This window comes from Staurois parvus, unplaced genomic scaffold, assembly GCF_062004578.1.
Source record: "Staurois parvus isolate SC_StPar_1 unplaced genomic scaffold, SC_StPar_1.0 ptg000538l, whole genome shotgun sequence".
In the NCBI taxonomy this organism is placed as follows: Eukaryota; Metazoa; Chordata; class Amphibia; order Anura; family Ranidae; genus Staurois; species Staurois parvus.
Window position 1 is genome coordinate 8,988,100 of NW_028318334.1, and position 72,089 is coordinate 9,060,188.

At 44.9% G+C, this 72,089-nt stretch overlaps 1 protein-coding gene across 1 annotated transcript; it reads left to right on the forward strand.

The window, feature by feature from the left end:
• Positions 1 to 6,757: 6,757 nt before the first annotated feature.
• Positions 6,758 to 51,297, forward strand: GALR2 (galanin receptor 2). Its single transcript, XM_089690669.1, has 2 exons — positions 6,758 to 7,148; positions 49,019 to 51,297. Exons 1-2 carry the CDS (start codon positions 6,805 to 6,807, stop codon positions 49,794 to 49,796), a joined length of 1,122 nt encoding a protein of 373 aa, XP_089546795.1. The 5' UTR covers positions 6,758 to 6,804; the 3' UTR covers positions 49,797 to 51,297.
• The last annotated feature ends 20,792 nt before the right edge of the window (positions 51,298 to 72,089 follow it).

The following is a 72,089-nucleotide window of genomic DNA, read 5'->3' on the forward strand; positions in this document are numbered from 1 at the left end:
GAAGAGAGTGTAAAATTTGGTGCAGTTCTGCGTAGAACCAATCATCCTCCAGGTTTTTGTTGTTTTTTAATCAATGCTTAAATGAAGAGGCTGAAGTTGGAAGTTGATTGGCTACTATGCACAGCTGCACCAGATTAGTAATGGCAGCGATCAGCTACTTATAGCGGGACTGCGGCAGGCATTCTGACACTGGGGGGAACTAACTGTCACTGACATCCCCAGTGACAGTAATACAGTGATCAGTGCTAATAAAAAGCAATGCACTGTACTAATGGCACTGGGCAGGAAGGGGTTAACATCTGGGGTGATCAAATGGTTAGCTGTCTGCTGTTTTACTGTGTGCTGTGTGTGTGTTTTTACTGTGTTAGCACACTGCTTTGTATTGCTCTGCTATACAGAGCAATACAAAGCAGTGTACAGGAGCTGACAGGGGAGAGATCTATATTGTTTACATACAGATCTCTCCCCCCTCAGTGATACTCAGCAATCACCGGGTGCCGACGGGGAATCACCGACCAAGACCCGGTGATTGACAGCTGAAGCCGCCAATGTTGGTTTACATGAAAGTTATAGTGTTTACAAATGGCGGTATAGATACTGGAATTTTTCTATTTTTACTAGCAATGGCAGCGATCAGTGACTTATAGCGGGACTGTGGAGGGCATTCTGACATGGGGGGGGACTGACTTGGTGTCACTGACATCCTTAGTGACACCAATACAGTGATCAGTGCTAATAAAAAGCACTGCCACTGTACTAATGGCACTGGGCAGGAAAGAGTTAACATGTGGGGCGATCAAAGGTTTACCTGTGTGCTGTTTTACTCTGTGTGGTGTGCTGTGTTTCACTGTAAGCACACTGCTTTGTATGGCTCAATGATGTGCTATGGTTTACCCACACCGAGGGTGCAGTGCAGATGCAGCTTTCCTGTGGGTTTGCTGCACTTTGCCATCGACATCTATTAAATCCTTTCTGAAAGTGCATCAAAGCTCCTGCATTCAGGCGGTTTGGTACACTTTCAGAAAGTGTGCCTTACCCACAGGATATAATGGAAGTCTATGGCTAAGTGCAGCAGACCCACAGGGAAGCTGCAGCTGCACTGCACTGCACCGTCGGTGCGGGTTAACCTCAGCACATTAGTGTGAAAGCAACCCTATACTATTATGCCCAATGTATTGCTTCACACTGACCTGAAGATCTCTTCTTTCCTGCTGCTGGCACCACTCTGGAGACCTCTAGCTGGAATAAGAAGTGGAGTGCAGTTGGTATCACTCCGCATGGGACAGGAGCCAGCACTACAGAGGAGGCATCAGCTTATGAGGCTCTTGCTCCCTACTACAGCTCCAGCTTTACAAGTAGTCCCTCTGTATTGCACTCTGATGTTCTGGGATGAAGGGTGAGCAAGCCCAGACCGTGATCTACCAGCCACCTGGCTGAGATCTACTTGTAGAAAGCAAGCTACAGGTTGCTGACCCCTGATTTAGATGGACTTGACTAACATTTCAAAAGAGAAGTTTAGAGAATCACCGGTGTGATGCAGCAGCTGTCCACCACTTTCTCTAAGCCTGAGAATTGACCCATCTGGATCAGTTCTTGGTGAACAGAGAGCAGCAATGGTCAGTCACCATTCTCTGCCCCTCCAGAGCTCACTGGAACACTGGGAAGGAGAGGGGGCATGTGCAGCTGGCTTTGGCTCTCAACTCAGCACTGAGAGCCAAAGTCAGCTGTCATTCAGGCAGTTGTGTGGATCACAACAATATGGTTGGGATTGTTCCAGAGCATGGAGAGGCTTTAGCCCACTGTTGGCTGATTCTGAGTCACAGGAGTGCTAAAGTAAATGGACAGCTGTGACCCACAAGAGAAGTATGTCAAGAAAAAGTGTGGACATGCTTCTCTTTTACAGCTGGACTCCAGCTAGCACTTTTTAGGCCAGTAACAGCTTTTTTTTTCTTCTTTTCAGGATAAAGATTTTAAATAAATAAATAAATAAATAAAAGGTGACCATTGTAAGCACCTGTTAGTATTACATAGTTTGTCTCAATTCTCTTGGTCTGTTGATCTTGAAAATTAGCAGGCTTACTTGCTGGATCACACAAACCAAAAAAAAAATCACCACTCTACCCTAAATATTGAAGTGTATATATCCAAATCATATAAAAAGTGCCTATAGAGATAAAAAACAATGACAATAATAATAATAGTAATTTTTGTTGCCACTGTTCACTGTAATTTGTTCCCACACCAAAATACTGCATACACCAAAAAAAGTGTAGCGCAACAAATGTAAATACAAAGTACAAAATACAATCAACTCATCCCAATAGTGCTATAACATATTGCCATATATAATGCACTCCCTTAGTGAATAATAATGATCAGTCTCTGTGTTTAGAAACAATCCATATCTTCTAAATCGTGTTGTCCTTCAACCCTCCCATAGTGAATATGTGTCTTGCTCCGCACACACATGAATATTACTCCACCGCAGTGCACCACCACCAGTATCCACTGCCTCCTACCTCCACACCTTGACTCACCTAACAGTGAATGTCAGAAAGTGCCTTCCCACATATTTGGGTAATAGAAATTATCGCAGATCCTCACTGCATCATCTTTTCCTTATATCAGAGCTCCTCCACTCAGTGGGATGCAAAAGAAATAGGAAATCTCATAGCGTAATATGTAACTGTCCAGCTTTATTAAAAGATTTAAAAAATTACTCGCAAACAGAGTGCACTCTCAGATCTAGTGCACTAGATTCAATGATTCAAATAGCAGCTGTCTTAAGTCTGGACATTCAGGGCAAAATATGAAAAGATGGGCAATTCTGGACTCTCTAGGCGTGCTGGCATCATCTAGGTACCACCCCTATACATCCCTTACTGGCTGGATCACCAGATGAAAATAAAGGGAAGAAAGAGAACTAATGCACACACCACATAAAAAAATGGTAAGCTGCTATATATATTTTTTTATTTATGGCTTTAGTGTTTTATTATATTAAACATACAGTTGATTTTGGGATGACAACAAAATAGTAGCAGCACAGTGGCTTAGTAACTAGCTCTTTCTCTGCTGCACTAAGAGTGTTGGTTTGCATTTCAACTATGCCCCTATCTTCATGGACTTTGCATGGTCTCCCTGTGCCTGCCCTCCCCCCCCCCCCCCCCCCCCACACACACACACACAAATTGGGTGCCCCCCTCCAAATGAGAGAAAGAAAAAGAGAGAAAAAATAGAGAGAAAGAAAAAAAAGAGAGAAAGGAGAGCGAGAGAGAAAAAAGAAGGAGAGAGAGAGAGAAGAAAAGAGAGAAAGAGAAGAAAAGAAAGAGAGGGGGGGGGAGGGAGGGAGAAGAAAAGAGAGAGAGAAGAAAAAGGAGAGAGAAAGAATAAAAGAAAGGGGGAGGGAGAGGGGGGAAGAGAGAAAGAAGAGAGAGAGAGAGAGTAAAAAAGAGAAAGAAAAGAGAGAGGGGGGGGGGGGAGAAGAAAAGAGAGAGAGAGAGAAGACAAGAGAGAGAAAGAAAAGAAAGAGAGATAAAAAGAAAAGAGAGAGATAAAGAAGAGAGAGGAGGAGAGAGAGGGGGGAGAAAAGAGAGAGAGAAGAAAAGAGGGAGAGAGAGGGGGGGAGAGAAAGAAAAAAGGAATGAGAGAGAAAGAGAGGGAGAGAAAAAAGGGAAATAAAGAAAAATGAGAGAGAGAAAGAGAGGGAGAATGAAAAAGAGGAAGAAAGAAAGGGAGGGAGAGAAAAGAGAGAGTGCGAGAGAAGAGAAAAAAAAGGAGAGAGCTAAAAGAGAGAGAGAGAGAAAAAAAGAGTGAAAGGAAAAAAGAGAGATGAAAAAGAGAGAGAGAAAGAAAGAGAGAGAAAGAGAGGGAGAAAGAAAGAGCTGTAGAAAGAGAGGGGGGATAAAGAAAGAGAAAGAAAGAGAAAAAAGAGAGAGAAAAGAGAAAGAGAGAGAGAAAAAGAGAGGGAGAGGGTGAGAAAGAGAGGGAGAAAGAAAGAGCTGTAGAAAGAGAGGGAGGGAGAAAGAAAGAGAGAGAGAGAGAAAGATAAAGAGAGGGAGAAAGAGAGGGAGAAAGAAAGACAGAAAGGGAGAAAAAAAGAGAGGGAGAAAGAAAGAGCTGTAGAAAGAGGGGGAGAATGAAAGAGAGGGAGAAAGAGGAAGGGAGAGGAAGGGAGGGATGAAGGAAGAGAGGAAGGAAGAAAGAGAGAGAAGGAGAAAGAGAGAGGGAGAGAGGGAGAAAGAGAAGGAAAGGGAGAAAGAGAGGGAGAAAGAGAGAGGGAGAAGGAAAGGGAGAAAGAGAGAGGGAAAAAGAGAGAGGGAGAAAGAGAAAGAAAGAGAGGGAGAAAGACAGAGAAGGAGAGGGGGGGCTGAGAGAGGGAGAGAGAAAGAATGGCATAAAGGAAGAGAGAGAATGGGAAAGAGAAAGAAAGAAACAAAGGGAAAGAGAGAGATTGAAAGAGAGGGGGGGAGAGAAAGGGGGAAGGAGAGAGAGAAAGAGGGAAGGAGAGAGAGAGGGAGAAATAGAAAGAAAAAGAGAGAGGGAGAGAGATGTTGCACGATTGTTCCCTTCACCTGGCAGTCATAGAGAAGGATGAGCTGAAAGGATCCACTCCTCCAGCCGCAGCCTTTTCTTAAACTCCTGCTATAGGAGCTGTGCTGTGCCCGGATGTCTGCTCTCCGGCTCCTTAGTGATCTCGCTGCAGGCAGACCCAGAGGGAGGTGGGGTGGGGCTGGAGCATGGGGGGAAAAAGTCACTGATCATCCAGGGGGTGAGGGGTGGAGGACAAGTGGCAGCTGGGTGGCTGTAAGCGGAAGGGGGGGAGGTTGTTGCGGCTTCTTCTGCCCCTCTTAAAGATGCCGTCCTAGGCAAACGCCTTGTTTGCCTCACGTTGAATACGCCCCTGCTGTATGATTGCGTGACCGGGAGCTCAAATTATAAGCTTGTTGAGGGCAGGGACTGATGTAAATGTACAGTATGTGTAAAGCACTGCGTAAATTGATGGTGCTATATAAATACCTGTAATATATAAATATTATATATATCCTGCGTTAAAATGGCTGTGTGTATAAGGGGGTACTGTAGTAACCACCAGCTGGAACCGAACAGAATCAGCAAGGGAGAATGTTACCAGCGCACCGAGGATCACCAATATGGGTCCAAAAGTTTTAATGAACAATCACAGTTACAGCAAAGCAACGTTTCAGAGTCTCGCAGGGCCCCTTCATTAGGCATGTTACCAAAACTGTGACATAAAAAAAATGCAAAACTCATATATATATATATATATATATATATATATATATATATATATATACTGTATATATATCAAAATTATAAATACATTTATTATTTTTATTTATTTATTTTTTGATAATGTTTGGGTTTTTAAAGTCATTTTCTAGCAAAAAAAAAAATGATGATTATTTACATGTAGGAGAGAAATGTCAGAATTGGCCAGGTAGGGAACTAGTTAAAAAAAGAAAGACCGATAAATGGTTATTCTAAGGATATATCTAAACACATTTCATGTTTTTACTGTACATAATACACTTTCATCTATGGAGTGACAGAATGTATTTATATTAGCATTATTAAAAAAATTGTGCTGTTAGAGCTTTTGAAATTGTAAACCTCAGGAAAAAAGGGAGAAATCCCATCAGATGCTGGGACCCACCAACACTAGAAAGGTGAATTCAAATAATGGCTCTCTGTTTAAACTTTACTTTCCAACACTTAGTGAATAGACCAAAGTTCTACAATGATAAATAATATAGTCCAGCACTATATTTGTTATTATTGTTCCAGTAATGTTCCTTGCCACGCACACAGGTATTGCATGGTTTTAGTTCTACCGTTTCTCTATTATTTGGAAACCCTTCAGTAGGTTTGCTAAATTAGTAGTTCCACAGACAAGACACGCTCCTCCCGCCACTGAGTGATGTCTGCCTAATGAACAGATCAGGGGCTTAGTTACTATGGACACCATCACTCTTTTTTGTACCTTTTTATCTCCGTGGAAACGGGATGCTTCTGATCTATTTATTCTCAGAAATATTCGTAACGGACTCATCAGCAGCCTGAACATGGGGAGGGGGAGTTCAGCGAGAGAAGTTTCTAACCATGTCAGCGTTTATGTGCCCCTTTTATCCATAGAGAACCAGTCAGTGCTAAAGTTTTCTTGCGCGAGCTAGTAAAATGATCATAATAGGAGGATTGCAGGGGGGGGGGGCAATAAGCACGAAAGAAGACTCTTTAAGAAGAAGAAGTGCTCAGATCCCACATACTCCAGATAAGAGGCAGTAGGCTCAGCACAGAACAAATTGGAAAGACAAACTGTGCAGCACATACAAACCTGGAACAAAATAATTCACTTTTTTTTTTCCTGGAGAAAGTGGACTTTTTGAGTATTATTTTGTCTGTCAACTTACGAATGAAAGAAAGGAGGGCTTAAAATATTTCAGAAATTCTGAGAAGATGCTCAAAACCTTGCTTGCATGATCCATCAAAAGACATAGGATTATTGGAACGAAGCAAGCAATAGTAAGACTTTCCTGTGGTCACAGAGTTCCTAAAGAACAATTGTTCTTATTCCTAAATTAAGAAGATGCCTTTTTTTATTGAGAAGAATGCAGCAATTGAGAAGCTTCACTTTATGAACAATTTTCAGTAATTTCAACTACTTGTTGTGATCTTTTGCTGGGAAAGGTTGACTTGGGATTAAAGGGATTGATCAATTTTGATGTTCTAATGTGAAATATAGATTTATTTCCTGGACACGGGACTGCAGAAGAGACAGTGAAAATGAATGTCTCCATCCTGATCTCCTCTTCGGACATTTACCATCCGGAGTCAATTCTCATCCCGGTACTCTACTCCCTCATTTTCCTAGTGGGTACAGTGGGCAATAGCCTGGTTTTGGCGGTGCTGCTGAGGAATGGAAAGATAAACAACACCACCAATCTCTTTATCCTGAACTTAGGAGTGGCAGATCTGTGCTTCATTATTTTTTGCGTGCCATTTCAAGCCACCATCTACACCCTGGACAGCTGGGTGTTTGGCCCCTTCATGTGCAAAGCTGTGCACTTCTTCATATACCTCACCATGTATGCCTCTAGTTTCACCTTGACCACTGTGTCACTTGACAGGTAAGACCAGGTCTTTTCTTAGAAATTTAACAAAAATAATAGTTTTATAATTATAATAATAATAATAATAATAATAATATTTAATATTCCCCATCTGGCTAAAGGATTTTAAAAGGAAATTGACCATAACACCACAATCATTAATTATTACTATTTCATAATTTGTTGACAGGGGAAGTTCAATTCATAAACATATAACTTTATCCTAAAGTGCCCATCCAGTCAACTTTTTTTTAGAGTTTTGTATACAGTGGGGAAGGATTAGATACCTGTTAGAGACAGACAGCACAAAAAAATTGGCAGGGGTTCTAATACTTCTCCACTCTATCCAAAATTAAAGAAGAAAGTTTGCGCTGGACAAACACTTTAAGTGTAAGCAACCAGCCATTTACTGTCAGACTATAAATTATAAATATTAACTAGAATGTGTCAAAATAAATAACTGAAGAAAATTGGGTTGGGCTAACAATTTTAAAGGGAATCTGTCACCAAAATTGTATGAATGCTTGAACATGAATCACTTCTGCTATTAGATCTAGTAACATATTTTTCAGTCTTGTTCCAAGTTGTAGTTTCTATCTGCACAGGTTACTCTTCCAATGCAAACTTTACTCCCATCATGGCCATGCTGAATAATAATCTGTAGAGTCATGGCACCAAGTGGTGTGTACAGTTCAATGGAACTCCTAAGATAGCATGGCAATGTCAACAGAAATAAAGAAAAAGTGAATTTCATTTTTAAAATGTCTTGTGATCTTGTCTTCAATGTGCTGTTTTTGTCTTACAAGAATAGCTAGACAATACATTGGTAGTCAGTGGGAAGAATGTTCCTTACATTGATAGTCAGTGGGAAGAATGCTCCTTACATTGGTAGTCAGTGGATAGAATGCCCCTTACATTTGTGGACAGTGTGAAGAATGCCCCTTACATTGTTGGACAGTGGGAAGAAAGCTCCTTACATTGGTAGTCAGTGGGAAGAATGTTCCTTACATTGCTAGTCAGTGGGAAGAATGTTCCTTACATTGGTGGTCAGTGTATAGAATGCCCCTTACATTTGTGGACAGTGGGAAGAATGCCCCTTACATTGTTGGACAGTGGGAAGAATTCTCCTTACATTGATAGCCAGTAGGAAGAATGCCCCTTATGCTTTGTGGTCAGTGGGAAGAATGCTCCTTACAGTGAAGGTCAGTTGGAAGAATGGTTCTTACGATGGTGGTCAGTGGGAAGAATGCCCCTTACATTGGTGGACAGTGGGAAGAATGCTCCTTACATTGGTAGTCAGTAGGAAGACTGCCCCTTACTTTTGTGGACAGTGGGAAGAATGCTCCTTACATTGGTAGTCAGTAGGAAGAATGCTCTTCACATTGGTGGTCAGTGAGAAGACTGCTCCATACAGTGATGATCCTTGGGAAGAATGGTTCCCTCATTGGTGGTCAGTGGGAAGAATGCCCCTTACATTGGTGGTCAGTGGGAAGAATGCCCCTTACATTGGTGGTCAGTGGGAAGAATGCCCCTTACATTGGTGGACAGTGGGAAGAATGCCCCTTACATTGGTGGACAGTGGGAAGAATGCTTCTTACATTCGTAGTCAATAGGAAGAATGCCCCTTACTTTTGTGGACAGTGGGAAGAGTGCACCTTACATTGGTAGTCAGTAGGAAGAATGCTCTTCACATTGGTGGTCAGTGAGAAGACTGCTCCATACAGTGATGGTCCTTGGGAAGAATGGTTCTTACATTGGTGGTCAGTGGGAAGAATGCCCCTTACATTGGTGGTCAGTGGGAAGAATGCCCCTTACATTGGTAGTCAGTAGGAAGAATGCTCTTCACATTGGTGGTCAGTGAGAAGACTGCTCCATACAGTGATGGTCCTTGGGAAGAATGGTTCCCTCATGGGTGGTCAGTGGGAAGAATGCCCCTTACATTGGTGGTCAGTGGGAAGAATGCCCCTTACATTGGTGGTCAGTGGGAAGAATGCCCCTTACATTGGTGGACAGTGGGAAGAATGCCCCTTACATTGGTGGACAGTGGGAAGAATGCTTCTTACATTCGTAGTCAGTAGGAAGAATGCCCCTTACTTTTGTGGACAGTGGGAAGAGTGCTCCTTACATTGGTAGTCAGTAGGAAGAATGCTCTTCACATTGGTGGTCAGTGAGAAGACTGCTCCATACAGTGATGGTCCTTGGGAAGAATGGTTCTTACATCGGTGGTCAGTGGGAAGAATGCCCCTTACATTGGTGGTCAGTGGGAAGAATGCCCCTTACATTGGTGGACAGTGGGAAGAATGCCCCTTACATTGGTGGACAGTGGGAAGAATGCTCCTTACATTGGTAGTCAGTAGGAAGAATGTCCCTTACTTTTGTGGACAATGGGAAGAATGCTCCTTACATTGGTAGTCAGTGGGAAGAATGCCCCTTACATTGGTGGTCAGTGGGAAGAATGCTCCTTACATTGGTAGTCAGTAGGAAGAATGGTCTTTACATTGGTGGTCAGTGAGAAGACTGTTCCTTACAGTGATGGTCAGTGGGAAGAATGCTCCTTACATTAGTGGCCAGTAGAAAGAATGCTTACCTTACAGTCGTGGTCAGTGAGAAGAATGTTCCTTACATTGGTGGCCGTGGGAAGAATGCTGACCTTACAGTCGTGGTCAGTGAGAAGAATGTTCCTTACATTGGTGGCCGTGGAAAGAATGCTGACCTTTCAGTCGTGGTCAGTGAGAAGAATGTTCCTTAAATTGGTGGCCATGGAAAGAATGCTGACCTTACAGTGGTGGTTAAAATACCACCCTCACAGACATCTAAAAAGCTTACTGGTGTCCTGTAGCTGGCTCTACCAAGTGGCATTGGCCCCAGACCTATGCAGGTATCATCAAATAGCAAATCAATAACCACCAAATGAGAGGTCAATCAAGCAGCTCTAGGAACCTCTAGCAACCTCCAGAGGAACCCTAAAGTTCCATAGAGCTCTAGCTGAGAATGGCTGCTGTAAGGGTAAAGCACATCCTAAGCCCAGCACAGTTCTCAATGCAAAGACAAGGCAATTTACTTTGCTGGCTATAAGGTCAGTTCACACCAGCGCAACAGGGTAGTGTACAATGAAAAAAAGTACCACATGCTGTGCTTTTTTTTCAGGGCAATGTGTTGGGATGCAAGTCAACCCACTGGAACACTGCTACGGAGAATAGAACTTAATGAGATATCACTTTCAATAAAACTCTAACAAAAGTGGCAAATCAGCACTGTTTCCCTTAAAGCTACATCACTGACCTAATATCCAAGTACCGCCCAGCACGCACACTCCGCTCCTCACAAGACCTCCTTCTCTCTAGTTCCCTGGTCTCCTCCTCCCATGCCCGCCTCCAGGACTTCTCCAGGGTGTCACCCATCCTCTGGAACTCCCTGCCCCAACCCATCAGATTATCACCTACTCTCCTCTCCTTTAGGTGCACCCTGAAAACCCATCTCTTCAGGGAAGCCTACCCCACCCCCTGCTAACTTGCCGACCTCCTCTACTCTGCCTACCACTCCATCCCCCACAGCTATCTCCTCCTGTGCCACCATCCCCTCCCTCCTAGATTGTAAGCTTGAAAGAGCAGGGCCCTCAATCCCCTCATGTTTTGCATTGTATTTGTATTGTTCTGTCACATGTTCTGTCCCCCTTTGTAATGTACAGCACTGAGCAAACTATTGGCGCTTTATAAATACTGTATAATAATAATAATAATAATAAAGCACACCAGCGTAACTGTTGGTGTGAATGTGAATAAGTGAAAAATGGGAGGTACTATTTCTCCTTTCAAAAATGCTAGCTGCCTGACTCTTCAAGTAGACCTTCATCCATTTGACCTTCATGCTCTCTCTTGCCTCCTCCCTCTATCCTCACAATTGCACACACAGTGCTGCTTCCTAAATTCTGAACTAGGCGAGGATGACGAGGATGATATATATGGACACCCTTGCCTTCTAGGATGTCTCCTTCATACATTCCAGGAGACCATTTGCCAGATCCTGTGTATGCGCAGACAAGATGTAAGTCACTGCCAGAAATCTGGCAGGGCTCCTGCAGCATGTCTAGACATGAGAAGGGGCATTCGGCGCATGCGCAGACACGCTGTCGGTCTCTGCCAAGTCTATGGTTCAGGTTCAACACTTACAGAGGACATTACAAGGAGGCAAAAAAACACAATAAGAAACAATTTCATGAAAAAGATTACAGGGTCAGAGGTAGTGAATGTATTATTATTATTTTTATTATTATTATACAGTATTTATATAGCGCCAAAGGGGTATGCTCAGCGCTGTACAGTAGCAGGGGGACATAACATGAGACAAGACAGTAACAATACAATACACGAGGGGTTCGAGGGTCCTGCTCTTTCAAGCTTACAATCTAGGAGGGAGGGGAAGGTGGGACAGGAGGAGATGGCTGTGGGGGATGGAGTGGTGGGTGGAGTGGAGGAGGTTAATTGTTAGGTGAGGTCGGGTGTTAGGTGAGGTTGGGGTAGGCTTCCCTGAAGAGGAGGGTTTTCAGGGTGTGCCTGAAGGTGAGGAGGGTAGGTGACAGTCTCATGGATTGGGGTAGGGAGTTCCAGAGGATGGGGGAAGTCCTAGAGAAGTCCTGCAATCGGGCGTGGGAGGAGGAGACCAGGGAGCTAGAGAGCAGGAGGTCCTGTGAGGAGCGGAGGGCACGGGTAGGGTAGTATCTGGGTATCAGGTCAGTTATGTAGTTCGGGGCGGCATTGTGAGTGGCCTTGTAGGTCAGGGTTAGCAGCTTGAACTTGATGCGTTGGGCAATCGGGAGCCAATGAAGGGATTGGCAGAGGGGGGAGGCAGATGTGGAGCGCTTGGTGAGGTGGATGAGTCTGGTCGCAGAGTTTAGGATTGACTGGAGTGGGGATAGCGTTCGTTTGGGTAGGCCAGTGAGAAGGGAGTTGCAATAGTCCAGGCGTGAGATGATGAGGGAGTGTACGAGTTGTTTGGTGGTGTCTGGGGTGAGGAAGGTGCGTATCTTGGAGATGTTGCGGAGGTGGAGCCTGCATATGTACAGTTGCAAGAAAAAGTATGTGAACCCCTTGGGATTACGTGGAGTTTTGCATGAATTGGGCATAAAATGTGCTCTGAACGTCATCTAAGTCACAACAATAGAAGAACACAGTCTGCTGAACATAATACTACACAAACATTAGATGTTGCCATGGTTTAATTGCACATAACATGTAAACATTCACAGTGCAGAGAGGAAAAAGTATGTGAGGCCCTAGCTTAATGACTTCTCCCAGAGCTAATTGGAGCCAGGAGTGAGCCAACCTTGACTAAAAATAGTGTGATGATATTGGATGTGTTGCTGACAGCTGTCCTGCCCTTAAAAAACACACACCTGTTTTGGGTTTACTGGTTTCAAGAAGCACTGTCTGATGTGAACCATGCCTCACAGAAAAGAGCTCTCAGAAGACCTACGATCAAGAATTGTTGACTTGCAAGAAGCTGGAAAGGGTTACAAAAGTATCTCCAAAAGCCTTGATGTTCATGTGTCCACGGTAAGACAGACTGTCTACAAATGGAGAAAGTTTAGCACTGTTGCTACTCTCCCTAGGCGTGGTCGTCCTGTAAAAATGACTGCAAGAGCACAGTGCAGAATGCTGCATGAGGTAAAGAAGAATCCCAGAGTGTCAGCTAAAGACCTACAGAAATCTCTGGCACATGCTAACATTTTTGTTGACACATCTACAATAAGGAAAACACTAAACAAGAATGGAGTACATGGAAGGACACCACGGTGGAAGCCATTGCTGTCCAAAAAGAATATTGCAGCACATTTGAAGTTTGCAAAAGAGCACCTGGATGTTCCACAGCACTACTGGCAAAATATACTGTGGACAGATGAAACCAAGATTGAGTTGTTTGGGAAGAACACACAACACTATGTGTGGAGAAAAAAAGGCACAGCACACCAACATCAAAACCTCATCCCCACTGTGAAACATGGCGGAGGGAGCATCATGGTTTGGGGCTGCTTTGCTGCCTCAGGGCCTGGACGGATTGTTGTCATTGATGGGAAAATGAATTCCAGAGTTTATCAGGACATTTTGCAGGAAAACGTACGACCATCTGTCTGCCAACTGAAGCTCTGCAGAGGATGGGTGATGCAACAGGACAATGACCCAAAGCATACAAGTAATTCAACAAAACAATGGCTGCAGCAGCACAGAATACCCCTTCTGGAGTGGCCCAGTCAGAGTCCTGACCGCAACCCGATTGAAATGCTGTGGCATGACCTTAAGAGAGCGATTCACACCAGACATCCCAAGAATATTGCTACACTGAAACGGTTTTGTGAAGAGGAGTGGTCCAAAATTACTCCAGATCGTTGTGCAGGTCTGATCTGCAACTACAGGAAACGTTTGGTTGAGGTTATTGCTGCCAAAGGAGGGTCAACCAGTTATTAAGTCCAAAGGTTCACATACTTTTTCCTCCCTGCACTGTGAATGTTTACATGTTATGTGCAATTAAACCATGGCAACATCTAATGTTTGTGTAGTATTATGTTCAGCAGACTGTGTTCTTCTATTGTTGTGACTTAGATGACGTTCAGAGCACATTTTATGCCCAATTCATGCAAAACTCCACGTAATCCCAAGGGGTTCACATACTTTTTCTTGCAACTGTATGTATGTATATGTATGTATATGCAATGTATATGAAGTATTTTTGGTGATGAAGGATATAATTTCGTGTCACTTTAAGACTAGCCATAACTATGAGATAAACACCCTGACCTTTAAACTGATTCCTGACACTAAATAAGCCCTACATCTCCATGAGTAACCTCTATATGCAGGCAATTGTCGCAGGCAATCCTATGACCATCTTGCCATCAAAAACAGCTTCTCACATTACCCATCTGCAGAGAACCAAATGATGTCTCCACATATAACAAAGCTCAAGGCAGATCAATTTACTCAGTGCCTTATACCAGACTAACTTTGGATATACTGATCTACCTTGAGCTAGACAATAGACAATCTTGATATGATATAAAAAAAATTGTATTATATATTTTTTTACATAGAAATTGTATTAAAACTTGAATATGAACAATTACTATTGTGCTTGCAGTGCAATATGAAGCTATTAACCTTTATAGAGCTCTCTTATAGTTAGCCAATTATACAAAATGAGTTGCCAGACCACAAAAGAAATGTATCTGCAATACATCTACACAGAAGCATTACAAGTCTGCTATTTCAAACATTTTCTGAATAGTTAGAAATATATTTTGATGATAGATTTAAAGAGGTATTAACCACTTGCCCTCCAGAGGATTTACCCCCCCCCCCTTCCTGACCAGGCCATTTGTTGCGATACGGCGCTGCGTTACTTTAACTGACAATTGCATGGTCATGCAACGCTGCGCCCAAATGAAATGTATGTCCTTTTTTCCCCCCACAAATTGAGCTTTCTTTTGGTGGTATTTGATCACCTCTGCATTTTTTATTTTTTTTGTGCTATAAACAATGACCCACAATTTTGAGAAAAAAAAATATTTTTGACATTTTGCTATAAAACACATCCAATAAAAAAATTTTAAAAATGGAATTTCATCATAAATTTAGGCCAAAAGGTATTCTGCTACGTCTTTGCTAAAGAAAATCCCAATATGTGTAAATTAATTGGTTTATGTGAAAGCTATAGCATTTGCTATAGCAATGGCGGTATATATACTGGAATTTGTTTTACTTTTTATACTAGTAATGGCGGTGATCAGCGACTTATAGCGAGACTGCGGCAGGCATTCTGACACTGGGGGGAACTGACTAACTGTCACTGACATCCCCAGTGACACTAATACAGTAATCAGTGCACATAAAGCACTGACACTGTACTAATGATACTGGGCGGGAAGGGGTTAACATGTGGGGCAATCAAAGGGTTAACTGTGTGCTGTTTTACTATTGTATATGTGTGTGTTGTACTGTGTGAGCAGATTGCTTTCTATGGCTCTGCTATGCAGAGCCATACAAAGCAGTGTGCAGGAGCTGACAGGGGAGAGATCTGAATTGTTCAGGAGTGGACTGACAACTCATGGGGCCCCCGGGCAATAGGGAATCATGGGGCCCTTGTGTCATGGCCCACACCCAAAAAAGCCTATGAAAAAGCCAATTAAAGGTACCAGGGGCATCTCATGGGGCCCCCTACTGACCCCGGGCCCTCGGGCAGTGCCCGAGTGCTCGAATGGTCAGTCCGCCCCTGGTATTGTTTACATACAGACCTCTCCCCTGTCAGTGATACTCTGATCACAATGAGCCAGTGGGGAATCACTGTCCAGGACCCAGTGGGGAATCAGCTGAAGCCGTGTGCGCTCCCCCTACCCCGAAATGCAAACTCACGTATATATACGTGATTTTGCGCAGCCCTGCTGCCCTGTAGCAGTATTTCTGCTATAGAGCGGCGAGAAAGCGGTTAAACCCCAAATCAAAATTGTAATATATTGCAGCTTACCAGTGGTAAGCTCCATTAGTTTTCTTTTTTTTTAGGCTTTTCCCCTGTTCTCACCTGGTGATCTGGCCAGTAGCACACTTCCTGTGTTATAGTGCCCCCACTCTGGATGAAGGAGCATTGGGGGGCACCTTTGGACAAAATTAAGGTAGACATTACAGTTACAATACAATTTGGTACAAAATGAAACAGATGGCCCTGCTTGTTAGAACTCACAATCATATATTGCAGCTTACCAATCATTAGATGTGGTGGCTGCATTAGTTTTCTTTTTTTAACTTTTTCCTTGTTTTCACCTGGTGATCTGACCAGTAGCACACTTCCTGTGTTAGAGTGCCCCCACTCTGGATGAAGGAGCATTGGGGGGCTCCTTTGGACAGCAGCATGGTTAATCGGGGGGGGGGGTTAGATATACTCACAGATTTTATAACACTAACAAACTGAAGCCAAATGATAGGCTTAAAGAGGTATTAAACCCCAAACCAAAGTGGTAATATATTACAGCTTACCAATCATTTGATGTGGCGGCTGCATTAGTTTTCTTTTTTTAGGCTTTTTCCCTGTTTTCACCTGGTGATCTGGCCAGTACCACACTTCCTGTGTTAGAGTGCCCTCACTGTGGATGAAGGAGCATCATGGGCACCTTTGGATAGCAGCATTGTTAATCTGGGGGGGGGGGGGAGAGTTAGATGTACTTACAGATTTTTACACACTATCAAATTGAAGCCAAACTCCAGCTCATGCTTTATAAGCAGCAACAGCAAACAGTTTTTTTTCCTTTTGGGATAAAGGTTTTACATAAATAAACTGATCATTGTAAGCCCCCTCCCAGTGGTAAATGGCTTGTCTCATCACTAGATTTTAGTTAGGGGTATCAGCAGGGGCAGACTGACAATGGGGCCCCTGGGCAATAGGGGATCATGGGGCCCCTGTGTCCTCACCCACACTCAAACCATACCCAAAATAGCCTATAAAAGGTACCAGGGGCATCTCATGGGGTTCCTTACTTAACCCGGGCCATCGGGCAGTGCCCGAGTGCCCGAATGGTCAGTCCACCCCTGGGTATCAGAGTAAAGGGGGCTGAATACAAATGCACACCACACTTTTCACATATTTATTTGTAAAACATGTTGAAAACCATTTCTCATTTTCCTTCCACTTCACAATTATGTGCCACTTTGTGTTGGTCTAATCACATAAAATCCCAATAAAATACATTTACATTTTACTTTTTCAAGGCACTGTACTATGAGACAACAGATCTCTGCAGGCTGCTTCATAGCGCATGAAAAATCGCTGGTTACCCAGAGCGAACATGTGGAGTCCAATTGTTTATCCTGTATAACAAATCTACAGTACAATGTCTGTCTGTACTCCAAATGATTACAGCACACACCAGAGATATGTAAACCTATTTCTGCAATTTATTTTTGTGCATGAGACGCGAAGACTAAAAATGAGGGCAAAAGTAAAGTTGTTCATGGCAACAAATCCGATTTTTTTTCCTTTCCCACTTTTGTTAAAACAAAGTTCAAAAAGGTCTAGAAATAAAAATTGAATTTAAAAAATCACTTTTTTTTCTTGTTCATTCTTTTGCTTGTTTAAGAGAGCAAAGGAACAGAACATAACATTTAACATAAATACAGTAACATTCCAACAAGGTATGGAGGTCAAATATAGAAAACAGACATATACCATGGCGTCATTGTGGTACAAACAGTGCATTGTGCATCAAGACAACTGTAACCGGACAACCGGTGGATGGGGGGGGGGGGGAGAAAAAAAAAAAGAAAGAAAGAAAAGGAAGAAGGGGGTGGGGTGGGAAAGCATAAATGGATAAGGGAAGGGAAAGGGAAAGTTTTGTGGGTAGATCCGTGAGTTTTATTGTGAAAGTAGCGGGTCTTGGTCAACTCCAAAGAAAGATGCCAGGAGATCCATGGTCTCCAGATGGCCAAAAAGCGTTTATCCAGGAAATTTGCTTGAGGATTTTCATACAAGAGAATGGAGTTAACTCTGGATTTAGTGTTGCATACCTATTTTTTTTAAATAAAAAACATGTTATACTTACCTGCACTGTGCAATGGTTTTGCACAAAGCAGACTGGATCCTCCTCTTCTGGGGTCCCCTGCCCCTGAACTCTTGGCTCCTCCCCCGACTGAGTAGCTTCCTAGCAAACCACTTGCTAAGGGGGGTAGTTGTGTGGGCTCGCTCCTAAGCCCCACTGTCTGTGTCCATAGACACAGACATTGGGGCTTTGCCCCACCCCTCCTCCCTCCTCATAGGATTTATTGACAGCAGTGGGAGCCATTGGCTGACTGCCCTGTGAGGAGGGAGAGAGAGGAAAGAGCCACTGTTCTCGTGCACAGTGATGGATCGAGATCAAACTCAGGTAAGTATAAGGATGGGCTGGGGGGATCACAGACCTTAATGAATAGAATGCATTAAGATAAAAAAAAACCTTTTACCTTTAGAACTGTTAGAAATTTTGTATATAGCCCTACAGAACAGACAGTTCACGTGTGCTTTTCTTCTTGCTTCACTGCAACCAGGAAACAGGAAACTTTTTTTCAGATAAAAATTTACCATAAATGCAGCTACAAACGTATACACACTGCCATCTACTGGTTGAAGAATATATTTCTGCTGAATACTGATGTAGTTGTTGCACAAAACACTGTACATGAACACTATATTCCAACAAGAACCACTTTAAAGAGTTTCCCTCTCAGGGTAGCCCAGAACCATGTTCAGATCACTAGTAAAAGTTCAACACACAATTGACAAAATAGTATGCTGGCAGGGCTGGTGTTAGAAGCCATGGGGCTCCATACAGCCAGCCTGACAGGGACCTCCAAATAAACAATTTACTCTACTTCAGTTATGAATGAACATAGTGAGTGATCAATACTGAGCACTCAAGTTCATTCGGGAAAGGAAGGGGCTGGTAAATGAAGCATATTTACTGAACTCTCTTCCCCCATTCTTCATCCTGAAGGATCATATTGTGTGCTTGCAGCTGCCTGTGGGAAGGACAGCAGAGAAGCTGTCAGCACTGCGGGGGTGGGGGCACACAGGGGTCCTGGGCAGCAGGGGGAAATGTATAATACTCAGGGACAGTGGTTGGTGTGGCAGGGGGCACGTACTGGAACAGATCCCCTGTATGGCTCTCCCTGCAGCAGCTGAAAGCCAGTGGGGGGGAGAGGAGAGGAAGCCAGCTTTCAGCGGCTGCTGAGAGAGTCATACAGGGGATCGGTTCCAGTAATTGCCCGCCCCCACCGTGACGATCACCATCCCTGCCCACATCCAATTCACTCGCTGCCTGGGCCCCCCTGCTGGCCTAGGCCCTGTACAGGAGGACCGGTGGTACCTCCTTATCCATGGCCCTGTGTGCTGGTAGTTCTGGTAAAACCAGGACCCAAGAGTGGAGATTCCATCCCTCCCAGATCACTATTAAATCCCCGGGCTCCGGATCCCAAAATGGATTTTACTAAACAATGAGGAAACTGAAAAGCCATTTTTTTCTGAATGACAAAAGTTCCCTGGAGCCCCTCAACCTGCCTGAATTATAATCCTGGGTCATCAACTCTTTTAACACCATGGCAGGGCACAGCTCTGCCACAACTATTTGATTTTTTTTCATTCGGCAAAAAAAAAAATCTAACAAATTCCTCCATCCACACTGTACAGTCTGGATGGATGAATCCCCCTGTTGGGCTATTGTATTATGACAGCCACTGGCAGCAGTTATTAGAATACCCAAAAAGCGCCTGCATCTGACTGGATGCAGCCATTGATGTGCCAACAATTTTCAGCCCGGCTCCTCTGATTTTTCAATCAAAGGATGTCAGAAGGGATGTGGCCAATAGGGCCACCCTCAAAACAGATTTTGGACAGTTTATCAGGAATAGTGGACAGCCAGCCTAAATGTTAAACCTTATTGTGTTCTGTTGGTAAAACCTAAAATCAAGCCAAAATGTTTTTGTGATGGACAGAATTGTGGTGCATTAGAACCTCTCTAAGGATTTTTTAGTTGTCTGTGTCCTCGGTGAGAATTACCCTCATTTCCTGTCCCAGTGACAGGGTGACCCAAGGACAGGAATCATGGGAGAATTTTCTGGTGGGGAGAGAGAGAGAGCAACAAAGGCACATGTATTTAATATTTAATCCATTGTATGAAAGGGGGAGACATCTGTCAGGTTTTATTGATCTCTGTGTCTTCCTGTCCTGGTAATATTCACGCTCTCTCATTTCTTCTACTTGTGTATAGGAAGTGAGGAGAAATCTCCCCAGTGGAGATACAGACAGCAGTAAATAATTGACAGAGGGTCTGTCCCTTACTTATTCTATAAAAGAACTAAAAAAGTTTTGGCTGGAGATGGCCTTTAATAAATCAGCCCAGAGTCTTAAGCCACCCATAGATGGAGCAATTTTCTTTCCTGCATTCTTACTCGATTCATTCATCAACACAGTCAGTTTTGATGGGGAAAGACATTGTGTTACATTATTATTTGTAGAAGATGTTGAAAACCATTTATCACTTTCCTTCCACTTCACAATTATGTGCCACGTTGTTGGTCTATCACAGTGGTCTGCAAACTGCGGCCTGGGGGCCGGATGTGGCCCATTACATAGTTAGTCTGGCTGAAAAAAGACAAAAGTCCATCCAGTTCAACCATTTTAAAAAAAGTTATAATCATATACCCACAGTTGATCCAGAGGAAGGCAAAACCTTCTCACTGGTAGGGGGAGCCGTCCCTACTGGGAGAACACAGTGATTACTGTAATAGACCTATAATGCTACCACCTCCCCCTCACTCCCCCTCTCTGTTGGGGTCCCTCTAGGCTCTGTCCTCGGGCCCCTTCTCTTCTCCATCTACACCTCCTCCCTTGGCCAACTCATACACTCTCACGGTTTCAACTACCACCTATATGCCGACGACACACAAATCTATCTCTCAACCCCCCACCTCACCCCCTCGGTCTCCGCCCGAATCACACACCTACTGAGCGACATATCAGACTGGATGTCGCTCCACTTCCTTAAACTGAACCTCTCCAAAACCGAGTTTCTTGTCTTCCCCCCAGCCCGGACACCACCCCCCATTGACTTCTCCATCACATCCAACAACGCCAGCATCAAATCCACCCCGCAGGCCAGAGTACTTGGTGTCATTCTGGACTCCAACCTATCCTTCCAGCCACAAGTCCAATCTTTAACAAACTTGTGCAGACTCCACCTCCGCAACATCGCCAAAATACGCACGTTCCTAACCCCAGAAACCACTAAACAGCTCATCCACTCCCTCATCATATCACGACTTGACTACTGCAACTCCCTCCTCACTGGCTTGCCTCGCCGCTGGCTATCCCCGCTTCAGTCGATCCTGAATATGGCTGTCAGACTCATTCACCTTTCCAACCGCTCCATTTCCGCCACCCCCCTCTGCCAATCCCTCCACTGGCTTCCGATTGCGCAACGGATCAAATTCAAAATCCTAACACTGACGTACAAAGCTGTCCACCATACTGCCTCAAACTACATCACTGACCTAATATCCAAGTACCACCCAGCACGCACACTCCGCTCCTCCTTTTCTCTAGTTCCCTGGTCTCCTCCTCCCATGCCCGCCTCCAGGACTTCTCCAGGGTGTCACCCATCCTCTGGAACTCCCTGCCCCAACCCATCAGATTATCACCTACTCTCCTCTCCTTTAGGCGCACCCTGAAAACCCATCTCTTCAGGGAAGCCTACCCTACCCCCTGCTAACCTGCCGACCTCCTCCACTCTTCCTACCACTCCATCCCCCAAAGCTATCTCCTCTTGTACCACCATCCCCTCCCTCCTAGATTGTAAGCTCGAAAGAGCAGGGCCCTCGATCCCCTCATGTTTTGCATTGTATTGTATTGTTATTGTTCTGTCACATGTTCTGTCCCCCTTTGTAATGTACAGTGCTGCGTGAACCATTGGCGCTTTATAAATACTGTATAATAATAATAATAATAGCTACAAGCTATAATTGCATGTAAAATCCAACAACTTGGGTTATATTTCATGACACAACTTTTATAGCATGATAGCTAAGTGGACCATACACACGCATGGGTAATAGTAGAATAGTTGTGTTATTTTTGAGTTTTGTTTTTCTGTTTATTTGATATGTCAATAGGTATGGCAGACACCTGTATTCCGATTCATGTTGCCCCTGCGTGGGCTCCTCTTTATATCCTACTACAGACCCAATAAATAGAATAAAAAAAAAAAAATCCAACAATTTTCACATGCTACATTCGGCCTGCCCATACATGATTCGAACAGTCTATGGCCAGCTTTGGGAAACAATGTAGAGAGGACTGGGTAAAGTGAAGTAACATAGTAACCTAGCAGCATCTGCATTGTTAATTATTCTAACTCTTCTGGTCTAATTAAGTGTAAACTCTAAAATTTTTCTTTGCACGTTATAGTGATTAATTATACTGCCAATCAAATATTATATGTATTGTACATAGTATTAGGTCTGTAGGCTGGTGGAGGCCACAGTATATCCTTCAACCTGAAGATGGCATTGTGCCACGCCTTCCAGCTGGCGGGAGACCATTGAGGACTAATTGTTCCCTTCTGTAGGCTCTATGCAGTCATCTTGGGAAGGACAGTAATTGTATTGGATAACAAAATCCTGCTAGATTTGAGTAACCATCTTGACTCAGAATAATTTCATAAATAGGACATTCTGCAATATTTGGCGTGCCCACAGTGTGGTAGTAAAATAGGGATAGAGCCTAGCTGTATAGGGAGAGAGTAGAGATAGTATTAGGGAGAGGTACCTGTTTAGGAGGGAAAACGTACCTGTCTAAGAGGGAAAGGAGACAAACTAATTCCAGGGTGTCCCCTTTTTTAAGTTTTCTGGAATGGTCTCGGACTGGTAGTTGGATATTGACAGGGACATTTGAGGATCACAATATGAACAAGCAATATCATAGTCCCCTCCTAGGGAAGGGTTCCACTGGCATTCAGTGATTTGCAAATGTCTGATAGTATTACTATTGGAAAGTGCCTTGTGGAAAAACAGCGCCCTCTTCTGCTTGAAGAAATATATGACCTGAAACACGCCAATGGTGCCATTTCTGTGAACAGTCAATTTCTACAACATAATAAGAAGAAATGAGGGGGGTGTAATCAGCGTAAGCACTGCTAGAAGTCCTGGGTAATCCTGGTATGGGGTAATGGTGGTAACTATGGCTGTATAAGGAAGATGAGCATGGGGGTCCGTGTAGCACTGAGGGCAAGGCTTCCAAATAGACTGTAGCAGACTCTGTAGGTGAGAGAAGGAGAGAAGCACCTCTAAGTGCAATATGTCTCTTTATTTAGGTATATAGGTAGGAACACTCACATAGATAAGATAATTAGAAGCATAAAAACCGTGGTTTATTGGTTACCAACAGTAAGGTGGGTATCCATGGTGAAGAGCCGTCATCTGTGTGGGGTATGGAGAGGTCAGCGTGCTGCTAGAGCAGCATGGTGGCTGGAGGGGAACAGCGGTGAGGCCGGCGTGCACGTCCTCCCTCAGAGCCAGGTGGAACGCATGCTGGAACACAGCGGTGGCGTGGCCGTGATGACGTCAGATACCCAAGGTGCACTGCGACGCATTTCGGAGCATGTGCTGGCCGTGCAAGGTGGAAGTGCGCTCCTCTTTCAAGCATCCTGCATTTTATGCTTCTAATTATCTGATCTATGTGAGTGTTCCTACCTATATACCTAAATAAAAAGACATATTGCACTTAGAGGCGCTTCTCAATTTCTACAACATAGACAACATTTAGGTATCTATGTATGTTTACTCAATTCTCGGGTATACTGGTTAGGCCTTTTCAGCTTCTTCAATAGTTGTCATGAACTTTGGTCATGGATGTGGTCATTACTTATACATGGGCAAGGAGCACCCATACTGTGGCCACTTTCACCATCCAGCAAACTGAACAGAATAAAGAGAGGTCAGCCAGGCTCAAGTTGCATTTAAGGAAGCAACCCACATTTTTATTGAAGGTATATGTGCAGTCTGACACAGGGGTTTTACTGTCTCCTGATGTACTTACACCTGCAATGAACTGAACTATTCTCTACAATTTCAAGCTCATTGATTATTGAATCACTCAGAAAGATTTTATTTTTTAACAGCAAAAATCCAATTATAAAGTTTGCTTACCTTAAATTCAAATTTGAATAAAGTCATATTTTACCTTTTTGTTATTCTCGGTTGCATCTCTGTGCTGCTGATCTCTTGCAGCCTCTTTGCAACCAATTTTGATGGCTGCATGGCATTTCTCAGGGAAGGTTTCCTGAAGGTGACAACTGTGAAACATAGCTGTGTAATGTAGCTTCCATTGCAAGCCTACATGACAGGCAGACAACGTAGAAACACAATTGTCAGACAGGAACAAATGCAGTCACCCTACTACAGGACATGCCTGATCAAAGTTCTTTATGGCAGAATATGCATTATTAATTAAATTAAAGATGCAAAGTTTAAAATCTTGAAAAAAGACTTTTGAAATGAATATTATATGTGATTTTAGTTATTGGATTTACATACTGTAAACATTGGAAAAGGAAGAGATCAATCAAAGGTTCAACCCATTTATTGATGCCCTAATACTGTAATATGGTATTGGTTTCAGCACTGACTATGTATTAGCACTTCATAGTCACTTCAGTCATAGGTATACAGATCACACATTTTTATTTGCTTATAAATGTCATTGAAAATGTCCTCACCCCTCCACACCTACTGTGTAGCCTGACTGGCAGTACCATGGTAGGAGCCGCAGAGCCAGTGTATTTTCAACGTCTCAACACAGCTTGTCTTTCCTATTCTCTGTCAATGGGCAGCCACCTCCAGACCACCAGCAAAAGGGAAGGAGGAGGATTTTAACTGCCCACATTTGTGGCCAGAAAATCCTAGCCCCACCCTTGGTGCAGGAAAGGGGGTGGACACAGTAGGCAGAGAGAGAGCAGGCAGGGCTGTGTGTGAGAAGGAAAACTAAGGGGGCACATAGAAGGTGGAGGCTACTCCAACAACTACAGAGCTAGGTCAAAGATTTCTCCCCTACAGCTTAACTCTCATCTGTTCAGGTACCTGCAGCTCCGCCATGCCTATTCTCAACAGTTTGGGGCCTCTCCACTGACCATACTCTCCTACCCCTTGGAGGAGCTGCTGAGTGATCCTGATCTTACCAAACCACTCTCTAATATCAACAAGGCCCTCCAACCTTCTGTACATACAGGATTTGAGTCCCTGCAATCTAAATGGCAGCAGGAGATGTTAGACCTGGTCAATGAAGATTAGGATAAGGCTTGGGAATACCCTTGCCTTCAACTAGTATCTGCAAGGGATCAACCGATGGAATTCAAGATATTACATAGAATCTACCTACTTATTGGCATTGTGGGAGCAAGTTGGCTGATTATATTCACATGCTTTCTGCATATCCTCATCATTGCCAATATTGGACTGCTAAAGTACAGGTTATTACTCATCTTACCACCAGGGGCGGACTAACCATTTGGAAACTCGGGTATCGCCCGAGGACCCGGGGTCAGTAGGAGGGCCCATGAGATGCCCCTGGTACCTTTTTCATAGGCTTTTTTGAGTTTGGGCAAGGACACAGGGGCCCCATGATCCCCTATTGCCTGGGGGCCCCATGAGTTGTCAGTCCGCCGCTGCTTACTGCTATTCCTGCTCCATTACAATCTCAAATTTGCCTATTAGGTTTGGTAGAACCACTAGCTAATTCCAGGGCAACCAGAACCCTACTAGGCCTCCTCTTCTTCTATGCAAAAAAAGGCAATTATTATGAAGTAGAAAGCATGCTTGGCGCTGTCTGTAGATTAATAGAGCTTTCTAATTATCTCGGTTTTACCCTTATATAAGGCAACATAGTTATTTTGGGGCTGTATGTATTAAAGTTTGGGACCTTTGGATTCATTCTGCTGACACTACCTACAGTCCTTCACTGAGATGTAATCTAATCAGGGGCGGACTGACCATTTGGAAACTCGGGCAGTGCCCGAGGGCCCGGGGTCAGTAGGGGGCCCCATGAGATGCCCCTGGTACCTTTTTTTCATAGGCTCTTTTGAGTTTGGGCAAGGACACAGGGGTCCCATGATCCCCTATTGCCGGGGGCCCCATGAGTTGTCAGTCCGCCCCTGAATCTAATGATACCTAATTTTTATGGTCTGTTATCCCATTTCTGCCATTTTCCTCATTGTATTATGCTGTGTCCATTGCCCTGGTTGGCTTTTTTTTCACACCTTTACACAGGGTAGATTACTTGCCCTGCAGGACTTTTTCCCTTTTGTGCCCCCCTGATGTACTTCTTGTCAAGCTGGCAAGAGTGAGAAGTTGTTGCTGTATTTTTAGTTTTTTTTCTCTGTGTGTTACTATGTCCTCTTCTGGGCTGGGAATGCCGTATAGGCCATGTTTTGTAACAACTCACTTCTCATATACTTTAATAAAGAGAAGTTATAAGAAAAAAAGGATTGCTCCCATAAACAGAGGAGAGAAGTGTGCAGCCTCCCAGAGCAAGGAGAGAGGAAGAGTACCAGACTAGGGACTAAGTGCAGCACAGGGGAGGGTGAAGTGCTGTCTATCCCTCATCCAGCCAGAATAGTACAACCTTCTTATCTGCCTCCATGAACCACCATCAAGTCATTAACTATATATTTGAAGGCATGCTCTGGAAATGGTGTGTAATTGGCCTTCTTTGTATGCTTTGAATTTTGCTCACACTTGCTGAGACACTCTTGCCCCATGCAGAGCTTTCTTTATTTATTACAGGTACTTATATAGTGCCGTCAATTTATGCAGTGATTAACATATATAAATATTACACATTCAAGCAGCTTACAATATAAGGTCCCTAATTCACATTCAAACATACACATACTAGGGATAACTTAGACAGCAGCCAATCAACCTACCAGCATGTCATTGGAGTGTGGGAGGAAACCCATGCAGGCACAGAGAGAACATGCAAACTCCAGGTAGGTAGTGCCGTGTTTGGGATTCAAACCAGCAACCCTAGTACTGCCAGGTGGACGTACTAACCACTTAGCCACTGTGCTGGAGACCATACCATCCTTTCACTAGCTGTAGCACTTTGCGAAGATAACCTTTTCCCCTGTGGATTACAAATACCTTTAATTGAAGGCTAAGTGCTTCACTGCTGAGTTTAAAGGACTCAACCACCAGCAAACTCTATAACAGAATTTACCCAATGGCCAATGGCTATTTAGAATATTGCAGTCAGGCGCCAAATGTTAGCTCTATCCATTTTGCTACATATTGGGGGATGTATATTGCATTAATTGCTGTTTCATTGCTACTTACAAAGTCATTCTCCTCTTGTTTAGTGCATTTCAGGAAAGGTCTTTCACTGGCAATAAAGATGATAAACTACAGTTGTATTCATCTCATTATATTGTTGCACAATTCTGCTGTTATTAAACTGCTATCTTTATTGTTGTCCAATCCACTTCTCAAACATTTTTCTACAGGGCTTCTTTTTATTTAAAGACCAATTATTGAGAGTGCGCGGCCGCCGGGGTCGGATGTTTCGACACTAGCTCCGCACATCCCCGGCACTGACAGCAGCCCATATAAGGGCATAGCGCTGTTTCACCCCCCGGGTCCCCCCCTACCTCGATCCGGACCTCGGGTGCCCACCATGCCCGGAAAAATGGTGGTGAAAAGCCATGGTGGCTCCCAGAGGCGGCTCCCTGCAGGGACTGGAGGACCTAAGATGGCGGCCGGATCGGCGCCCGCGGCTCCTGGTGCCTCTCTCACGGCAGTACCTCTCCCTCAGAGGGAGAAGATGGGCTCCTCCTCCCACGCTGGTCCAGGAAGGGCTGTAGCAGCATCCTCAGCTGGGGTGAGTGACTCTCCGCAGCCCCCCCAGTCATCCTCCAGCCCTGTGCTACTGGAGTCCCAGGCTTCGGCCTGTTCTTTGAGCCATGACTCCCCTGCATCCTCGCCCCTGAGCAGTGAAATAGCTGCCATTTTTTCAGGCCAGCTTAGCGGTCCGGAACCTGCTGATGATAGCCCGGCTTCTTCGCCGACGATTCCTCCTGACCCGCCTCTATATTCTGGTGATGCGACTTTGATAGCTTGGTTCGCAGATTTGCTGCAACACGAATTAGACAGAGCTACCTCAAAACTGGTGGCTGATCTTAAGCAGGATTTTCAGGCCTTGGGCCACCGGCTGGACAGTATTGAGGCTAAAGTTGATGCGACAGTCCAAAGTATCTCCCAAAATTCTACCATGATCACCGACTTGCAAGATCGCCTGGAGGAGGGGTATTCTAAAATTGATGATCTGGAGAATCGGGCTCGGCGATACAATTCCTGAATCGGTTAAGGAGCTTACTAGTTGCACACACACCCTCATGCGGTCCGCTATGCCTGCTATTGATGACCTTCACCTTGAGATTGATCGCATTCACCGGGCACTGATCCCCCCCGGCAAGGGGGGCCTCCTAGATATATCATCGTCAAGCCTAATTTTTTCCAGGTTAAGGAGGCGGTTATGCGGTATGGCAGGGAGAATCCGGATATAGAGCTCGCAGGGCACAAGGTACAAATCTTTGCTGATGTCTCGTCGGCCACTATCCAGAGGCGGCGATCCCTCAAGCCACTTCTCTCTCATTTGGTTCAAAAGGGCATTAGGTATCCTTGGGCCTACCCTTTTCGTCTACAGTTCACTCTTAATGGAAAGTCCTATGGGTTTGCTACATTCCAGGATGGCGAGGAGTTGCTGCTTCAGCTGGGTATTATATCTCGCAGTCCGACGTCCCATTCTCCTACGGGATTGGCTCCTCGGCCTCCGCTGCTCCAGCCATTGTGGACTACTCCATCATCTCAGAAGAGGGGGTCCCGGAATCCACCTGGGAGGATTTCCTGAACTTCCGTGTCCTTTTGGGGACTTTTCACTGGGTTTTGTTAGTTTATGGCGGCCTCCCTGTGGCTCTTAGGAGCATTGGCCGCTGCTGCTGTGTTGGCAGGGGGGGATGGGCTGGGGGTGGGACTTGGGGTGTTGCTTATATTTGTGTGTTGAATACCATTTCCAGTGGTTTTAATTGTTTTGTTTTTATGTTCAATACACTGTGCTTTTGATTTATTGCTGATGGGTTATAATTGCTGTCGGTGCCGGAGAGTGTCTTTGTGCTCTCCTTGATTGGAAGACTCTTCCCCGGGATTGTCTCTCTGGGCAGATCCATTCCACCACAGGGCGATTGCTCTGTATTTCCTGGTACATTGTTTTTATTCATTTCATAGTACTGTTTAGTGTACCGCGGTTACTTGACATTTGGTCTTTTGTGTTCCGAATGTTCTCCTTTCTTTTTTCTTTATTTCTCCGATTTTTTCCTCTCTGTTTTTTTCTGTTTTTTTTGGGGGTCAGCTGGCGACATTTAAGGACTTCTAGGGATCTTCCCACTCTTACGGACCGGGGGGTCTTTACCATGCTTAGTTTTATAATTATTTACTATGTCTTCCCTGCGGTCGACTAGCGGAGAGGTTCGTTTAATTTCTCACAATGTTCAGGGGCTTAATTCCCCATCCAAACACATACAGGCCTTTAGCTCATACCACTCCCTTGAGGCGGATATAGTTGCCTTGCAGGAGACTAATTTTCCCCCTTCCTTCTCTCCACGTTATATCCATAAAAATTACCCTCTCTGCTTTTTTGCTAATGCTACAGAGAAAAAGCGGGGGGTGGCCCTATGTTTTTCTCGCCGATTGTCCTTTACCGAATCTAAAATTAGGATAAGGAGGGACGGTATCTTTTGGTGAAAGGCCACTTGGGAGGAAACCTTATCACTTTTTTAATTTATTATTCCCCCAATATCAATCAGGTGGAATTTTTCCAATCTCTGCTAAGTACTCTGGTCGGAGAATTTGAGGGTGACGTTATTCTAGCTGGTGACTAACCTAGCATTGGACCAGACTTTGGATCGTTCCCAAACCGCCACGCTTCAGCCTCCTTCTAGACGGAGCCGTAAATTGGCTCAACTTATCTATCGCTATGACTTCATTGATGCATGGAGGGAGGCTAATCCTACTTCTCGAGACTACTCCCACTACTCCAGGGCTCATAATAGTTATTTTCGCATTGATCATATTTTCCTTCATACATGTTCACTCCCCAAACTGGTTACTGCTAAAATCTTTTCCACGCCCTGGTCTGACCACGACCCGGTTTCTATCACCTTGTCGTCTGGGACTCCTGGTAAGACGGCTTTTCATTGGCGTCTTAATGACTCTATTCTGGGTAATCCCTCTCATTGTCGGGAAATCTCCTCACACCTACAACTATTTTTTGACTTTAATAAAGCAGAGGACACGAACCCGGAGATTAATTGGGCTGCTCATAAGGCCTCAGTCAGGGGATATATTATTCAACTCTCTTCTCGTTTAAAAAAAGCCCGAAATGACCTACTTGCTACTAAAACTCGGTCGTACACTGACCTGGCTGCTCAACATAAGCAAAATCCCAGTTCTGATTTGTTACTTAAACTTGACCAGGCTCGATTGGAACTTAACTTGTGTCTTACCACTACTGCGGATAAACAACTTTGTTGGTCTAATCATAAATTTTTTACTTGGAGGGACAGGCCTGGCACCCTATTAGCCCGTAAGCTGACACCTAGACATTCCCAGACGGCCCTCCCCAAGCTTAGACTGGACAATGGTTCATTATCCCAGGACCCTGGTAAGATCCTCCACAAATTTCATTCTTTTTACTCTCAACTTTATAGTTTGCCCAAAGGGGGTTGTTCTTCTTCCTCTCTGGATGCTTTTTTGGAGTCTATTTCACTTCCCCCCCTCCAGGAGGCCCATAGGGAGCAAATGGAACGACCTATTTCCTGTGAAGAAGTTGGGAATGCGGTGAAATCCCTTGTCTCTCATAAGGCCCCGGGACCGGATGGTCTTCCCAATAATTATTATAAAGTTTTTCCTGACATTCTGATACCCCATATGGCCCTGTATTTTAATTATTTGCGGGAGGGGGGGTGGTACCCCCAGATGAAAATAAGGCATTCGTTAGCGTCATTCCCAAACCTTTCAAGGATGCAGCTATGGTCACTAATTACCGGCCTATTTCTTTGTTTAATTGTGATTTAAAGATTCTTACTAAAATCCTAGCCCTACGGCTCCATAACTTTTTGGCCTTATATATCCATGATGACCAATCAGGATTCATAAGTGGTCGACAAACATCGGACCAAATTAGGCGGACTATAGCTTTGCTGTCTGCTGTGCAGTCCAATTGGGATGGATCGTCGCAGAGGGAAATTCTACTACTGTCACTGGATATTCAGAAAGCATTCGACAGTCTATCCTGGGACTATTTGTTTGAAACGTTGGACAGGTATGGGTTTGGCCCTTATTTTACGACGTTGTTGCGGGCCCTCTATTCTACTCCGTCAGCTCAAGTTTCCATTCGTGGACATAAATCAGTCCCTTTTTCGATAGAACGAGGAACTAGACAGGGATGTCCTCTTTCTCCGTTGCTCTTTGCGTTGGCGATGGAACCTCTTGCGATTGCTATTCACACTAATTCCACTATCTCGGGTGTTACCTGTGGTCAACGGGATCATAAATGCGCCCTATTTGCTGATGATGTTCTTATGTATATATCTAATCCTTGAGAGTCTCTACCTGGTCTCTTCCATCTGTTTCATCGGTTTTCGGAGGCCTCCGGTCTTACGCTTAACTCATCTAAAACCGTTGCTTTAAATATCTCATTACCTGATTCAGAGGTTCGCTACTGCCGGGAAAATTTTGATATTAAGTGGGCCCCTGGTTCTCTCCCCTATTTAGGGATTCTTCTCACGAAATCTTTATCGGCGTTATACAAGGCCAACTATCTCCCACTTTTCAAACAACTTAAAAATGACTTACTAGGCTGGCAGGATCTTTCACTTTCCTGGTTTGGTAGAATTAATTCTATTAAAATGACTTTCCTGCCAAGATTATTGTACTATTTCAGGACGTTACCAATTATGATCCCCAAACGTGAACTGGTCTTACTACAGGCAGCAGTCTCCAGATTTGTGAGGAGGGGAAAGCGCCCTAGGCTGAACAAATCTACCTTATTTTCTTTGAAGAGGCATAGTGGTTTGGGACTCCCTAATCTTTTTGCATACTTTCAGGCGGCCCAAATAGCACAGCTATCTTGTACTACGGCCAGGGGATATGTTCCCCAATGGGTTGGGATTGAGGCTCTTTCGTGCCGTCCATATGCTATTGGTACTCTCATGTGACTTCCCAGCAGATTGCGCCCTCCTATTTTGTGCCCTACTCTATCCTATTCTTTGTCAGTGTGGGATAGATCTAAAACAACAGAGTGCAGTGCTTAGTAAGATGAAGAGTCAATAAGGTGATAATCAAGTATCCACAATAGTACACTGTAGAAATACGAATTCCCACGGCCTCCACTCTGTCAGAATAACAGAAATGCGCACTCACCGGAAACGCATGGGTTATGCGCATGTGTGATCATGCATCACAGGCAATGGCTACATCAGAGGTTAGGTAGCCAGGCATCTCCCTCACGGTAGGTCATCACAGACTCTTTAGTCAGATCCAGGGGGTCCCCTTAAGGTCAGCCAGGTGCTTCTTAAAAAAACCTCTCTCAGAGTGGCAAATTGTTTTCTCTGTGGGAATGAAAGCTCCAAACAGGAGCCCCAGAAAACAAATGCCAAAGATAGTGTAGTATGTCCAAAAAGGGTAAATGTTTATTTAAAAAAGCTACAGGGCAGTATGCATGTTATACACCATATAAAGACATATACAGCAGTACTGACCCCAGTTATGATGGCCGCCGGGCCTCCTCGTGGCTCCGGCGGTGAGATGACGTCATGCTCTCCACAGTTCCTCCTTAGGCCTTTCGTGCTACAGGCACATCATCAGAGGGGAGACTGTACAGCAGCGTGACTGACGTCAGTGCAAAAAATAGGGAAACTGGCACATGCGCAGTTAGCCGCGGCCATTTTCCCGAAGAAAACAAGCACTGCGCATGCGCGAGCACGGCAGCTCCATTTTGCCGGTCTCCTCAGTATTTTGTGACTTCTTATGAGATGGCTCGCGGGGAAATATTCCATTATAATCAACTTCGCTCTTTTATTGATAGCAAGCTTCGACTACTCACAGAACCTTGTGCGCTTACTCCTCTTGAGGTCTCCTGTGGGGCAAGTGGGATGATGCGAGGTCCCTTGTCCATTGTTTATGCTTTGTTGGTTGATCCCCTCACTAAATTATCTTACATGACTCTCTGGGAACGGGATCTAAATAGCTCATTAGATTTAGATACCTGGCGGGCTGCGGCTCATGCCCTGTCGAAGATTTCGATTAACACTGATCTTGTTGAATCTAACTACAAAATGCTACTTCGCTGGTATTTGGTTCCTGCTCGCCTAGCCATAATGTATCCTTCCATTTCATCTGGCTGTTTCCGACGCTGTGGTCAAGAGGGTACCATGTTCCACGTCTGGTGGAAATGTCCAGTTGTAAGTAGATTCTGGATTCGCATGTTTAATTTTCTGTTCTCAGTGACGGGAATTAATATCCGTAGATCGCCGGAAGTGGCCTTGTTCAATATACTACCCTCTGATATTCCCAAAAAATCGATTAAATTAATTTTATATATAATACTGGCAGCTCGCATCACCATAGCTAGAAGTTGGAAACAATCCTTGATCCCGCTGGAAAGAGTGAAACAAAAATTAAACTGGATAATGGTTAATGATAAACTGACAAGTATTGTCACTGATGATGTGCCAGATTTGAGAGGACTTGGGAGCCTTGGATTGATTATATCACTGTATCGTGAGTGTTTGGCAGCTGACCCCCCCCCCCCCCCCCCCTTCTTTTTTTTTTTTTTTTTTTTTTCTTTCACTTTTCGTTTTTCTCTCTTTTTTCTTCCTACTCTATTCGTTGAAAAAGTTTATTTTTTTTTTTCTCTCTGTCACTTCTGGTTCATTTTGGTTTAATTATTGTTTATTGATTTATGAAACTAGTATGTCCTGATGGCTATGACACTTTTTGGGCGAATTGTAATGCTATTGTCTGATAATTTCTTTTTTTTTTATATATATATACCGATAAGTGTTATGATTCTGATTCTACATCTTGTCCCACCACGCGGGTGGACTCCCCTCTTTTTCTTTGTGTTTGCCATCTTGTTCTCTGTTATAATATGCTGGTTTCTCAATAAAAATATTGAAATATAAAGACCAATTATTCACTTTTGGTGTGTTTATGTATTGTTGGGTCTAATTAAGGGGCAGGACTTCACTGGAGACTGTAGTAGAACCCAACACTTCTAGGAGCTCCTGTAAGGGTCATTCCTACAAAGATATTTGTTTTACCCAATACAATTCTAAGACATAAATCCATTTAACAAGGGCAACAAGTGATTGTATGTGTGTGTAAGGTGGAAAGTGTCCACAAAATGATCTTCAACAGGCTAATGAAAAGAAAGATAAAAAGGAAACAGCAGTTTCAATTTAGCTGTCAAGTGAAGTTCAGTTAATGATACTTGTCTATAATCATTTAAAAGCGTATGAGTTATATGGATTGGTAATTACACTAAAATGTTCTTTAACGAAACATCTTTACAGCAATCAAGAGTCACTGAATACATGGCCTTTCAGGTTGATATGATTTCAATATGAGTAATTACTGAGGGATTTTTTTTCCATTACCATTAACAATGTATAGTGGACAGTAATTAGGAAGTGATACAGAGATTTATATTTCTGTTGTTCTATGTAATTTGTGAACAAAGTACTGTATTTCTATTGATAGATAAGCTAGAAATGTTTGCATATTATTTTCTACATTTTGATACTACTTACAGAAGCTTAAAGTCATGCATTATTGCAGCTTTGTATTTTTTAATGCGAGCAATGTAAGTACCTGAATTTAACTTGTTATGTTAAGTTTCTTGTAGTCCATTGTACCGTTGTTACAGCAGAGTTAAAAGAGAATGAGAAAAAAGCAGCACACAGGGCTGATCAGAAGGATGCTGATAGGAGGAGGGAGCAGAATGACATAAATATGAGCTGATTAGCAGGTGCGGACTGACCATTCGGGCAATACCTGAGGGCCCAGGACTAATAGGGGGCCCCATGAGAGGCTCCTGGTAGTCTATAGCAGTGTTTCTCAACCTTTTTTCAGTCAAGGCACCCTTTACAATTATGGACAGTCCTGAGGCACCTTTTAAAATTATGTCCAATCTTGAGGCACCCCATTCTAAAACGGGGTGCTTCTAGACTGTCCATATTTTCAAAAGGGCACATTCTGTGAAATGTGAAAAACTATTCCAATAGTTTTATGTAACGCAGCAACATCCACACATGTAGGACACCCAACATTAGAGGTGATTTATTCTTCCAAAGCAAATACACTTTTGCACACTGGTATTGACTAGTATCCATTGTTTCTCTTCTCCCTCAGTTTTTCTCCATTACTGAGTTAATGTGACCCCAGTACTGATGGAGAGGGGCAGGGGAGGGTCAAAGTAGGATGCTGTGCAGGCAGCTGATATCCTTCTTATCAACTGATGATGTCATTGGTTGTCAGGACGCCAGCGGCTAGAAGGTCGTAATGGTTCACAATGAAAACCTGTGACTTTGTGTAACTAAAAGGCAGGCTTGTTCCACCCGCTGGCTTGTATACAAGTTATGGGCAATTTTTAGACGTTTTGCCAAGGCACCCCTGAAGAAACCTCAAGGCACCCTGGTTGAGAAAGGCTGATCTATAGAATAGGTATCACTAAATAAAGGTCCAGCCATTTAGGGAGCCTTTTCTTTCCCCATTCGTCATACTGTCATCTTCCAACAGAAGGAGGAAGGACAGGTGTGGAGGAGGGTGGGAGCTGCTCGAGGCTAACAAGCAAGTAATTGCTTACTACTTACTGGTGTGACCCTCTTGAGGGCCCCTGTGTTTCTGGATCCCTCTAAGCTTTGCACAGCCAGGCAACATGCATTTTCCACACTTGCATCCACAGTCAGTGAACAGTCCATGAGCTTGGTTTTATTTATAACTTGGATGGGGTAATAGGGATTATGGGATGCCCAACTTGGCTGAAACAATGCACAGGGCGAACATCCTTCCTATTTACAGAAACAGATCCTGGACTGTTCTTTTCCTTGAAAGCCATCAGTATTTGCAGATCAGTAGCAGCTGCCCCTTATGGGCTTGGGACTCGCAGCCCCCTTAAAAGTTAGCTTAGCTTGTTGCAAACTACATGCAGAGATGTCTCCTCTCCCCTGTAGAACTGCTCCCAGCTCCGCAGCCTGCAGACACTACCAGCCCTCTTGGCTGCTCTGAAGATCTCCCAGGACAAGAATAATGGATTAGGCACAGTGCTGTTCTTTGAAAGCTTGTGGCAGTCTCTCCCCTTGTCGATCCCTGGGTGTGCTGATGTACTCACTCTGTCCTCCTTGCTCACACTGCTCCAAAGTCCTGATCCTGTTCATGCCGTGATCCTGAATACACCCTTCTGAGCCAGCCCAAGCCCAACCTGGAGGCCAGCCCCCCCCCAGACCTAGAGAACCCCTCCCAGGCCACCGACAGCCTCCTCAGCACTCCATCTTCCACCCAACATCCCTTCCAGCCTGACTCTCCCATATTTATGGGTTTGTCTCACCACCAGGGCCTCCAAATGTGGTATTGGTTAGACTCCCAAAAACATGCAGATTAGGTCTCCGCCCCTTCTGCCCACTGGTTTCTGGGAGGCTCCATGGACCTCCAGAATCAGGTGGAAGTGATAGAGTCCCCACCTGTTAAGCCATAAAGCCTGACCTGCAATAACCCGACCTAATCACAGACTCACATAGTTACCATGATAAAACACAATACATGTATCTACACTACCCTAGTAGCACACTAGAGGGTGCTACACTAGGATGAAGGACAGAAATGTGTGAGGGGGAGGGACATAGGACTGTAAACTGGGGGGGGGGGGCTGAGGACTAAACTGAGGGGGTACTAAGAACAGTAATGTTGGGGGGCTGAGGACTGTAATGTGGGAAAGGTATGAGGATTGTAATGTGGGAAAGGTATGAGGACTATACTGTGGAAGGGGGGTGAGGACTATAATGTGGAGAGGGAGCTGTGGACAGTAATGTGAAGGGGGGGGGGAGGTGAGGACTGTAATGTGGAGCGAGAAGGGCGAGAAGGGCTAAGAACTGCCATGTGGATGTCAGGAATCTAGGAATGACCAGAAAGGTGTGGACTGACACAGGGAAACGCAGGTTTCAGGTATAGTATAATAATACAGTTTATTATTAGCCACCCATATATATATATAAACGCACAGTGAACAAACCAACCTTCCACTAATCTTAGTAGGTGCAGGAACACAGGCGTAGTCAGGGCTGGAGAGGTGGAACGGTCAGGCCGGCCGTAGGGTTCTGTAATGACCGTTTGGTGGTACCTCTAGTGGTCCCCAGGACAGGATTCCCCAGGGCGCGAAGTATAAGTCCCAGTCTGCTTATTCACCAGGGCCCCTGATGGTGGGGATGGACTTGGAGCAGACAGGAACCAGGTCGTGGCCCCTGAGTACACCTGCTAGTGGTAGAGGGATCCACCAGAGGTATGAGCAGGTATACAATATATGAAGAGAGGAACGAGCGCTGGATATGACAGGATTCAAGCTGCTAGCATAAAGGTAAACCTCGTATACCCCCTTCATCAAAAGTCAAATACAAAAAATTGCAGCGCTTGAGTGTATAATACAGGGAATTAACATGAATAGCAGATTTAAACATTCATATTTCAACATGCACCAGATCCCACACTCTTAAATTGTTGTAAACAGTAATCAGATAAGTAATGAAGATCTATCCGACTAGTCAAGGTGCCTATAGTGATGGGGATGTTAAAGTCATAAGTTCTGTGATGTATCCAAACAAATCCGTGACTTCCGTGATAGGGGAATAACTGTATAATACACTAACCAGATAGCGCAAGTAAATGCGCATTGGAGTATAATGACCTACTCCTGGTCACAGCCAGATGGTCCTCAGCGTGAAGCCCTCAGGAACACCAGTGCACCACTCTTGCCGTCTCCTACCACCAGGGGGAGTGCGCCTCTTTACAGTAACACGAAATAGCTTTATATCCTCTATCGCCAGGATTGGTGTGCTTTCATATCAGGAGATCATCTCAGGGGCTCAGCAATAAGACCCAAAAGAAAGAAATCTTGATAGGGCTTTGATAATGTGCCATTGCCACGAAACGCGTTAGGGATAAGGACACCTCTCATACCATTGCTCATCTACTTGTTTCATGCATCTGACTGTCGGCCATCTTTTTGGATTCTATGCATCAGCTTTTGTTGGACATTACCATGTAAGTGTATTACTTACTTTTTACCTTTGAATAAAAATACTACACTATCAAGATTTCTTTCTTTTGGGTCTTATTGCTGAGCCCCTGAGATGATCTCCTGATATGAAAGCACACCAATCCTGGCGATAGAGGATATAAAGTGATTTTGTGTTACTGTAAAGAGGCGCACTCCCCCTGGTGGTAGGAGACGGCAAGAGTGGTGCACTGGTGTTCCTGAGGGCTTCACGCTGAGGACCATCTGGCTGTGACCAGGAGTAGGTCATTATACTCCAATGCGCATTTACTTGCGCTATCTGGTTAGTGCATTATACAGTTATTCCCCTATCACGGAAGTCACGGATTTGTTTGGATACATCACAGAACTTATGATTTTAACATCCCCATCACTATAGGCACCTTGACTAGTCGGATAGATCTTCATTACTTATCTGATTACTGTTTACAACAATTTAAGAGTGTGGGATCTGGTGCATGTTGAAATATGAATGTTTAAATCTGCTATTCATGTTAATTCCCTGTATTATACACTCAAGCGCTGCAATTTTTTGTATTTGACTTATGAGCAGGTATGGCTGGATCCGTGCAGGATGGATGGATGGCAGAGCAGTTAGCGTGGTCAGACAGGCCAAGTCAGCAACGTGCGGGCAGCACGGTACCAAAGGAGCAGGCAGAGAATGGTAAAGGTCACAAGCTCACGGGCAGCGCGGTACAGGGGATCAGGCAGAAGGATGGTCAGGCAAGCCAGGGGTTCAACAGGAGACGGTCAGCAGAGGTCAGGATCAAGCCGGGTCAGCAACAAAGCAGGAACACAAGATACCAGGTACAGAGGCTCATGGGAAAACATACACCAAGGCCCAGATCACAGGCCTGGTCATGCCTTAAATACACCTTTCTGCAATCAGCCCCAGGTTTGGCTGATTGCACGTGTGAGCTTCTGGCTGCTGAGAGCACCCGCTGGTCAGCTCTGGTACTGCAGCCCACACGGCAGATGAGTCCCACCACCAGTGCTGAGTCCATTCCTGACAGTACCCCCCCTCAAGGAGTGGCCTCAGGACGCTCCAGACAGTCCTTAGTGGGCAAAATGTTCCACCGCCCGGGTCAGGTAACTGGCTGAATATCCAACTGCCGGAGAAAACCGGCTGGCTGGGTTTCCTGCTGGTAGACTTCTCTTTGTGTAGGAGAACCCAGGAAGGCAGGTCACTGGGCACAGGATTTCCAGGAGCAGGCTGGGAATCAGTTATTGGCCAGTTTAGCTGGACATCAGGGGCTGGCATGTCGGGCTGTGCAGCGGGCAGAGGCACGTCAGCGGGCACCGAGTCATCTGGCACGACAGCGGGCACCGAGTCACCGGGCACCGAGCCATCTAGCAGAACCATGGGCACAGAGTCACTTGGCAAGTCAGCGGGCACCGAGTGACCGGGCATGTCAGCGGGCACCGAGCCATCTAGCAGAACCGCGGGCACAGAGTCACCTGGCAAGTCAGCGGGCACCGAGTCACCAGGCATGTCAGCGGGCACCGAGCCATCTAGCAGAACCGCGGGCACAGAGTCACCTGGCAAGTCAGCGGGCACCAAGTCACCGGGCATGTCAGCAGGCACCGAGCCATCTAGCAGAACCGTGGGTACCGGGTCACCAAGCTCGACAGCCGGCACCAAATTAACTGGCACAACAGTGGGCACTGAATCAACTGGCACGACAGCGGGCACCAAGTCATCAGGCATCAGGTCATGTGGCTCAACAGCGGGCACTGGGTCCTCAGGCATCAGGTCATCTGGCTCGACAGCGGGCACCGAGTCAACTGCCACCGAGTCAACTGGTACGACAGCGGGCACCAAGTCAACCGGCACGACAGCGGGCACCGACTCATCAGGCATCAAGTCATCTGGCTCGACAGCGGGCACCGAGTCAATTGGCACCGAGTCAACTGGTACGACAGCGGGCACCAAGTCAACTGGCACGACAGCGGGCACCGAATCATCAGGCATCAAGTCATCAGGCTCGACCGCGGGCACCGAGTCAGCTGGCACCAAGTCAACTGGCATAACAGCGAGCACCGAGTCAACTGGCACCGAGTCAACTGGTACAACAGCGGGCACCAAGTCAACGGGCACGACAGCGGGCACCGAATCATCAGGCATCAAGTCATCTGGCTCGACAGCGGGCACCGAGTCAACTGGCACCGAGTCGACTGGCACGACAGCGGACACCAAGTCAACTGGCACCGAGTCGACTGGCACAATGGTACAGCGAGTGGGAGCAGGGTACTGACATGTGGTAGATAGCAGGGTATACTGGGCTGTCACTGGGGGTGCTGTCGGGAATGCAGGAAAAGAGCTTTGAGCAGAGGAATGATGAGAAACAGGACTGGTTCGTTGCAAGCTGATTGAGGCTGGGTGTAACAAGTCTGACCATGTCTGCAGTAAGGGTTGGACAACGCTCAGCTTACACAAGGCCTGTCTGGTCAAAGATTGCACTGCGTTTATACACTTCTTTAGCACATGTGGTGAACATGCTGAATAATGCTCCAAGAAGCAATCCGGATCATCCTCCAACAACCATACCAGTGATATTATTTGACTCACCCTGAATGGAGGAAGGAATTCATCCCTGCTTTCAGGGGTACTAGATGAAGCCAACTCAACACAAGCCTGAATCAATGGTTGCACCTCAGAGAGCTCTAGGACCTGACCTACTAGGGAATGAGCGACCCGTATGCACTCTAGCAGCTGATCCCTGGTATACTCCCGCAGAGTCTGATAGGCATATTCTCTGTCATCAAAGACTAGCATAGACAAATATATAACCTCATCAGGATGCATCCTTCACAACAAGTCAAGATGGCTTCCCTGTGCAGCCACTTCTGGTCAGGAAAGGCCTTGGTGTGATGTCAGGAATCTAGGAATGACCAGAAAGGTGTGGACTGACACAGGGAAACGCAGGTTTCAGGTATAGTATAATAATACAGTTTATTATTAGCCACCCATATATATATATATATATATATATATATATATATATATATATATAAACGCACAGTGAACAAACCAACCTTCCACTAATCTTAGTAGGTGCAGGAACACAGGCGTAGTCAGGGCTGGAGAGGTGGAACGGTCAGGCCAGCCGTAGGGTTCTGTAATGACCGTTTGGTGGTACCTCTAGTGGTCCCCAGGACAGGATTCCCCAGGGCGCGGAGTCTAAGTCCCAGTCTGCTTATTCACCAGGGCCACTGATGGTGGGGATGGACTTGGAGCAGACAGGAACCAGGTCGCGGCCCCTGAGTACACCTGCTAGTGGTAGAGGGATCCGCCAGAGGTATGTGCAGGTACGGCTGGATCCGTGCAGGATGGATGGATGGCAGAGTAGTTAGCGTGGTCAGACGGGCCAAGTCAGCAACGTGCGGGCAGCAAGGTACCAAAGGAGCAGGCAGAGAATGGTCAAGGTCACAAGCCGGGTTCAGTAACTCACGGGCAGCGCGGTACAGGGGATCAGGCAGAAGGATGGTCAGGCAAGCCAGGGGTTCAACAGGAGACGGTCAGCAGAGGTCAGGATCAAGCTGGGTCAGCAACGAAGCAGGAACACAAGATACCAGGTACAGAGGCTCATGGGAAAACATACACCAAGGCCCAGAGCACAGGCCTGGTCATGCCTTAAATACACCTTTCTGCAATCAGCCCCAGGTTTGGCTGATTGCACGTGTGAACTTCTGGCTGCTGAGAGCACCCGCTGGTCATCTCTGGTACTGCAGCCCACACGGCAGATGACTCCCACCACCAGTGCTGAGTCCATTCCTGACAGTGGAGAAGGGTAATGTACTTGACTGAGGACAGTAACTGGGTAAGGGGGCTGAGGACTGTAAACTGAGGGGATCTGAGCACAGTAATGTTGGGGGGGGGGTCTGAGGTCTGTAATTTGGGAAAGGTCTGAGAACTGTAATGTGGAGGGGGGCGGGCTGTACCCAGCAGTGAAGGGGGCAGAGGACAGTACTGTTTGGGGGGATGATGTCAAGTGTGAGAACACTACTCTGAAAAGTGGTGAAGACGGGGGTGACATAAGGGGGCACCACTCATCATCCACCAGAACAGGTTGACAAATGAAGACAGCACCGCATTGTAATAACTGTCAGGCTGGCAGTGGTGGGTTAAATGGGCAGATTGGTCCTGGAGAAGGTGTGGCTCAGCCGGGAAGGAAGGGCAGGACCAGACTCAGTGGAGCAATGGATGGGCTCCTTCATTACCTGGGCTCACATTTGAGGTAGGCGTCTCCCCCTCCCCAGTCTGCACTTCATTGTAGAGCTCTGCGTGGCTCAGGCTGGCATTGTCCTGGGTGTCCAGAACTCATTTCCACCAGGAAAATGTGGCATGGCATGATGGACTGATTTGCATTTTCCTCTTATGTTATTATTATTATTATACAGTATTTATATAGCGCCAAAAGGTTTGCTCAGCGCTGTACATTATAGTGGGGGACAGTACATGAGACAATACAGTAACAATACAATACACAAGGGGTTTGAGAGCCATGCTCTTTCGAGCTTACAATCTAGGAGGGAGGGGATAGTGGCACAGAAGGAGGTGGCTGTGGGGGATGGAGTGGTAGGAGGAGTGGAGGAGATCGGCAGTTAGGTGAGGGTGGGGTAGGCTTCCCTGAAGAGATGGGTTTTCAGGGTGCGCCTAAAGGTGAGGAGGGTAGGTGACAGTCTGATGGATTGGGGTAGTGTCACGCGCCGACTGACGGTAGCCTCTAGTGACCCACAGGCCGGAGTCCCTCAGGGCGCGGAGTCTAAGCCTCAGTCTGCTGGTTCACCAGTGCCCCTGATGGTGGGGATGGACTTGAAGCAGCCTGAGACCAGGTCGCAACCCCCGAGTAACACCATCTGTGGTAAAGGCAGCCGCCAATGGCGTAGAGCAGGTAGGAGCCAGATGTGAAGAGGTATAGCGAGGTCAGACAGGCCGGGTTGGTAACAGCAGAGCAGATGGTACAGATCGGTAGGCAAAGAATAGTCAGGTCGCAAGCCGGGTTCAGCAACAGGAGGTCAGGCACTGGGAGCAGGCAGAGAATTGTGCAGGATGAACCAAGGGTCAGGACTGGAGAGAGCAACGGTATCAGGATCAGGCTGGGTCGGCAACAAGACAATCAGGAACACAGGGCATACTGGAACACAGGAACAAGGAAGTAAGACCATAAGGCCACTTTTCAGATGCACAGGGCTGGTTTAAATAGGCCGCTATCATTGGGCGACAGGCGCGCGCCCGCGATCACGAGTGCGCATGCGCGGCCACCACCGTGATCGCCCAAGTCCCAGCTAGTATGAGTCAGCGATCTGCGCATGCGCGCACCTCCGAGCGGCTGGGATCCCTGACAGGTAGTGAGTTCCAGAGGATGGGGGAAGTCCTGGAGAAGTCCTGCAGTCGGGCGTGGGAGGTGGAGACCAGGGAGCTAGAAAGTAGGAGGTCTTGTGAGGAGCGAAGATTACGCGTTGGGTGGTATTGGGGTATCAGGTCGGTGAGGTAGTTTGGGGCAGCGTTATGAATGGCTTTGTATGTCAGTGTTAGTAGTTTGAATTTGATGCGTTGGGCAATCGGGAGCCAGTGGAGGGAATGACAGAAGGGGTAGGCAGAAGAGGAGCGGTTGGTAAGGTGGATGAGTCTGGCCGCTGAGTTCAGGATAGACTAAAGCAGGGATAGTCTGTGATGAGGTAGGCCGGTGAGGAGGGAGTTTCAATAGTCCAGGCATGAGATATCGAGGGAGTGAACGAGTTGTTTAGTCGTGTCTGGGGTTAGGAACTTATGTATTTTGGAGATGTTACGGAGGTGGAGCCTGCATGAGCTTGCTAGCGATTGGACATGGGGTTGGAAGGACAGGTTTGAATCTAGAGTGACACCTAGGACTTTGGCTTGCGGGGTGGGACTGATGGTGGCGTTGTTGGTCGTGATGGAGGGGGGGGGGCGTGGGCTTGTGGGAAAATTAGGAGGTCGGTTCAGTTTGAGGAAGTGGAACGACATCCAGTCTGATATGTCGTTCAGCAGGTGCGTGATACGGGCAGAGACTGAAGGGGTGAGTTGAGGGGTGGAGAGGTAAATTTGCATGTCATCGGCGTAGAGGTGATAGTTGAAGCCGTGGGAGTGTATCAGTTTGCCAAGGGAGGAGGTGTAGATGGAGAAGAGAAGGGGCCCGAGGACAGAGCCTTGGGGGACCCCAACAGAGAGGGGGAGAGAGGGGGAGGTGGTAGCCTTATAGGTAACGCTGAAGGAGTGTTGGGAGGGATAGTAGGAGGAGAGCCAGGAGAGAGCGGAGTCTCTGATGCCGAGGGAGTGTAGTTTATCGTGGAGGAGGGGTTGGTCAACTGTGTCGAAGGCCGCGGAGAGGTCAAGGAGTAAGAGGACTGAGTAGTGGCCATTAGCTTTGGCGGTTAGCAGGTCATTAGTGATTTTGAATAGGGCGGTTTCGGTGGAGTGTAGGGGACGGAAGCCAGACTGTAGTGGATCGAGGAGGTTGTTGTCAGTGAGGTGAGAGCTTAGACGATTGTAGATTAAGCGCTCAAGGAGCTTAGAAGTGAATGGCAGCAGGGAGAGCTAGCTTAGCTACCTTCCCCATTTTAGGCTGAGTGTCCCCTGCTGAAGGGACAGCTCCTCATTATTATTTTTGTCACTTTTGCCTAGCCTACAGATCATCCCTGGGCTATGTAAGACTTGATGTTTTATAATATACCCTTAGGCCGCTTTCACGTTGATTTGGTGTACTTTTCCCGAAGCTCATGTGCAGTGCAGTGTACCCACGCTCTGGTGTGCGCTAGCGGTGCTTTGCCATGGGCTTCTATTATGTATCATGGTTTTGCGGTTCAGAAAGCGCACCAAAACTGCAGGACATACAGTAATAGAAGTCCATGGTAAAGAGCAGATAACCCACACCAAAATGTGGGTACACTGCAACAAATCAGTGTGAAGGGGACCTTAAATCTTCTTCTTACCTAGGTGATTTTCATGTTTTTACTGCCAAACAACAATGCATGACAAGTAAGCCCATTGTAGTCCATGTGGCCCTTTCACACGTATGCAGTGTGCTTCCATACAGTTTGGAAAAATGTGCAGGCACTTCATTTGATGTTATTTTGGCTTCAGAGCAGTGTTGCCAACCATCCGTAAATGTATGGATGGTTTGCAAAAAACAGGCACTTTTTTCCTGTCTGTACTTGTCCATGGACAGGAAAAAAGAGCCTATTAAAGTGATAAGCTTGTTCTTCTTTACGTTAGGCTCAGTCAGACAAGGTGGGCAGAAAAGCAGTGAAATGTTTACATTTTTAAAAATGATCATTTGTTCTGAAATTTATGTGTATCTGTGAGACTGTCACTTGGGACATAATAAGTAGGAGTATTTTGTAAGTACAAGGACTGTGGTAAATGGGTGAGTGTGTATAGCAAGTCGGCACAGATTCTATTTAATCATCCCCCTTTAAGCCCCTCCCACTGTTAAGAAAAATCTGTTCTCTGCCTCGCTTACTACTGAACCCTACACTCTGCATCTCTTACTACTGATCTCTGAATTCTGGCTTACTTACTACTGACAACTGTACACTGCCCTACAAACTAATGGACTCTGTAAACTGCCCTACAGACTGCTGACCCTATCCTCTGCTCTGCTGACCCCCTGTACACTGCCCTACAGACTAATGGACTCTGTAAACTGCCCTACAGACTGCTGACCCTATCCTCTGCTCTGCTAACCCCCTGTACACTGCCCTACAGACTAATGGCTTCTGTACATTGACCTACAAACTGCTGACCCTATCCTCTGCCCTGCTGACCCCCTGTACACTGCCCTACAGACTAATGGCTTCTGTACATTGACCTACAAACTGCTGACCCTATCCTCTGCCCTGCTGACCCCCTGTACACTGACCTACAAACTAACGGCTTCTGTACACTGACCTACAAACTGCTGACCCTATCATCTGCCCTGCGGATCCCCTGTACACTGTCCTACAAACTAATGGCTTCTGTACACTGACCTACAAACTGCTGACCCTATCCTCTGCCCTGCTGATCTCCTGTACACTGTCCTACAAACTAATGGCTTCTGTACACTGACCTACAAACTGCTGACCCTATCCTCTGCCCTGCTGACCCCCTGTACACTGTCATGCAAACTAATGGCTTCTGTACACTGCCCTACAAACTAATGGCTTCTGTACATTGACCTACAAACTGATGACCCTATCCTCTGCCCTGTCAACCCGCTGTACACTGCCCTACAACCTAATGGCTTCTGTACACTGACCTACAAACTACTGACCCTATCCTCTGCCCTGCTGACCCCCTGTACACTGCCCTACAAACTAATGGCTTCTGTACGCTGACCTCCAAACTGCTGACCCTATCCTCTGCCCTGCTGACCCCCTGTACACTGTCCTGCAAACTAATGGCTTCTGTACACTGCCCTACAAACTAATGGCTTCTGTACACTGACCTACAAACTGCTGACCCTATCCTCTGCCCTGTCGACCCTCTGTACACTGCCCTACAGACTAATGGCTTCTGTACATTGACCTACAAACTGCTGACCCTATCCTCTGCCCTGCTGACCCCCTGTATACTGACCTACAAACTAACGGCTTCTGTACACTGACCTACAAACTGCTGACCCTATCATCTGCCCTGCGGATCCCCTGTACACTGTCCTACAAACTAATGGCTTCTGTACACTGACCTACAAACTGCTGACCCTATCCTCTGCCCTGCTGATCTCCTGTACACTGTCCTACAAACTAATGGCTTCTGTACACTGACCTACAAACTGCTGACCCTATCATCTGCCCTGCGGATCCCCTGTACACTGTCCTACAAACTAATGGCTTCAGTACACTGACCTACAAACTGCTGACCCTATCCTCTGCCCTGCTGACCCCCTGTACACTGTCATGCAAACTAATGGCTTCTGTACACTGCCCTACAAACTAATGGCTTCTGTACACTGACCTACAAACTGCTGACCCTATCCTCTGCCCTGTCGACCCGCTGTACACTGCCCTACAAACTAATGGCTTCTGTACACTGACCTACAAACTACTGACCCTATCCTCTGCCCTGCTGAATCCCTGTACACTGCCCTACAAACTAATGGCTTCTGTACGCTGACCTACAAACTGCTGACCCTATCCTTGGCCCTGCTGTCCCCCTGTACATTGACCTACAAACTGCTGACCCTATCCTCTGCCCTGCTGACCCCTGCACTTTGCCCTACAAAATAATGGTTTCTGTACACTGACCTACAAACTGCTGACCATATCCTCTGCCCTGCTGACCCCCTGTAAACTGTCCTACAAACTAAAGGCTTCTGTACACTGACCTACAAACTGCTGACCCTATCCTCTGCCCTGTTGAACCCCTGTACATTGCCGTGCTGCCCTCCCATTGTCTACCCCCTGACATTTTTTACTGCACAACCACATCAGACAGGCTGGATCTGCCCTGGGATCCGGTGCGATTTGGATAATTTGGATAATCTATCATTTTCTACATGACACCTTGCGTTGTATATAAAAAGTGAGTGTGCTGTGCACTAAATGATCATAGACAGTACCCAAGCAAATAAATGCCACTAAATAATAATATAACAAAATTATATATTATTTAAAGTGTTAAAAGTCCACATTCATGTAATAAATGATTAAAAGTCCCAAATCCAATAACAAAGTGCTGTGTGCTGAAATATCCTCCAACACAAAGTATATGGGTCAAATCATTACCGCACTCTAATACCATGTGCAAAGTGCTTGTGAAAAAAATAAATAAATAAATAAATAAATGTATAAATTTGTTTAATTGTTTGTTTGGGGCAAATTTCAGACCATGGTCTAGTGCATAAATTTCTTCCTGTTTTAAGGGAGTACCACTAATGTTAAAAATCCCTTCTCCTATTGGTTTCTTCTCCTTTTTTTGTTTAGATTTTCTTACTCCTCTATTTCCTCTCTTTCTTCTTTTTCTCTGTTGTGATTCTCTGGATCGAATTATTTTTAGACACATAATAATAGTATGCTCATTGTGGAATTAGACCCCAAAAACATGGCCGCGCCCAGTATGTATTCAACAAAATGGCGCCTAATTTTACTATATAAGGCAATCAACTAAGGTGACAGTTACTGCGAGTACTTCGCAGTAACTGTCATATTTCTTTATATCAGTCACTATTAATTATACATTTATTTATTTTGTCACAAGCACTTTGCACATGGTATTAGAGCGCGGTAATGATTTGATTGATATTAAATGCACATGTTATGAGAGTGGGCAAACCAGCGACCTTATACACATAATTGTCAGTATACCTCAGTGGCTCACAAGTTAATTAGTACTCAGAAAGTATATGGGTGTCCACAAGTGCTCCACAATCAGCCTTTTACCAGACACATTGATCTCCAATCAAGAGATCAAACCAGCAGATGGTGTTCAGATCCAACACTGACACCCTAGTTAGCAGTATCAAGGAGATGAATGGACAATGGCAGGTTCACTAAGACGAATCCATTGCATCAAACAGCTCTCTACATCATGTAAGGAAAGGTTAAAACAATGAAGAAAACAAAAGATTTATTAAAGTATTGGGCGGAGCTTTCTGTGACATCACCACGTTCCGACACCATGGGAATTTTAAATGTTTACACTGCCTTTATGCACATTATCTATGTAAGTGCAATACTTTAATAAATCTTTTGCTGGTTTATCGGGTCGCACTATGAAGTTTTCTTCTTTGTTTTATCCTTTCCTAACATGATGTAGATTTTTTCAACACTGTACTGGGACCATTGAACATAGAAAATCTATGCATTGCTTTATTTTTATTTATTTATTTTTTTCATTCAGTTACTCTATCAATTAAAGTAATAGAGGTAGTACTACAGCATTACCTATATTGGAGGAAACGTTATGGAAATATTGACCACTGAACTATTCATTACTGTCTTTTCAGGTATCTTGCAATACGTTATCCATTGCGTTCCCGGGAACTGCGCACGCCCAAGAATGCCCTATTGGCTATCACTCTCATCTGGAGCTTGTCCTTGATCTTTTCTGGACCTTATCTCAGCTACTACCAGGAGTTTCAGATGGCTAATCTAACTGTCTGCCACCCAGTCTGGCAAATCTCACATCGCAAGACCATGGACCTTTGTACTTTTGTCTTCAGCTATGTCATTCCAGTGCTGATTCTAAGTCTCACTTATGCTCGTACTATAAGATACCTTTGGACATCTGTAGACCCTATTGAAGATATGTCAGAATCCAAGAGGGCAAAGAGAAGAGTGACTCGCATGATCATCATTGTTGCTGTCTTGTTCTGCCTTTGTTGGCTTCCCCACCACTTGGTCATTCTTTGTGTCTGGTTTGGATACTTCCCCCTTAATAACTTTACATATGCCCTTCGTATTCTGTCACATCTGGTGTCTTATGCAAATTCTTGTGTTAATCCAGTGGTGTATGCTCTGGTCTCTAAGCACTTCCGGAAAGGGTTCCGGAAGATATTTCGCTGTCTGCTATTGCGTCAGAGGGCAGCCAATAAGATCCATGTGGTCCCTGCCGCCCATGTTGGTGTCAGCACATTAGAGGTGGCATGCACAGAAGTGACTCAAATAAGTGAGGGCCCCTTGCATTGCTCTGCCTGTTGTCAGGACCCTGGGAGTCCTTGGGAGGAGACAGAGAGAGCTGGTGATAAGAGGGGCCCAGCATTCCTCAGATTTAATATTACATAGGCACCAGACACATGGTGAGAGACACCAATAGTGATACACTAAGTTCTGCTTATGAAAGATTTTGGGCTTTGATTCAAGACATCACCATGCTGTAATTAAGCAACCAATCATATAGTGCATAACATAATAAAAGTGCAATAGGGAATAATGTAGCACTACCCCTGTAGGACCCACTTGGTAATTTGGGTTCTCTGTTCTGCATCTTGACTACAAGAACACCCTCAGTCCCTTTGACACACCTGGTTGAATGAAAGTTAATGGAAGCAATTGTAAGAACATGAGTAAACTGTAGATACCTTTAACTCAGCTGTGAAGTAGCAGCCGGTCACAAGACCTTCTAGTGGTAAATGAACTCAATGTATTGGTGCGGGTTGGAATTATAGGTGGTTTGATCAGAAATGAATATACAGAAGGGAGGTTCAGACACAGTCTGCTAGACAGTATAATCACTTTACCAAGGTAACTTATAATAGAGTTCTGTACGACTAGACTGGGATTAACTCATGAACCAGAAAAGCCAGCAATAAACAGTGCAAATATACATAAACTGCAATGTGAATAATAAATATTATGACTAGTGCACTCTAGGAAAATGACTTGGATATAATGCAAGGTACTTCTTAGCATAAGCAATAGGTGAAGGTCTCTGTGTAGCAGCTGTAAAGAGTTCTAACTCTTCAGCCGGCTAGCACTGGGACCCGTAGGTGCACATTAAATAGATAGTCCCAGTCAAGTCTTTAAGCTGTAATAAGGCTACTAGATGACCCTATGGTCAGTTCCTAAAGGGCTTAGTCTCTCCAGCAGCAGATAGTAAATCCCCACAGCAGCAGATCACCAATCCCAGTAATATTGCAACTCATCTTTCAGTCAAACACAGCAATCAGTCCACCCTCTGCTCTGTGTCCAGGTGACTCTGTCAGCACACCTGGACTCTGCAATCTGGATCCCACTTAGGCCACCATTATGCAGCAGTTGTGGTGCACACTGGACATCAATGTGCACTCCCTTATGTCAAGAGGAAGCAGTGTCCTGTACAGCTTGAGAAAATGCAGCTTTTTTCCCTCCTTCTGGCAATCTCCTTTTGGGAAATGCATTTCAAAAGCTCTTGATTACATTTGAGTCTCTCTCTGGACTACAGTTCCTACAGTTTAGTGCTGCCTGACTCAGTCTTTTGAATATTTCCTGCTCAGCAACTCCCTTCTCTTGCTGAGATAGCTGTTAACCAGTTCAGCACCGCAGGGAAGTTACCACAGACAGCAGCTGCAGCCAGTGTTTCCCTCTTACTCTCCATTCCCAGTCAAGCACCTGGTTACAATAATAAATCCCGGCAACCAGTTGTAAACTAGTTGTAATGTCTAACCACAGTGACCATCTGTAATGTCTAACGTCACTGAATATCTGAAAGCTGATGTCTGGTTGCTTACAAACTTATATTATAAACAATTTAAATGGACATTGTTAAAATTACAACCAAATGAAGGCTGATTATCATACGCTCCAATGACTTACTACACATTTGTTTTCTTTTCAGTATGGTATTGATCCCTTTCCTTTTAAGGTATATGCATACTTTTAGTGCAGATTCTTTAGATATTATTGTTCATTCAGCCCGTATAGAAACAAATTATAGAACACTGTGCCTTATTTAAAGAAAACCAGGAGGCTGCAAGCCATGGTGAGGCGAAAATGCTAATGACAAGTAAGGTATAATGCCCTTTATTACTTTTGGGAAGAAACACAAAAAATATTAATAAAAGCAATTTAGACTGAAAGGTTAGATATTTTTAAAATGGGTGCAAAGAAGATACTTAAAAGGAAAGCAAATCTTGGGGGGGATTCTAAATTGGCATTTGCTGTTAATGGCAGATATTTTCAGGTTCCAGTTCTCTGCTTCTGCTCCCCTGTAGAACATCTCAGCACCTTCAAAACCTATAAGGCTTTGTAATATAGTTTCCAACCTTCCAACATACTGTATGCCTTATATTGATTAGCAGCCACCACCCATCCTCACAGTGTTGGGTCAACAGTATAGCATACAAAGAAATGAGTAGCAGGACCAGTACCAAGAATGATTGATAATAATAATATAGACAGCCTTGATATTTGGGGCTCATGGGACACAAGCCTTTCTCAACCAGGGTTCTGTGGAACCCTAGGGTTCCTCTAGAGGTTTATAGGCATTCCTTAAGCACTGAGCAACATCTGCCTCTCGCATAAGTAACCACTGACACCAATGATCTTTTTAACTATCTGTAAGGGGGATTCTGCCCAAATGAGAGGAGCATTCTTCCTAAAGGCTATCACACTAATGTACTGTTAGCTGTAGATATGGTAATTCTAAGCAGGGGTTCCATGATCACGGAAAGTTATTTCAACGATTCCTTCATGTTAAAAAGGCTATGAAAAGCTGCTCCATAGGACAGCAAAAGCAGCCTACAATTGCTTTGAGTTACCTGCTATTTAGAGTAATTAGAACTCTAAATTAGAACTACCCCAAGCAACACTATCACTGTAGAAAACAGAAAAAAGTGCTGTAACCCTCACTACCCATCAACCATAATCATCCACCAGTCTGCTCAGGGGCGGACTGACAACTCATGGGGCCCCCAGGCAATAGGGGATCATGGGGCCCCTGTGTCTTTGCCCACACTCAAAGCACACCCAAAAAAGCCTATAAAAAGGTAACAGGGGCATTTCATGGGGCCCCCTACTGACCCCGGGCCCTCGGGCAGAGCCCGAGTGCTCGAATGGTCAGTCCGCCCCTGAGTCTGCTAACAGTAAACAGCTAAAAATGTGATGCCTGAGTGGTTGTTCATCATTGCATTTCATCATTGCATGTTGTAGCATATTATTAAGTGATGGACTTAAATTGGTCATACACAGGAAAATTTTAAAGCTTTACAAGAAAGTGACAAAAATGGAAAAATCTTATCATATACTTACCACAATTTACCTTTTCTGATTAACTCTATGGCAGCATATGAACGGGTAGGCTCAGCCCTCACTCCTACCTCATAGGATCCCTCTCCCATAAATTTTGAGGCAATTCCAGTCCATGGGTTTCATAACTCAACAATTAGGAGGGATCGTATGCTACCATGAAGTTAATCAGGAAAGGAAAATAGTGAAAAGTATTTGATAACAATTTTTCATTTTCCCTGACTAACTCTATGGCAGCATACAAATGAGAAATAACTATCTCCAAACAAGGGTAGGATGCTTTAGCCAACAAAACTTTAACACCAAAATTAACTACATATGGATTCTAGATTTCCTCCAAAGTGAGCCATAAAGGTATTAGTGGAGGACCATATTGTCCCACACATTCCTGGAGATGGCCATTAGTAAATGGATGATGTAACAATTACCATCTAGAAGTTGGTGATAACACAATTCAAAGCATATATCACCAGTACATCATGGTTTTTGGTTGAGCATGTTGCCATTGTTGCCGCAAGAGTCAAAGTCTTATATTCAGCAATTAATCTGAATGATGTTTTCTTCCCTCTGATTAAAAAAAAGCGACAAAGAGATGCCCTAAATTGCTAATGATGCCAAAGCTTGTGAGTAAGCGCGAAGTAGCCTGGCATCCTGTGACTGGAATTGGTCATCCCAAGTAGTCCTACTTGCAGGCAGGGGCGTATTTACCACAAGGCAAACAAGGCAATTGCCTAGGGCGGCATTTTTCAGGGGGGCAGCACCTCCCCCCAGAAGAATGGATGGAAGAAGGGACACGCGCACCATGGGAACCAGGTGGGATCCAAGAGGCTGCAGGCTGCTTGATGGTGTATGTAGAGCCGGACTCTCGTTCCTGGGAATGTCTGGAGCTGTGAAGATGGGTGGCTTTCTTTCTATCACTGGGGGGGGGTAGTGGAAGGTTCTCCCAGGTGGGGGGCAAGGGTGTTTTTGGTCAATGTCAGGCTCTCTCCATGGGAGGGGGAATGGGGGTGGTGTTGGTCATATCCATGGAGGTAGACGATTTTTGTGTTGCCTAGGGCAGCACAAAACCTAAATACACCACTGCTTGCAGGGAGAACAATACCTGAACCGTGCAGAACACCTTTTAGCTCACTGGTTTTGGGAAGGAAAACTGTACTTTGCCAGAATAAATGACCCTTGCACAAGGAAGTTCAAACAACTTCTTTAGAGTGTCTTGGCGAAATGCTTAATGGATTGTGACAACTTGGTCATCGTCATTTTAATCACTGACTGCTTGCGCAAAGTAGGATTCATACAGTCATATTCATTTGATTCTTCTTCTTTGGAAGAGTCTGAAGAAAGTTGATTTGACTGGGAATACTCTGAGACTAGTTGACAGGTTCTGGAAGGAAAACAGGATGTTCACAGAATAGAAACCCCCTGCACAGGTTGAGTGGAAGCAACTCCTTTAGAGTATCTTACATGCTTAACCACTTTCCCGCCACCCTATAGCATATATACTGCTACAGGGTGGCAGGGGTATGCAAAATCAAGTATATATATGTGATTTTGCATTTCCAGGTAGGGGGCCGCCATTAGCAGCCGCGGCTGTCAATCACTGGGTCCCGGCCGGTGATTACCCGCCGGCGCGTGGTGATTACTGAGCGTCTCTGACGGGCAGCAGGGCTGTTTTGTTTACTAACAGTCCTCCTTCCTGTCAACTGGGGTACACTGCTTGGGATGGCTGTGCACAGCACAGCCATTCCAAGCAGTGTGCTTACAGTGAAGCACACTGACACTGCCCCCTAGTAAAACACTCCCTGCACACAGTTAACCCTTTGATCGCCCCTCATGTTAACCCCTTCCTGCCCAGTGCCATTAGTAAAGTATCAGTGCTTTTTTTAGCACTGATCACTGTATTGGTGTCACTGGGGATGTCAGTGGTACCAAGTCAGTTCCCCCCAGTGTCAGAATGTCCGGCGCAGTCCTGCAGTCCCACAATAAGTCCCTGATTGCTGCCATTACTAGTAAAAAAAAAAAATCCCAGTATACATACTGCCATTTATAACTTTCACGTAAACCAATTAATTTACACGTATTGGGATTGTTTTTAGCAAAGACATGGAGAAGAATACATTTGGCCTAAATTTATAATGAAATTTGATTATTAAACATTTTTTTTACTGGACATGTTTAATAGCAAAAAGTCAAAAATATTGTTATTTTCTCAAAATTGTCGGTCATTTTTTTTTTATAGTGCAAAAATAAAAACCGCACAGGCGATCAAATACCACTGAAAGAACACTCTATTTGTGGGGAAAAAGGACGTAAATTTTATTTGTGTACAGCATTGCATGACCGTGCAATTGTCAGTTAAAATAACGCAACGCCGTAACGCAAAAAATGGCCTGATCAGGAAGGAGGGGGGGGGGGGGTTTAAATCCTCAGGAGGGCAAGTGGTAACGAATTGTAATAAACTGTTGGTCCTCATCATCTTAATCACTGACTGCTTGAACAAAGCAGTATTTATGCAGTCATGTTCACTTACATCTTCCTCTTTGAAAGAGAGTGAAGAGGGTTGTTGGGAAGGCAATGAGACTGCTAATTGCCAGAATAGATATGGTAACCGCTTCACAGGGTGAGTGCAAACAACTCCTCTAGAGTGTATTGACCATGTTTAATGAATGTGACATCCTTTTAAGAGTCCTCCTCTTTATCCCTGGCTATTTGAACAAAGCAGGATTCATACAGGGCTTTACTTGCCAAGACATGAGCGGCATAGACCCAGTTTAGGTGTGCAAGATGCATGCCCATCTGCAGGGACTAAATGGTAAATAGCCCATAGTTAGCTTCCCATACTCCTAAAAGAAAACTCTTACCAGAAATATGCTCCGTACCTTCTTTGTAACGACCTGCTACAGGGATGAGGTGACACTCACGGCTTAAAACAATAAGCAAATGCCTTTGCTTAAAATTGTCAGTAAGAAATACAAGGAGTTAAACAGCACATAGCTTTAGGAGGCCCACAGAAGGTCCCACCCAAGAAGAAAGTCTAGAAATGAAGGTATTGGCACCTACCAGCTACTAACCTGCATAGGCCAGTCACAGCATAGAGCACAGGTGTCAAACTGGCGGCCCTCCAGCTGTCGCCAAACTACAAGTCCCATGAGGCATTGCAAAATTGACAGTTACAAGCATGACTCCCAAAGGCAGAGGCATGATGGGACTTGAAGTTTCGCAATGGCTGAAGGGCCGCCAGTTTGACACCCCTGGCATAGAGGGCTCAGACTACAGGCTCCACAAGGACCTGCCTCAGCAAGGCTGAATTCACACTATACCGGACAGCTGCTGGAGTGCTTTATCACATGCCATATGTTTTACTTTGTTGAATATTGTTACTTTATCACGTCACCTTTTTTGTATTTTTTTATTAAGGAACATTATCCTGTACTGGTGAATGACACATGTATTTTCCTACACCAAACTTTGGTTATATGTACTTTTAATATTGTTACAGTAGCAGCAACCTCACAAGCCAGTTATCTAAGGATTTCTCAACCAGGGTGCCAAGGCACCCTGGGGTTCCTTGAGGCTTCTTCAGGGGTGTCTTGAGGCTTCTTCAGGGGTGCCTTGAGACTTCTTCAGGGATGCCTTGGCAAAATGTCTAAAAATTGCCCAAGCCAGTGGGTGGACCAAGCCGGTCTTTAAATTACACAAAGCCACAGGCTTTCATTGTGCACCATTACGACCTTCTAGCCGTCGGCATCCTGACAACCAATGACATCATCAGTTGATAAGGGGGATGTCAGCTGCCTGCACAGCATCCTAGTTTGACCCTCCTCCGTCCCTCTCCATCAGTGCTTGGGTCACATTAGCTCAGTGATGGAGAAAAACTGAGGGAGAAGAGAAACACTGGAATACTAGTCAGTACTAGTGTGCAAAAGTGTATTTGCTTTGGAAGAATAATTTTGGGTGTCCTACATGTGTGGATGTTGCTGAGGTATTTAAAGTTATTAGAATAGTTTTTCACATTTTAGAATGGGGTGCCTCAAGACTGCCCATAATTTTAAAGGGTGCCTCGGGACTATCCATGATTTTAAAGGGTGCCTTGACTGAAAAAAGGTTGAGAAACAATTGAGAACAACTGATCTAAGCTGAACTACAGGTATAATGGCAATTCCCATAACCGCGGTGTTGGTGTCTTGAGCAGATTTTGTGGGGCAGAAAAAAAAAAGTGTATCTTCCATTTTACAAACATTTTGCCAAATGATCGCTATTTGGAAATGTCTGTAATGCCAGCAACTATCTACCAGATTATCCAAACAAGTTATCCAAATAGGCATCTTGGACAGTTAATCTAGCAGTTGGAGCAATACTATCAATACATTGGACAATTATTTGAATAGACTATTCAGATACAGTTGATAGTAAAACAGTAATCAGACTTTATTACTTAAAGGGTAACTCTACTTTCATAGTGAAAAAAACAGTAAATAAAAAAAAAATAATAATATAGTGCAGGCCTTGAAATTTCCACTCACCTGCTCGCATTGGCGAGTGAAAATTATGGTGGGGGCTAGTGTGTCCCCAGGGCCGTCTTGCTGAGCAGGCTCGGAACTCAGGGCCGGATCTGTCACTTGCACTGGGAGCCGTCAGACTGCTCAATAGTTGAGCGCAGTGAAAGCAAAGGAAGGAGTGTGTGCTGTGCTCTCTGCCTCCCCCTAGTGTGCAGTACTCAGCACTGTGAGTGACGGTAACAAAGTACTGCAACTTTTTATATGGCTGTGTGTGTGTGTGTGTGTATTTGGATGTATGTGTGTACGTGTGTGTGTTTGTGTGTATTTGTATGTGTGTATGTACATATATCTGTTTGTGTATGTCTGTGTATGCATGTACATGTGTCTGTGTGTATGTACATGTGTGTATCTGTACATATGTGTGTGTACATGTGACTGTGTGCGTGTACATGTGTGTGTGCGCATGTACATGTGTTTGTGTATGTGTCTGTGTGTACATGTGTCTGTATATGTATGTACATGTGTCTGTGTGTCTGTACATGTGTCTCTGTGTGTATACATGTGTCTGTATGTGTGTGTGTACATGTGTCTCTGTGCGTGTATGTACATGTCTGTGTGTGTACAGGTTTCTCTGTTTGTGTGTGTGTATGTACATGTGTCTGTATGTAAACCTACATGTATGGGTGGTTTGGTCAGGTTCAGGATGATGTGGTTATTATGGGTGGTAGAGTATGGGACATTTAAGATACTGCTGGTAGAGTTATGGTTTTGTGAGTGAGAGATTATGGGGGGTTATGGTTCTATGCGGTGCATGGTCTAAGTATGATGGAGTGTTTAGGGGGACATTGGAGGCCCTGATGTAATGTGGGGGGACTCTGGGGACCCTGATTTAATGTGGGGGGACTCTGGGGACCCTGATGTAATGTGGGTAACATTTAACAGTATCATTTCCTAAAATAATTTACGAGGGTGTGTTTAGGGGCGGAATTAAGGGTGTAGCAGGGTAGGGGCTGGGTGGGGCAACTGGTGGCGAGTAATTCTTAAGGCCTGGCTAGTAGCTCAGGGCTTGACATTTTAAGCCCTGATAGTGTATACAATTGTGACTTAAAGCAGAGTTCCAGCTGAAAAAAAAGTAAAAGTAAAAACTGTAGCTGCTGACTTTTAAAATACAGCCACTTACCTGTCCCTTGGTCCAGTGGTGTCCTCACCACCAATGGTTTCACCGGCCGTCTTCTCTCCCTGGTGCTGGCATCTTTAGTGTGGGCACCCAGCTGTGACAGCTTGTGTCTTCACTGCACATGTGCGAGAAGCACTGCACTTTGTAAATGGCCCTGTAGTCTTCTGGGACCTGTCACGTGTCCCAGGAGACTACGGGGAGGGAGGGGGGAGGACGACTTCCGCTTCCGATCACCTTAGGCAAATTTGGGTACCCACTCCCCCCCCCACACTTCCCAAAGATGCCAATCTTTAATGGGGTGCGGGGGACAAAGACTTAAAGCTGAACTTCCTCTTCCGCTTTAAGTCTAATTGCAGTTGAATGTTATTAAAAATTAGCTTTCCTTTTCCATCTGCAGATCTGTAATTTTCTGTAAAATGCAATGTAATATAACAACCTGGGGATTATGTATACAGATAGTGTACAGAACACCCCCCAGAAATGTCATTCCCTGCTTGTGTGATTGGCTCACTGAATTTTCACTGAAAAGTCAGATTTTGGGCACCCCCTGCGATAAAAATATCCTTTTTGGTGAGATACTCCCAAAGGAAAGCATGTCTAAAGGGATGCAGACCCTGCCCCTTTCCCCGTTAGAACCCTGCAGGTGCAGCAGCTGACTGAAATCACTCCCATACAGATTCACTCTGCACAGACAAACAGATATTTCTTCAGAATAACAAAAGCTAGGAATCTGCATCAAAGTTTTTAGAATTTATGCAATGTACATAGATCACCCAGAGGGGATTGTTTTTTCCCAGCAAAAGTGGAGTTACCCGTTAACTTTTCTGCCACCCTATAGCAGAATTACTGCTACAGGGTGGCAGGGCCATTGGTGGCTTTGGCTGGTGGTCACCAGGTGGTGATTCCCTGCCAGCACCCAGTGATCGCCGAGTATCACTGATAGGGGAGAGGTCTGTATATAAACAATACATATCTCTCCCCTGTCAGCTCCTGCACACTGCTTTGTATGGCTCTGGATAGCAGACACAGTAAAGCACACACAGAGCAAAACAGCAGACAGTTAACCCTTTGATCGCCCCAGATGTTAACCCCTTCCTGCCCAGTGTCATTAGTACAGTGTCAGTGCTTTGTATTAGCACTGATCACTGTATTGGTATCACTAAGGATGTCAGTGATAGTTAGTCAGTTCCTCCCACTGTCAGAATGCCCACCACAGCCCTGCTATAAGTCGCTGATCGCTGCCATTACTCGTATAAAAAAAAAATTCCAGTATCTATACCGCCATTTGTAAGCGATATAACTTTCACGTAAACCAATTCATTTACACGTACTGGCATTTTTCTTAGCAAAGACATGTAGCAGAATACATTTTGTCGGTATTTTTTTGTTTATAGCACAAATAAATAAAAAACGCACAGGCGATCAAATACCACCATAAGAAAGCTCCATTTGTGCCAAAAAAGGGACATGTATTTTGGGTGTAACGTTGCATGACTGCGCAATTGTCAGTTAAAGTAACGCAGCGCCGTAACACAAAAAAATGGCCTGGTCATGAAGGGGGGTAAATCCTCTGGAGGGCAAGGAGTTAAAAGTTGAACTCCAGGCAGATATAAAAGACACAGATTATAAATAGAGTTCTGTATTGATCAATACCTATCGCTGTTAGTACCTGCATTTGAATTGTCATCAGCATCTCCCTATTCTGCAACAGCAGAGCTCAGAGAGAAGGATGGAGGAGCAGCAAAAGGAGCCAATTAGGTGTGCTGCCTGCTCATAGGCTAACAAGGACCATGCTGAGAGCAGGAGAGAGCAGGGTGATAGAGAGATCAGCCTGCTACTTCTTCTTTCACTGTCCAATCACAGAGGAAGAGACAAGGCCAGAGAAGACATAGGCTGTCCAGACAGAGCTGTGCTATGAGTCAGAGCTGTGTCAATCTCAGAAATGGATGGACAGAAACACATGTCTATTGACAGGTAACGCAGCTCTGATGTCCAGTATGTAACTCATCTGTGTATATAGCTTTTTGCTGAGAGTTTGGTTTTCACAGTGACCAGCAATGTTTATACCTTGTCAGAATACATTGATCCTGTCACCAAATTGAAGGGCACAGAAATTGTATTTCAAATGCTTATTTTGCAGTGTTTTGCATTTCAATAAATGATTTTTTTTATTTGCTATGTTCCTTTGAATGTGCTAGTAAATGTGACTACTCCATGAAAAGACAATTCCCTAGCACTGCCCCCTCCCTCCTGCCATGTCATAGCAATTTATTCTTCTGGGGGTGCTGGCCCAGCTCCTTTGCCCTTTTTTTCACCCCCCTACATAACTTGCTATGTAGCAGTCTAGGAGGAGTGAAGGGAAGTACTATAGAGCATGGGTCGACCGCAGGGAGCCGACAGGTGGATCATGACCACGGTTCTGCCTCCACCCAGCCTCCGCCACTCTCATGTTACTGGCAGGGCAGAGAGCAGGAGGCAGCATAGTGCTGGATGGAGGGTGGGGTCAGGGGCTTAAGCTGCTCAGTGATTGGTTGCTAGGCTGTCCTAGCATCTAATCACCAGGTTGGTATTATGAACTCTAGCAGCTCCTGCTCTCGCCTTCCACCCAGCACTGTGTTGTCTTCTGATCTCTGCTCTGCTCTACACACAGGAGACTCTATGGGGGGGGGGGGGGGCACAGGAGACACTCTTGGACAGGGGGACACAAGAGTCTCTGTGGGAGGGGGGACACAGGAGACTCTGTGGGGGAGGGACACAGGAGACACTCTTGGACAGGGGGACACAGGAGTCTCTGTGGGAGGGGGGACACATGAGACGCTATGGTAGAGTGGACACAGGAGATTGTGAGAGGGGGGGACACAGGAGACACTGTTGGAGGGGGAACACAGTAGATGCTAATGGAGGAGGGACACAGGAATTTCTGTGGGACGGGGGACACAGGAGACACTGTTGGAGGGGGGACACAGGAGACTCTGTGGGACGGGGGACACAGGAGACACGGTTGGAGGGGGGACACAGGAGACTCTGTGGGACGGGGGACACAGGAGACACTGTTGGAGGGGGGACACAGGAGACACTGTTGGAGGGGGGACACAGGAGACTCTGTGGGACGGGGGACACAGGAGACACTGTTGGAGGGGGGACACCGGAGACTCTGTGGGACGGGGGACACAGGAGACACGGTTGGAGGGGGGACACAGGAGACACTGTTGGAGGGGGGACACAGGAGACACTGTTGGAGGGGGGACAGAGTAAACTACAGTGGGGGGGGGGTTTGATGAGAAAAGGACAGGGGACACTGCTTTGGGGGATATAGAGGCAAAGGGCACTTGGGGGAGGGGCAGAGAACACTGCTATTGGGATAGAGGGGTATTAGGGTAGAGGACACTGCACAGTGGGGGGGGGGTGGTGTGAAGGGGAGCAGAGGACATTACTGGTGGGGAGGGGCAGAGGATATGACATTGAGGGGGGCAAAAGGACACAGCATTGGGGGGGACAGGACACTACTGTGGTGGGGAGGGGGGCAGAGGACACTATAGCGGGGGAGGGTGATGAAAAGAGGGCAGAGGACACTGCAATGTGGGGGGGGGGGGGTTACAGGACACTGCAGTGGCGGTGATGTAAAGAGGGACAGAGGACACTACGGGGGAAAGGGGGAGATGTATTCTTTAAGGGCGTTGCCTAGTAAACCCCCCCCCCCAAGGGGATCTTTGCTTTAATCCATGTTGTCCAGGTAGACCTCAACCTCTGAAAAGTTGCCTACCCCTGATATAGAGAGTAACTTGAGTGACTGCTCTGTCTTTTTATTTTATTTTTAAAGCACCCCTCACCCCTGTACACACCCCAATACAAATGCCAGTGTGGGGTGCACACACGTAAGTCAGCATATATTGTGCCAACATTGGAGTGAGAACAATAATTCTAGGGTCATTATTCCTGGTTAACTCTAAAGAAGATCATCTGTAAAGGTTTTTAAAGCATCGTCTAACCAGCATTTTGGATACCATACACTTTCTCAATTTCATGGGTGCATGCAATATCAAGGCTTGACATTTATGGTATCTATTCACTGGACACTTTCAGTGAAACTACTGGTACATTTGTTCTGTGCAAATAGGACAAATCGATTCTTCTCCTACTATTTACTGTACAGGCTGTATGTTATTTATAAAAAAAAAAAAAATTGGTTCAGGAAAATTGCACCTCTGCACTGCTGCCCTTACCCATCAACTGCCCCTTCTGTACTGCCTATGCACCCATCAACTGCCTTTCATGGTACTGCCTGTTAACACCATCAATGGCCCCATCTATACTGCCTGTTCCCACTGTCACATGCCCCCATCTTTGCAGCGTGTCTCATCATCAACTGTCCCATCCAGGGGCAAACTGACCATTTGGAAACTCGAGCACTGCCCGAGGGCCCGGGGTCAGTAGGGGGCCCCAAGAGATGCCCCTGGTACCTTTTTCATAGGCTTTTTTGAATTTGGACAAGGACACAGGGGCCACATGATCCCCTATTGCCCGGGGGCCCCATGACTTGTCAATCCGCCCCTGGTCCCATCTATACTGCCTGTCCTTCCATCAACTGCCCTTCTCTGCACTGCCTTCCCCAACCATCAACAGCTCCTATTTCCTTAGTGCTACTTGTTTTTCTTCCCCCTGCAGGGGCATTTTTCACTCCCCTGAGACCACCGATACAGGGGCATTTCTTTCCTTCCAGTACTACCAAGTACTACCAATACAGAGGCATATTTTCCCTTCCAGTATTGCCAATACAGGGGCATTTTTTCCCTTCCAGTACTTCTACTACAGGGGCATTTTTTCCCTTCCAGTACTGCCAATACAGAGGCATTTTTTCCCTTCCAGTACTGCCAATCCAGGTGCTTTTTTCAATCACATTGATGCCAAGGCATTTCTTCCTTCACCACTGTTAGTAGTATTTTTTGGCATACGTGTGCGTTGTATACAGTGAATAGATTCAAGTTCTATTTAATCAGCCTCCTTCAAGCCACTCACACTGTTACATGCCATCTTGCCACATCTACCATTTGCAGCAGTGCGCTATGCAGGACTTTTTTCTGCTTTCTATCCCAAGGTGCCTCAGATCTATCCTTGTCATGCTCACATTCACCCCGCTGCCCCTCCTGTCCACTCCACTGCCCCTCCCGTCCTCCCACCTGTGCACCTGTCTACACCCCGTTCACTCCACTGTCCCCCTGAACACACCCCTGCCCTCCCATTCCATCCCCCTGACCCCCTTTACATTTGACTGCTCCCTGTCCACCTGACTACCCCCTGTCCACTCTGCTGCCCCACTGTCTACACTGCTGCCCCCCCCTCCATCTCACAATCCCCCCACTGCCCACCTGTCCATTCCACTGCCCCCTGTTCCATCCCAAGCACCTCTATACTCCCCTTGCTCTTTGCAGAACACCAGCGCTCCCTTTTTTTTTAATACTATGCACCAATGTCTCACATTTCACCCCAGTGAACACCAATTTTGTTCCACAGCTAACAATAGTGGGTATTTTTCCCCCTACTGACCACAGAGAGCAGCATTTTCCCCACCCCATTGTCCACAGATAGAAGGTACTTTTTCCGCCACTGACCACAGATGGGGGGCGAGTTTTTCCTTCCACTTATCACAAAAGCCAAACATTTTTTCATCCCACTGTCCACAGACCTGAAGCCTTACAGTTTTGCCTCAAGAGTTGCTGGTTGCAGTTTCTGACTATTATAATGAAGGTTTTCTTTATCGTCAGTTCTGACAAAGTTTTAGATTTCTGCCCATATTCTGTTTAATTTTATCAAACATTAATGAATTAGTATGTTGTGGGTGCAAGGATGGTATCTATTGGTTTAAGAAAGATTTCCAGCTTTGCTCTATGTCAGTCGTCTCAAAAACTGTGGCCCATGGGCCAGATGTACTGTAGCCCTTTGCTTATCTTTATCTGACCCTTGGGGCACTGTTCCTCCCATTGATATGAGGTACTAATCCTTCCACCATCACCAATGATGAGGCACCATTCCTCCCACTGACACCAATATTGGGGCACTACTCCTCCCATTGATATGAGGCACTAATCCTTCCACTATCACCAACGATAAGGCACCATTCCTGCCACTGATACCAATATTGGGGCACTGTTCCTCCCATTGATATGAGGCACTAATCCTTCCACTATCACCAAGGATGAGGCACCATTCCTACCACTGACACCAATATTGGGGCACTATTCCTTCCACTGACAACAATGATGATAATGCCTCCCAATAATACCAATGATGGGGTACTATTCCTCCTCTTACTGACCACAAGATGTAGTTTTTACTCCCAGACTCCACCAAGCCTGAGACATGGTCTACTCCTACTGATGCTGGGGCATTTTTTACTCTTACTGGCTGCAGTCTGGCCCCCCTAAAGTCTGAAGGAGAGTAAACTGGCTCTTTCTTTATAAAGTTTGGAGACCCCTACTTTATATGATTTAGAATTCACTGCAGGGAAATGCCTCCTAAACCTTTATGCACTCTGGACATTTATTTTCTATTCCAGAGGATCTAGACGGAAGGTACAGGTGCACCATCCAGTCCCGCTGCCAGCACCCTGTAAAGATTTGTCTATGAAGGGCTGAAACAACTGAGTACTGTCCGTGATACTTTTTTTATTTGCACTAACATACAATTTTGAGGACAAGCTTTTGGGGAGTGTCCCCTTCTTCAAGGTCCAAGCAGTACTATACAAATCACAAAGTTTTAGCAGAATGTTAGAAGAGATGAAAAAAAAAAAAGAGGCTAGAGATAACACACAGCAAAAGCAAAGGGGGGGAGGGGGATACAACACAGAGGGAGTCAAGCTTGAGCTGCTAGTCATAAAACTGTTTTTCTTTCTTTTTTTTCTTTTTTTCCTTTTTTTAAAAGGTTTTTCTTTCCTAAATGGATTTGAAATTTCCTTTAAGAACTAAAACATTGAGGTCTTCCATATTGTGGCCTGGTTGTGCGAAATGGCGTCCTACAGGTGTGCAGAGGTCATCTTCTTTATGTTCCTTGATGGTAGGTCTGTGCAAATTCATCCTTGTTTGCAACTTCTGTCCTGTTTCGCCAACATAAGATCCTTTGCTGCATTTTCTGCACTGGATAAGGTACACAACATTACTGGAGGTGCAGCTGTATGATCCGGAAATATTGAAGATCCATTTTGAGTGTCTGACACTTGTTGATGGATTGATTTGGTTGCACAGTTTGCAGCAATTTTTTATTGCAGGGTTTGCTTCCATTATTTGTGACATCTTGATCAGAAGGAAGTTTCCTACTGATTAGTTTATTTCTGAGGTTGGGGGGTTGTCTGAAGGCCAGTATTGGGGGTTCCTGGAATATTTCTTTCAGAGTTCCATCCTCTGTTATGATGGGTTGTAAATCTTTGATTATTTTTCTTATCCCTTCTAGTGCTGGGTTGTATGTAGATTTTCCCTTCGGGTTCTCAAGGCTGTGTTTATGCTGTTGTTGATAGTTTTGTCCCTTTAACCGTTCTTATGGAAGGAGTCTGCTAGTGTCCCGAGATGTTTATCTCTGTATCTTGGGTCAGAACATATTCGGTGGTATCTAATGGCCTGACTGTGTATGATGGCACGTTTCGTGTGTTGGGGTGGAAGCTGGAACTGTGGAGGTAGTTGCATCTGTCAGTGGGTTTCCTGTATATTGAGGTGTGAAGCGTATCATCCCTGATGTATACTGTGGTGTCTAGGAAGTTGACGTGTGTTTGAGTATTCCGTTTTTAGTTTGATTGATGGATGAAAAGTGTTCATCAATGAGTAAAATTGTTTTAGGTTTTCTTCACCTTCTGTACATATGATGAAAATATCATCAATATAGCGATAGTATCTGTATGGTTTTTGTTCCATGCTGTTCAGGAATTTTTCCTCCAGGTCAGCCATAAATAAATTGGCATATTGGGGTGCCATTTTACTTCCCATCGCAGTACCCATACATTGAAGATAGATGTCTTTATTGAAGGCAAAGTAGTTGTGTATAAGTATGAATTCAATGAGCTGTGTAACATCCTCAGCAGTGTATTTGTGGTTTGGTGAGGATGATAAGGATCTGTGATATGCAGCTAATCCATCCTTGTGAGGGATATTACTATACAGGGATACTACATCCATAGTCACTAGAAGTGTATTAGATGGTAATTGCTGGATGTTGTTGATCTTGTTCGGAAAGTCAGTTGTGTCTTGCAGGAAACTAGCAGTATTCTTGACTAACGGTTTTAACATTTTTTCTACAAAGCCTGAGATTTGTTCGGTGAGTGTGTTCATACCTGTTATGATGAGTCTGCCTGGATTTCGTGGCTTGTGGATTTAGGGCACTGATGAAGCTCTGATGAAGAAGGGAGCACCCTTCAAAACGGGTTAGCTTTTATCTCTCCTTTGGATTGACCTGTAACCCTGTGTGGATTATGGTTAATTTATGCCTGCTTTACTGCTACTCTTGTAAGTATATTTCCTAAATAAAATTAAATTATTCATTGTTTATTGAGGTAATGCGCAAGGTTTGTGCGCTCTTTCTTTTATCCCTTTCTACAGTTTTATTGAGCTTCCCCAGCTTCATGATAGAGCTGCACAACCTTTGATCACCAGCGGATGAACACACTGTTTGTTATTAATGTTCGATTGATCTGAGTCCTTGAGCACAGGAGATAATGGATGTTTGATGACACCAAAAAAAGCACCTGCCCCTTTTCAGAATTGCATTGCATCGATGTGAAATGGTTTCCATAGAGAATAAGTTGATTTCTATTGCTGTGGATTGCAGTGTGACAGCAGATGCAGGAGAAATGGGTATGAAAGGGGGCTAAAGCTGGGCTGATTACCCTTATGGGTATTGTTAATGTTTACTAAGTAGGTATTGAACACGTCACCATTTTTCTAGGTAAATATATTCTAAAGGTGCTATTGACATGAAATTTTCACCGCATGTTGGTAACAACCCATGCATTCCATACTGTACATACAAAGAAACCAAAACAAATAAGTTCAGAAATAAAGTTATGTGTATTAAAATGGAATGATACAGGAAAGAGTATTGAACACATGAAGAAAGGGAGGTGCAAAAAAGCATGGAAAGCCAAGACACCAGCTGAAATCTATTAGTAATTAGAAAGCTATCCTGCCCCTTGTCAGTGTAAATTGATATAATTTGGTTCAGTCTCAACTATTGGTCTATAAAAAGGTACCTCATTACCAAGGTGTCACACAAAAAACAACTCATGATGGGTAAAAGCAAAGAGCACTCTCGGGACCTTATTGTTGCAAAGCATACTGATGGCATTGGTTACAAAAGGATTTCTAAACTTCCGAATGTCCCAGTGAGCACTGTTGGGGCCATAATCTGGAAGTGGAAAGAACATCATTTCACCATAAACCAGCCATGGCCAGGTGCACCTCACAAGATTTCTGACAGAGGAGTGAGAAGAATTATCAGAAGAGTTCTCCAAGAGCCAAGGACCACTTGTGGAGAGCTTCAGAAAGACCTGGAATTAGCAGGTACAATTGTTTCAAAGAAAACAATAAGTAATGCACTCAACTGCCATGGCCTGTATGCACGCTCACCACGCAAGATTCCATTGCTGAAGAAAAAGCATGTTGAAGGTCGTTTATAGTTTGCTGCATAACATATAGACAAGCCTGTGAAAAATTGGAAGAATATAGTCTGGGCAGATGAGACCAAAACTGAACTCTTTGGATACCATAATACACACCATGTTTGAGGTCAAATGGCACTGCACATCACCCCAAAACATACCAACATACCAACAGTGAAGTTTGGAGGTGGAAACATCATGGTGTAGGGCTGTTTTTCAGCATACGGTACTGGCAAACTTCACTTTGTTGAAGGAAGGATGAATAGAAAAATGTACGAAGACATTCTTGATAAAAACCTGCTGCCATCTACCAGGATGATGAAGATGAAACAAAGGTGGACATTTCAGCAAGACAATGATCCCAAACACAAAGCCAAGGAAACTCTCAATTGGTTTCAAAGAGAGAAAATAAAGCTGCTAGAATGGCCCAGCCAATCATCTGACTTGAATCCAAAAGAAAATCTATGGAAAGAACTAAGCATCAGAATTCGTAGAAGAGGCCCACGGAGCCTTCAGGATTTGAAGACTGTTTGTGTGGAAGAATGGGCCAAAATCACACCTGACCATTGCATGCAACTAGTTTCTCCATACAGAAGGCATCTTCAAGCTGTCATTACCAACAAAGGATTTTGTACGAAGTATTAAATTTCAGTTAGCGTGTTTAATACTTTTTCCCTTTTGTCCTTCCATTTTATTTCATACACTTTAATTTCTTAACTCAGCTTGTTAACTATTTTGGTTTCTTTGTATGTTTGGATTTCAAGGGGTTGTTACTGACATGTGGTGAAAATTTCATGTCAATAGCTCCTTTAGAAATATGTTTACTGAGAAAAATGGTGACGTGTTCAATACTTATTTTACCTGCTGTATTATTTATCCACTTGCCCTCTAGAAGGATTTACTCCCTACCTGACGGGCCATTTTTTGCTATTTGCCACTGCGTTACGTTAACTGACAATTGCGTGGCCATGCAACACTGTACCCACACAAAATTTATAGAATTTTTCATACAAATGGAGCTTTCTTTTAGTGGTATTTGATCACCTCTGCGATTTTTTATTTTTTTGCGATATAAACAAAAAAAGACTGGCAATTTTGAAAAAAAAAAACAATATTTTTTACTTTCAGTTATAAAACATCAAATTAAACAACTAAAAAAATCTCTTCAGAAATTTTGGCCAAAATGTATTCTGCTACATGGTAAAAAAATTCCCAATAAGTATTGATTGGTTTGCATGAAAGTTATAGTGTCTACAAACTATAGTATAGATACTGGAATTTTTATTTAAATACCACAATAATAATTTCCATAATAACCCCCCAAAGGAAAGAGGAGGAGATCATGGAAAAATAGGGACTTTAAAGGTGCACTCAAACTCAAAAAAGAGAAATATAATATAAAAACACTTTTTATTATTAAAAGTTAAAGTATTTTCAGTTGTGTAAAAACATACAATACCAGCTACAGTACATATGCTTCAAATTGAAAAAGAAAAAACGAAGAGCAGATGGATCAACGCGTTTCACCCAAAGAGATGTTTAATAATATTGTAGCTGATAAACAATGCAATCAAAATGAATATTCATGACATTCATCCGCCCCTCTAAAAATAAAAAAAAGCACCATGCAGTCATTGAAAAGAAAACAAGACATTTACTGAATGGAGAACATGGAGTGCAAGTAACCCACTGAGATCTGAATACTTCAGCCGGAACTGGAACTGTCAGCATCAGACGTTTGGCACTGACTGCATTGTACAGGGGTGAATGAATGTCAGAGTTGTATATAACACCACAACCTACACACATGGGACACACTTCATTGATGTTAAGCCCTCTAGTGTACATAGTTGTTTAGAGTAGTTAGAGGCTTGCTAGAAGCCTGGGTTTAAAGAGAGGGTTACTTCAGGACAGTCTGGAGGGCTCTACAGGTCAATCCTCTGGTACCTCCCTCTGCTCTAGAAACTTGGAGAAGCTTCTAGAAGCCAGTAGGCAGAAGTGAGGATGGGCTTATCGGCATATTTATGGGAGTCTGACCCAAATTCCAGGCAGAGGGGCCTGGCCCTGTGGCAGACCAGCCCATAAATATGACAGAGCTGGGCCAGCAGGGGGGAGCCAGGTGGAAGATGGAGTACTAAGCTTGGAGAAGCTTCTTGCAGAAGCTTCTACAAGCCAGTAGGCAGAAGTGAGGATGGGCTTATCGGCATATTTATGGGAGTCTGACCCAAATTCCAGGCAGAGGGGCCTGGCCCTGTGGCAGACCAGCCCATTAATATGACAGAGCTGGGCCAGCAGGGGGAGCCAGGTGGAAGATGGAGTACTAAGTGATGCTGCTGTGTAGCCTGGGAGGGGGGCCCTGGAAAAAGGGAGCTCTGACTCCAGGTTGGAAGCTGAAGGAGTAAAGAGGAAAGCTGAAAGAGGGAGCTCCATCGGGGAAGGCCTGACATCAGCTCTATCCACAGCTGCAGGACAAGGACAGTGTCAGTGCCTCTACACCCTCAGGGCCTATAAGGGAGAATTCTGCTGGATGCCAGTTCTTGGTAAGTCTTCAGGGGACAGTTTATTGTTTACCCAATCCCCTGTCCTTGGATCAGATAACATAGCCAGGTGGGCCGGTATTTTACCCCTACAAGTTGGAACTTTGCTAAAAATTCCCTCGAGAGGACTCGGAGCTCCGGCAAGCTTAAAGACTGTCATAGTTCTGACTGGAACACAGTCAAATTCCTGCCATTTTTGTAGTAGTCTAGAGAAGGAAATTGTCTTTAATTGTCATTCTGCAATCAAGTTGGGCATCCAATAACCCTTTTACCCTATCCAAGTTAAATTCCTTAATAAATACACAAAACCAAGCTCATGGAATATTTCTTGTGTCTGGAAAATTCATGTTTCCTGGCTGTGCAGGAGGTAAAAGGGGGAGGGGACCCAAAACCAGCAGCTCTCAAGAGAGCAGTGCTATATTATTGTGGATTTATTTTTACAAAAGTTTTTGACCAGAATTCAGCTTAAACCTCCCTAGCGGTATGATTATTTCAGATTTTTGGTGCTGAAAGCGGTACCATTATTTTGCATGGAAATTTGGCGTTTTATATTGTAGGCCTGTAATTCTTAGGAATAACTCACTGAAATCTGTCCGAACAAGAGTCTAGTAAACATCCCGGGTATGATAAAACTTGAAACACGAAATCATAAATTATAATTTAATAAATAATCATAAAAAATAATAATAATATAATAATAATAAATTTAATTCAATAATATAATCAAACCAAAAACACTGAAATTTGAAATATAGCGCCAAGTTTGTACATCGCTGAGCAAAGCCGCAAAATTGTTTTCAGTGTCTGATGAAGAATTTCATCACTCAATTCTGCAAGTGGTTCTGATTTACTATCGCTGTTCTCTAGCTGGTCTAAAACCGATTTTGACCTAAAGTGATGCTTTTTGGACGCCATGGACCCTTCTAAGTTTCCAGGCAGAAAGAACAGTAAAAATGCAAACAGGGGACAGGACAAAGCAGTAGGGACAAAATATATGTGAAATGCTTTGATACATCAATGTTTTACTATGTGATTTTCGTTTATTAGAAAATGACAGTATCTAACATTTTTAAATTTGCCGTTGGTTCCGGCCCCCGTACGTCCCTACGCTCGCAGGGACCGGAACACGGAAGCCGAATGCCGGCATCGGCCGAAGGAGATGGCCGGGGACGCTGCAGGGGACACATCGCAGGAGCGAAGGACAAGGTAAGCTCTGCAGGGACTCCCTGAGCAACGCCGCATGGTAAGCCCGAGTGTAGCTCGGGGTTACCGCTTGTGGTACTGAAATTTTACCCCGAGCTACACTCGGGAATACCGCCAGGGAGGTTAAAGCAGTATTATACCCAAAATCAAAAACATTTTATATTTTGCAGCTTACCAATCTTTAGATGTGGTGGCTGCATTACTTCTAATTTTTTAGGCTTTCTTTACCCTCTGTTTTCAGTGGCCAGTAACACACTACATGTGGGATGAGGGAGTATAGGGGGCAGTGGGGAAAGGGGGGGG

Coding starts and splice junctions, on each gene's coding strand:
- GALR2 (XM_089690669.1), top strand. CDS start 6,805: ATGAATGTCTCCATCCTGATCTCCTCTTCGGACATTTACCATCCGGAG. Junction 7,149..49,018: donor ACCACTGTGTCACTTGACAG/GTAAGACCAGGT, acceptor CTGTCTTTTCAG/GTATCTTGCAATACGTTATC.